The sequence below is a fragment of the Suncus etruscus genome, chromosome 3, assembly GCF_024139225.1.
Source record: "Suncus etruscus isolate mSunEtr1 chromosome 3, mSunEtr1.pri.cur, whole genome shotgun sequence".
NCBI lineage: Eukaryota > Metazoa > Chordata > Mammalia > Eulipotyphla > Soricidae > Suncus > Suncus etruscus.
The window spans coordinates 159,701,435-159,773,523 of NC_064850.1; the positions used below are offsets into that span (position 1 = coordinate 159,701,435).

At 35.6% G+C, this 72,089-nt stretch overlaps 1 protein-coding gene and 1 pseudogene across 1 annotated transcript; both read left to right on the forward strand.

Annotated features, from left to right (window-relative positions):
• Positions 1-11,151: 11,151 nt before the first annotated feature.
• On the forward strand, positions 11,152-50,178 carry DSG1 (desmoglein 1). The gene is given in 17 exon segments (XM_049770204.1): positions 11,152-11,202; positions 22,867-22,902; positions 23,119-23,250; positions 25,399-25,554; positions 27,097-27,241; positions 28,569-28,735; positions 31,343-31,477; positions 33,731-33,916; positions 36,193-36,452; positions 38,777-38,916; positions 39,444-39,510; positions 39,545-39,756; positions 42,421-42,428; positions 42,430-42,555; positions 42,858-42,930; positions 47,656-47,864; positions 49,083-50,178. Coding segments are annotated over 17 exon segments (3,186 nt in total). The 5' UTR covers positions 11,152-11,154; the 3' UTR covers positions 50,169-50,178.
• Positions 17,948-18,044, forward strand: LOC126004884 (uncharacterized; annotated as a pseudogene).
• Positions 50,179-72,089: the final 21,911 nt, after the last annotated feature.

Below are 72,089 nucleotides of genomic sequence, written 5' to 3' on the forward strand. Positions count from 1 at the left end.
AGAAAAAGAAAGAGAGAAAGAAAGAAAGAAAGAAAGAAAGAAAGAAAGAAAGAAAGAAAGAAAGAAAGAAAGAAAGAAAGAAAGAAAGAAAGAAAGAAGGAAGGAAGGAAGGAAGGAAGGAAGGAAGGAAGGAAGGAAGGAAGGAAGGAAGGAAGGAAGGAAGGAAGGAAGGAAGGAAGGAAGGAAGGAAGGAAGGAAGGAAGGAAGGAAGGAAAGGAAGGAAGGAAGGAAGGAAGGAAGGAAGGAAGGAAGGAAGGAAGGAAGGAAGGAAGGAAGGAAGGAAGGAAGGAAGGAAGGAAGAAGAAGAAGAAAGAAAGAAAGAAGAAAGAAAGAAAGAAAGAAAGAAAGAAAGAAAGAAAGAAAGAAAGAAAGAAAGAAAGAAAGAAAGAAAGAAAGAAAGAAAGAAAGAAAGAAAGAAAGAAGGAAGGAAGGAAGGAAGGAAGGAAGGAAGGAAGGAAGGAAGGAAGGAAGGAAGGAAGGAAGGAAGAAGGAAAGGAAGGAAGGAAAGGAAGGAAGGAAAGGAAGGAAGGAAGGAAGGAAGGAAGGAAGGAAGGAAGGAAGGAAGGAAGGAAGGAAGGAAGGAAGAAGAAAGAAAGAAAGAAAGAAAGAAAGAAAGAAAGAAAGAAAGAAAGAAAGAAAGAAAAGAAAGAGAGAAAGAAAGAAAGAAAGAAAGAAAGAAAGAAAGAAAGACAAGAAAGAAAGAGAGAGAGAGAGAAAGAAAGAAAGAAAGAAAGAGAAAGAAAGAAAGAAAGAAAGGAGAAAGAAAGAAAGAAAAGAAAGAAAGAGAGAGAGAGAGAAAGAAAGAAAGAAAGAAAGAGAAAGAAAGAAAGAAAGAAAGAAAGAAAGAAAGAAAGAAAGAAAGAAAGAAAGAAAGAAAGAAAGAAAGAAAGAAAGAAAGAAAGAAAGAAAGAAAGAAAGAAAGAAAGAAAGAAAGAAAGAAAGAAAACAGTACAAGAGTTGAGAAAACAGAATATTTCCACTTTTCCTATTTTTATTCTATCTTTAGGACAGTAGAACATTTTATCTTTAAATTCTTTTTATGATTTAAATTATGTTAGACTTAACTGGTTCTATGACTTTTGTGGAGTCCTTTTATCTCTCTCTTTTGCTGACTTTTTTTCTCACTTAACAAGCAAATGTGAGCATGAAGGTCTTCTTCAAATATTTGTATGTCTTTATCTTTTAGATCTCCCAAAATTATTTTATGCACTTACACAGTTATTTGCTTCTTCCATACATAAAATTTTATTGTTGCCTTTAAAATTTATTATTTTCTGGGCTGGAATGTTTGCACAGAAATAGAGAGCTTGCACATGACTGACCTGAATTCAATATTCAGCATCCATATGGTCCCAAAAACCCACCAGGATTAATTCCTGAGTGCAGAGGCAAGAGTAACTTCAAGTACTGCTGGGTGTGAACCAAAAACAACAAAATTTAAAAATTAAGACCTGATAATTTTCTTACAACCTGATCATTATCTGTTCCTTCAGATAGAGAGAAACATCATCTCTTCTATATATAAATGGCTAATTATTAAAATTTAAATATTTTCACTAATTTTGAGTAAATAGTCAACAGAAGAATACAAAAGTAAACAAGCAATCTCTTTTCCCTGTAACAAATTTATGTTAGTAATATCTGAAAATGTATCTGCACATAAAATATATTCACACATATTTTATATAAAGGTGCTATATTGTGTATTTGTAGTATTAGTTTATTTTTTCGAACTTATAATTTCTTTTCATATAAGTATAGACAGCTGTCTCATTTCCCCCCTTCCTTTTGGTTGCTTCTTTTTCAATGACCAGAGATTTGCATGACTGTTGGAGGGCACACACACTTCCTGGTTAGGGTGCTCACTCAGGATCATACAATTAGTTGTAATATTGCACATGCACTTGCTTGGGGTTGCTAAGCTTTAGTTGTATTTGAACACACCTAGCCATGTGTCAGAGATCAAGCACTGAGATCCCGTCCAGAAGACTTCCTGTAACTTCATAGATATTGGAAGCTCTTAAGACAAGCTCATAGCCTGCAAGAAAGGCATTTCTGACTTCTGAGTTATTTCTCCATCCCATCTCATTTTTTTTTAATTTCACTAAACAAATGTATCCTAATTGATTGAAAATTTTCTTCTCTCCAATTTTCAGAATAATGTAATGAGTCATCTTCTAATTGTTACCTGTTTGTTTTGAGGCCACACCTAGTGCTACTCAGGGCTTACCTGGGTCCTGTGCTTATAGATCACTCTTGCTGCTGCTTTGGGAACCATATGAGGTTCTGAGTTTTCACTAGGGTAGGCCACATCCGAAGCAAACACCTTTACCACCTGTACTTTCTGTCCAATCCTATGTGTATATTTTAGTCAGTTATGCACCAGTGTGTCTTAGAAAAGATTTCAAGAAGGAAAATTATTTCATCAAATGATGTATGTATATATTTAATTTGCCACTATAGAGATGTCTTTCTCCTTAATTATTTTTATTAAGGTGTTTGACTTACAAAGTTATTCATAATCGAGTTTCAAAATTAAAATATTCCAACACCAATATCTCCACCAATGTCTTCAGGGTCCCTCCAACCTCCTTGACAGGAACAATTTTGAGTTTGGTTCTTTAATTTGGATCTAATATTTTCAGTGTTGCTGGCGCTTTCTCAAATGTTTTGCCATCTTGCACTTCCACTTTCAGTAAATCAGTAATAGATGAGTTACTGTTTTCCTATTTCTTCCCAGAAATGTGTGTTATCTAATATTTATGTTAATCTGAAACCTCTTACTTGTGTTTTAATATTTTGGTTGTTATTTATATATCAAATTCTTATTATGCTTAGCAAATGAACTGGAAAATAGTGTGCCAAATTAAGTAAGCCAAAAGAAGGATAAATAAAAATTATATTACTTATATGTGGTATTTAGAATAACTGCAGAAATAAATGCTATGATTTAAGTAGGAGTTGTCTCAAACACTCTTGGCCCCAGAGAATGATAGAAATTGAGTGGAGAGGAAAAACACAATATGAATAATGGGCAGGAGTCAAGTGGTATTTAAAAAGGACAGAACTAAATACCCAAGTCAAAGTCAACTACAATGAAATCATGAGACTCAAACTTTCACAATCAAAAATTAAAATGTGTCTGTTATTTTCTTAGGTTGGGGGCAAGGGTGATGTTTGGGAGGCAGTCTGGGAACATTGGTGGAGGGAGGTTGACTCTGGTGGGGGGATTGGCCCTGAAACATTGTATGTATTAAATTCAACTATGAGGAACTTTATAAATCACAATAGTTTCAATAAAATATAAAATAATTTTGAAAAAACAATACCCAATCTATCCTTAGACTTCTTAATGCATTTTATTGGATGTTATTTTCATTTTTTATTGCAAATCATGTTCATTTCAACTCTAAATGGACATGAAATCATGTAGTCAATATCCATAAAAACAAATTTTGGTATTCCTTTGCATATTGTTTCTTTCTGTCCAAAAGAAAAAAGATAAATATATGTTATGAATTGAAATACCTTCCCAGACCAATTATACATTTTTAATAAAAACACAAAAAATGGGTTAGTTATAGACTGGGAAGATAGCAAACAATCACATGAATAAGCACCATAACTATAAAAGTTCTAGTGAGACCCATGAGACTGTTACTACCATAACCAGGTGTGTGGAAAACCCTTACCTCCTCAAAATAGCAACAGAGAGAAGGAAGACAGAGAAGGATATTTCCCAGCAATCCAATTCCTCCACCCTGTGGAATCTACTAACTAAAATGACCTATTTTACCTCTTTCTCCCCTCAGCCTTCCCAATGAAACATCAGATTTCAGAGTTGCTGCCTCACTTTTTAGGATGTTCTCAAATGTTATTTTCCTCATTTCTCTTTTATATATTTATTCATCATGGGGATTAATGGGAAACACCCAGTGGTGCTCAGGGTTTACTCCTGACTCTACACTCAAGTTAATTACAAGTGGAGCTTGTGGTACCATGTTGGTACAGGGGATCAATACCAGGTAGCTTACATACAAGGCAAAAACCTTACCTGCTGTACAATATATCTGGAACCACCAGGACAAAGTTTTAAAACACAACATTCACTAGGTAAATTTCTTGTTCAAAAGGCTACAGTCACTATGTTGTTCATAGCATAAGACCAAAATATTGAAGTTCTACACTTACATCAACTACTTTGATTTAGTCTGAGTTTTCTGGGTCTGGAAAAATCCACATTTTTTCTGTTTTATTTTTTATTAACAACTTCATATGTCAAAGATGCAGTTATTTAGAAATCTTCAAAAATCTACCTCTTCCATGACATTTAATTTCTTTAATATAGAAAATTAATTCCTTCTGAGAGACACATGAAACACTTCGTCTTTCTCACAGCATATTTGTCAATATGCTGAGTAAAATGAAAGACATTTTTGCAATAATAATTTTCAGGTACAAAAGAGAAAAAAGCTGGAAGTTACAGCTCACCTCATGAAGCTCACTGCAAACAGGGATGAGTTTAGTTAGAGAAATAACTACATTTTGAACTATCCTAATGATGAGAATATACGAAGGAAATAGAAAACCTGTCTAGAGTACAGGCGGGGGTCGGGTGGGGAGGAGGGAGATTTGGGACATTGGTGATGGGAATGTTGCACTGGTGATAGGTGGTGTTCTTTACATGACTGAAACCCAAACACAATCATGTATGTAATAAAGTTGGTTAAATAAAATAAATAAAAAACATAAAATTTTGAGATCTAGTTAATATGAAATTATTCCTCAATTTGAAGATATTTTATATATATTAATCTCTCCTAAAGGTCCCAAGGAAAGCTGATAAAATTGAATTTTAAAGCCACATGAACAATTTCATAAAATGATAAAATAAAAATATTAACAATCATAAACTAGATAGATATCCTAAGTGAAAGATAAATGTGATCTATATGCATTATGAAACAATGGTATCATTATGAGACAATATATAGTGTTTCAACATTTCAAGAGATGCTATAAAGTCATAAACTGTCAGTGTATTCACATTTTTTTCTAACAGACACAATAAATAAACAGGAAACATAAATTTGTTGCAGAGCAGCTGCAAAACAAAGACATTTTCATCTGGGAAAAAATTTAGCAGTTTCTGTGATTTCTTGCTATAAGAAACATAAAAGCAGCAATGACTCCAGAACACTATTTTGGAAAATAAATGCAAAACTAGATTGAAAAGTAAGACACGGTTACAAGTGTGATGTAGCAATGAAAGGTGAATTGGATTCAGATTTATAGGGGGAAAGTGAAGTCAGGACAAAGTTGAAATAATGAGGAGACAAAAATTTACAACTAGTATTTATTTAAGTAAGATAAAAGAAAAAGAGACATTAAATAAAAAAAAGTGTAATTTTTAACAATCTAAGATGTTCTTTATGTGACTTCAAGAAACACAGGTAAGGTTCCCACAGTACATGAATATCCTAGTATGCTTCAGTTACCAAGTCTATCATATTTCTCATATGGCTAGCCTAGAGCCTAGGCTCATGTTCTGTTCATCTCTATAACCATGCTCCGTTATATAGTAAAATATATATTATATAAATATATATAGTTATATAGAAAATGAATGCACTGATGGCCAGGGAAAATACTTAAAAGTGTTAGTGCATAGACTGTATATGTGAAAGACATGGATCTGCTCCCTGGTACCAGATGCCAGAAGTAAGCCCTGAGCAACACTCAAAAGCTAAAATCAAAGCAGAGCAAAAATTGTAGAATGAAACAGATGAAAAACAAAGAAAGCTATACACTATCATTTAGATTTAAGAATTAACATTTGGCTATTTATGTCACTATTTATTACTGAAAATTTCTTAACATGAGAATTTGTCACTATATAATTTTATATGTATCTTAAAAATAAAGACAAAGTATACAAAATAGCCTACTAAAATTAAAAATAGCTACCTAGAATCTCACAAATAATTTCTATAGCCTTCTTGATTAAATTAAATTTGATTTATATATTAAAGAAATGTCAGAATCAAAGAAATAGTACAAAGGCTCAAATGCCTTCCTTACATACAACTACAACATTGGCTTGAATTCAGGCACCACATATAGTCCACTGAATACCGCCTGATGTGTACCCTGAGCATAGTGTCAGATGTGAGCCCTGAATACCACTTGTGACCTAAAACCAAACAAAAATCTAACTAAATAAAATAATTTAATTTAATCAACAACCCAACTCCTATAGTTTCTGTGTGACTCACCAAAAAATATCCTGAATTAATATCATGAATAAATAAGATCTGAATCAGTCAGTTATAGGAATATTAATATGGAGGCAAAGACAAAAATCTCACTTTCTAAAATCTTTGTTACACTGCTGCTGTGGGCGGCTTCTGTCCCACAGCTCCAGTGGGCTTCAATGAGTCTACTTCATGAAGGTGGGTGAACACAAACTGGTTGACAAAATAATATTGAAGAAAATATGACCACACAAAAGGATTGTATAGGGACCCACATTCTGTCAAATGTGTGACAATTTTAATCTCCAAGTTAGGAGTATTTAAAGGGGTAAAAGGACAGTCAAACATATGAGAAGAATGCTCACATTTGTTTCCTGCCAAGTACAGAAACTTATCAGTGTTCATTGTTTGATCTTTAAAACAATACACATGGCTCTAGGTGGTTTGTAATCTTAGAATAGAATATATTTCAGTTAGGAGCCCAGAGGAAGGCAAGATTTTACATTTCAAAGTAGTTCTTCTCTGGCCTGGCCCTAGGTGTCATACTGATGTAAAATTAAGAGATTAGCAAGAAACCATGTTTTCTATAACAAATGTCCTTTACATAAGGGAACAGGTTTCTAGTTTAGGGACTAAGACTAACTTCCTAAATTCGGGTTTTGAAAGAGATAAAAGTTAGATGAAAGAGGTACAGATTTATACCTAGTAAATTCAATAGCCCAGTGCTATACTGGCAAAACCTATTTGGAGTGTAGTTTAGTTTGCAGGTATTCAAGGTGACTAGGGGAAGTCCCTGAAGTAAAGCAATCCTGCTATGGTGCAAATCGGGCTGACAGAGAGAAAGGAGGCTTGTCTAGTTTCATTTTTGGTGCAGAGAATTAGCACCAATTCTCTGAGAGAGAATTGATAGAGGACATATTTTAGTCTGTAAATTTACAAAAGAGAAATAAGGCAAATAATATGAAGAGAATGTAATGTCAGTACCATGACATGAATCTCAGAAATATCTCTTCAGGAATTCCTCAACTCTCCAAGCAGGGCAAAGCTCCCTTAGTGGGCCATTGAGGAACCCCGTTGGGAATTTTCAGTTATCCACTCCAGGAAAGTTATATCTGGTAGGCCTACTGAATCCCCCTATAATGGAGATGCCTATGCATGGGTCTGACATACTGCCTTAAATTTCTTATCTATTTTAGTATATTTTTAATAATTTCTTTATTTAAACACCATGATTACAAACATAATTATAGTAGAGTTTCAGTCACAACAAGAACACCCCCTTCATCCATCTCCATCCATCAACCTTCCCATCACCAATTCCCCATCTCTTCCCTCCCCCCACCCCCTACCTGTATTTGAGACAGGCTTTCTACATTCTTCATTCACTGACATTCTTATGATCATTCTCAGCATAGTTATTTCTTTAACTGCACTCACCACTCTTTCTGGTGAGTTTCATATCTTGAGTCAGTTCTTCCAAGCCTCAACTCTGAGAAAATTTCAATGTCTTTAATTTTTCTTAGAACCCATTGATGAGCGAGACTATTCTGTGTGTCTCTCTCTCCCTCTGACTAATTTCACTCAGCATAATAGATTCCATGTAAATCCATATTTAGGAAAATTTCATGACTTCATCTCTCCTGATGGCTGCATAATATTTCATTGTGTATATGTACCACAGTTTTTTTTAGCCATTCATTTATTAAAAGGCATCTTAGTTGTTTCCAGAGTCTGGCTACTGTAAATAGTGCTGCTATGAATATAGGTGTGATTATTTTTATAGTTGACTTATTTTTGTCAGTTTTATCTTGAAGTCATACCCAGTAGTGTGCAAGGTCTACTTACTTCATGCTCTGGGTTGAGGTTGTTAGTACAAGGGCATAAATATCCCAAACCCCAATTATGTACTTCAGTCTCCTAAACTATCTTTCTGAATTTATTTCACCAATTTAAAAAGCAATTTACATAGCTGATTAGGTTAGTTGAAATAAATATATGAAACTAAAGGTTCACCTCTGATATGAAAAGCATACTCCAAAGTCTTTCTCTAAAGTACAAGAATACAAAGACTTAAATGAAGAGGGATAGTGAACTATTTTTATTTGACTGAATAAATTTTAGATCAGAATAATACATCATTTTAGCAAAAGATAAGGTAATGCAGTATCCCAGCTGTGAACAATAAAGATACAAGGCTACAATATAAAATATGAGGTGGTTTATGAGAGGAAAGAAAAACTTTTCCCAAGATAATTTTTAATCCCTATGAAGAAATTCGTCAGCTTTCCCAGGAAATATTTAACATAATATTCACCCAAATTTTATAAATTATTAGGAATGAGAATTTTCGGCAAACATGTAGAAATACATATATAACAATATTCAGAAAAAAAGAGCAGCAAGAAATGAGGCTACATAGAAGAGACAAACTTGATACACAGTTATGATACAATTTTGTGTAAGGTTAGAAATTAGAGAACCTGATAATACCATTGAGAAAAACTTAACTATTAAAATAGGAAGTGTTTGGGTATCTTAACTCATTGTATTATGTGGAGATTCAGTAGGGAGTCAAGAAAAAAAGGCCAACTGAGAAAATTGGAGAACATAAAGGAAATTCTTTCAAAAGGTACTGGCTAGAAAATGACAGCTAGAATTGCCTCAGCTTAGGAGACAAAAGAGAATTAACTGAAAGGAGTTGAATTTATAAAGCTAAGTAGTTAAAATTTAGTATATGATAGGAGATATTTTTTAAAATTATGTGTATGTAAATATGATAACCAATAGCTTCTGTTGATTATTTAAATTTAAATCAAATCAAATAAAGTTAAAATTTCAATTATTTAGGCATACTAGTCATGTTTCAAATGTTTAATAGTTATATATGACTATTTGTCTGCTATATGGAAAATTATAGATAGAAAACATTTCCATTTGAAAGTTCTATTGAATAACACTGTAACTGTTATATTAAGGTAAGTACAAAGTAGGGCGATATTAGAGGAGGAGGGATGGTGATCCGTAAATCTTCCATTTGTACAGAATGGCATAAATGTCCATGGATAGTCAAAAGAGATGCTAATCTGAAACACTAGGTCCTGTCACACACCTTCTCCAGATCAGAGAAATTAAAACTGTTGAAGTAGGGTACTGAGTTAAGGGTGGAGTCAGGGCTGGGCTTGGAGAAGGATCATCTCAGGGATTAAAAATATGTAGACATCCTAAGCTACTATGCTCATAATTCACAGTAAAGAATATATTCACTTATCACTAGAAAGTTGGAGTAGTTTGTTGTTTTATTTTTAGTTGTTTGTTTTGTTTTTACTAATATAGACACCCAAAACAGCTTTAATCACTCATGGTCAGATAATCCTACTACTAATATATTGCTCAAACTAACTCATAGTTGACAGCCATATTCTATCTTATGATAATGATTTTCATATCATTCTGGTTTTTTCCACACCAACTAATTCATTATTTTAGTATTCTTATTCACTGTAAGTCATACAGGCAGACTGTCTCTCTTTCTATGCTCCATGATGAGTAATATGAAATTAAAACAACTCTTGGGTAACCAGTTGCAGAAATTACAGTATTCCGTAAAATTTCCAAATGTCCTTTATTTCTAGTACATTGTTAGCATCCATTTGTCATCATTTTATCAGAAAAATCTCTTATTCTAGACTGACATTTTGAACCCTATAGCTGTCCTCGTGCTCACAATATTTATACTGAACATTGCCAACTGAAGAAAGATATTCCAGGAACAAGTTCAAATGCTGCCTGTGAGAATCCCTGTTTATTTCATAAACTTCGTGGATTGTGTCCAGTTTCTCATTTGCATGTGTGGGCAGCCATTTCTTCAGTATATTCCCCATGTTCTAATTGGCTCACCAAACAGATTCTTGGCTCTGTGCTTGGGAATCGTCACTTACTTTTAACCCACCTCACCTGAAGAACCACTTTCTGTGAGTCCATAGGATTTCAGGCACTGATCCACATTTAAAACTTATCTATGTTATTTTAATTAGTAGTTCTGATTGTTTAATTTTAATCAGACTTAGTGATAGTCTAAATTTTGTTTTACTTTGTTTAAGGAAAGAAGCTTAAAGAGAAAAATGATGTGAAGAAAAGACATTCACTAAGAAAGAAAGAGAGTCTTATCTGGCTTTAGACTGACCACATGAAGGGATTTATTATACAGAAGACCCTCATCATAGTAAGTATCATAGTTTTGCTTATTGAAATAAATGCTTTTTAAAAATCCTCAGTCTCAATAATATATGTTCTACCTTTTTTTAAACAACTAATTAAACAACTTAAAATCTTAAATTCCACTGAAATGAAAGTTTATAACTTTGCAGTGTGACCTGAAGGTCTGTCTATGAGCCTAGGCTGGATAAGCCTCTAAATTATAAAAGCATTTAGAATACACTTTTTGTTTTAATAAATAAGGGGAAAGTAAGCAATTTGTAGTACAAGAATAAGGTAAGAAGACCCAATGAACTGTATGAGGCTCCATATTTCTGATCAGTTTTCCATGCCTGCCACTGTGAGCCATTTAAGCCCTTTACACTATGGGAGTAAATCTTTCATATCCAAGAGAAGGGATCCAGCTACTGGGAGAAGGGTGTGTCCCTAAGCTTTTACCTGGAGCAATAATGATCTTGTCAAGCATTTCAACGAGACCAGCCCAAGTTTTAGGGTGGGGATCTGGACTGGTTATACCTACCATCTTCTGTCCTTCTCCCACAGCAGGCAGAAACACCTCAAAGCCTGCATGTAAGAACATCTACTGAGAAATTATTTTAATCAGACACCTGTTGAGTGGGGCAAAGGAAACAGAAAGAGAACAAACAAACTTCCGAGGTTTTGGATGTAAAAGAACCTAGCAGCGATGGACTGGCAGTTCTTCAGAACAGCTGCAGTGCTGTTCATTTTTCTGGTACGTGAATTCTTTTTAAAATCCTTTATAAGTCATTCTCATTGTAAGCAAGTGAGAGCGTTTAAGAAAATGTTACTGGCTTTTCTTTTAACCTAAACCCATTAAAAAGTTTATGTTAATGACAAGGTGATTTTTATGAACTAGATTTTTACATAGTGTTTCTCTTTTTAATTGAAGACTTGAGATCATATAAATGCATCAGCATCAACTCATCCTATCACATCTCTGACACTCAAGTCATTGCTAAGTCATGCTGGGAATATATTGAATTGGGAAGGTCATGTCACTAATTGTATTTTTTCTACTCAAATTCTCACTGAATTTGAAAAGCAGGTGGGATTCTAAGTTACTGTCTCTCAAATGTGTCATAATTTTAACTTACCCATTTTCCCATTATTGGGAAAATACTACTAAATACACTAGAACTTATAAAATATAAGAGTGGAAACCATATAAATCATATCACTGTGTCACTGGCCTCACTATCTAACTAACTTCATTGGTTTCATATATGGTTACAATTCATTTAACTGATATTGAGAGTCCCGGACTGATTTTTATTTAAAACACATTTGATTTTTTAAGTTGTTGGCTTGGGAGATTTATAAATCAAATGTTGGCTTTGGAATTTATAGATAAAAGAATAGCTATAATTAAGGAATACATATAATTATTGTGATACTGGATCTTACTACTGGAAAGTCAATAATGACTGTGATGTAAAAGTTGTACATTTGATAGTGTGACAAAGGTAAGGAAATGCTTTGTTATTGTTCTCACACATAGGTTTCTCTTTTTTAGAGATAATCCTAAAAGCAACCAGTGTGTTGCATTGATTTCACTCAACAGAAAATTTTAAAGTCATAGTTTCACTCACAGTAAGGTTAATGTAATACAGTGGCAAGCACCAAGTAACTCGCCCTCCAACTTGGCAGGATGTAGAGTTGTGGTTCATGTTTGTTTTTACTTGCTTAGTTTTTGAACTTTATTGTTGGGTTTCTAATAATAACAATTATAAATTTTATTCTAAATCTGATAGCTTGATTTTAGTTGATTAAGAGAGGTCATAAACAATGGATTTATACAGAAATATCAATAAGCTGGTATTATTAGCTCAAAGTTGTGTTTCAAATTTAGCTTTATTTTTGGACTAATTTTTTATTAAACTTTTTATTTAAGCACCATGATTACAACCATGATTATAGTTGGGTTTCAGTCACAAATAGAACACCCCCCTTCACTAGTGCAACATTCCCATCCCCAACGCTCCCCTCCCTTTTTTGGACTTTTTAGTGGAACTTTTTAGAATCAACTGATAGAAACATTGGGATATGATAGGGACTAATAGGCTGTGTGTCACTGAAACATAGGTGTATTTGTATCATGAATTAGCCAAGTTATGTACCAATTTGATCCATGATAGCCTATCATAATTTTTATTCAATGTACTTCCTTTGGACATATATGAATTCTTTACTTTTATGAATATGTTTAATTAATTACATGTCATAAAATCCCTTTGAACAACTACTTTCTAATTAGTTATTCTTCAATAAAAAGTATTATTTTATCAAAATGATGTAGTCTTATTACTTTTCCTCTTTACAGAGTGTTGTCTATTCATGTACACTTTATTTTCCAAGTCTGTGTAATTTTTCCATTTATTTGTGGATTGTGAATGGCCTCATTTTAATTTGGAACATCAGATTTCTCATAGGCATCCCTAAGCTGATTTATCAATAAAATTATGATAAATTAAAATATTTCAAGTTAATTTTATCATAACTTTCTTTGACAAAAAGGTTTACTTCCTAAGTTTGGAAAAATCACAATCTAATTCTACATCTGATATTTTCAGATGATTTAGATAAGTGCCCTTTGAAGAAACATAAAATAACTTTTTTTTTTAATTACACTCTTGTCCTTAAAATTCACTATCACTGGAACCGGAGAGATAGCATGGAGGTAGGACATTTGCTTTGCATGCAGAAGGATGGTGATTCAAATCCCGGCATCCCATATGGTCCCATATGGTCCCCTCCCAGGAGAGATTTCTTAGTGTAGAACCAGGAGTAACCCCTGAGCACTGCCAGATGTGACCCAAAAAACAACCAAAAAAGTTCACTACCATTATAACAAATTATTACCTTTTATTAGTTTTCCTATTAATGTTTTATTTCATACACACATGTATGTATATATGTATGTATGTAAAATCTGCAGTCTTCTCAAAGTTAGTGCTAATTTATAGGAGAAAGCATATCTAGGCAATTTTGAAAAAAACTTTAAGACATTTAAACCTTGCTATCTTTAATGCAAATTCACTTGAGATACAAGCAGTCATCTATTTATGTTGTTCATATATTCAATATACCTAAAGGTTTCAGAACTTATTCCAATTAGTGAGTTAGATCAAGGAGAATAAAGCTGAGGAACCTGCTCTTACAGAGTTCAAGATTGCCACATGACTGTTTAGTCTTTAGTGTTTAGACGAGTCACCTGGATTGCATATATCTGTTAAAAAACTGCAAACCAAACAGATGTTTTTAACTCTGCATTTCTTTTAGTTTTGATTCAATATAACTGATGCTGGATAAGTTAAGGTTTAAGTGGTGTAAAATGTATTCTAGATTAGAGAAAAAATACTACTCTTTGATAAATAGAGTAAGTTGCTATGAGCAATTGTGAATGTAGAAAGGCAAAATGGAAAGTTAATTTTATTGTTAGTGATTTCTAAAAATTATTTGTGATTTTGTCAAATTTAATTAGTTCATAAATCAGTACGAACTTCAAATTATTTTCTCCTTTAAAGATCAATTGCTAGAGTTTAAGCCTAAATAATATACCTATTTTTATCGATTACCAAAGATATCATAACAGCCAAACTTTTCTTAGTCCTATGACCAATATTTCCTTTCAAAGAAATCTTCTAATCATTTGACAAACTTCTTCCACAATTTTAACTTAGCTGAATTTATTTAAGACATAAGCAGGATTTAAGACATAAGAGGATTTCTCAGCACTCAGACTAAAACACATGGAAAATAATATATGTGGCTATATGATTGTCAGTTATATAATTATCAATTAAAATAAATTATCATTTAAATTAATATCTTAAAATCCAATATATCTATTCACTGACACCTAAAGTTAAAGAAATAATGAACTAGTTCAGACAAAACCATGCAAACAAAGATTTATGCTTTATTTTGCTCATATCATGATATATTATAGAACTTTATATATCAGTAAAAAAATCTTAAAGAAAATAAAAGCAGTATTTTGTTTATCTGAGTCAGTAGAATTTGTAAAATAAATTTAAATATTATTTTCATTTGGACTGTGTTCTTAAGATCTTTATTATCTCACTACAACTTTAAGATTAACATCTTTCATTTTTCAAATTTTTCTAATTTAACATCTTTCAAATTTTTTTTATCTATTTTCATGTTGTTGGTTTTATTGGGGGTTGTTGTTGTTGTTGTCATTTTTGGTTTTGGGGCCACACCAGGTGACACTCAGGGGTTACTCCTGACTATGCGCTCAGAAATCAGTCCCTGCTTGGGGGACCATATGGGTCGCTGGGGATCAAACTGCTATCTGTCCTAGGTTAGCGCGAACAAGGCAAATGTCCTACCACTTGTGCCACTGCTCCGGCCCCTATTTTCATAGTATTTTTTATCTTTTTACATTTCATTTCTTCATCTTTCAAATTTAAGATTAAGATCTTTTATCTTGATAAACAAAATAATCATAATTTATAAACATAGAAAATAATCATCATTTAATTGGCTAGAATTGCCATAATGTAAAACTGTTTTACATGTCTGATTTAAGTAATAAAAAATTTTAAAAAAAACCTAAAGCAACAGAAAATGGTCTTAAACAATTAAAACTTGAGACCAGAGAGATAGCATGGGGGTAGTGCATTTGCCTCGCATAAATAAGGACAGTGGTTCAAATCTCGTATACCATATGGTCCCCTGAGCCTGCCAGGAGCGATTTCTGAGCAAAGAGCCAAGAGTAACCCCTGAACACCACTGGGTGTGACCCAAAAACCAAAAAAATATTAAAATTTATCCCTTAAAACATCCATTTGTTTGGGGCCGGAGTGGTGGCGCAAGTGGTAAGGCGTCTGGCTTGCCCACGCTAGCCTAGGATGGACAGCGGTTCATCCCCCTGGCATCCCATATGGTCTTCCAAGCCAGGAGTGATTTCTGAGTGCATAGCCACGAGTAATCCCTGAGTGTCACCAAGTGCGACCCCAAAACAAACAAAAATCTATTTGAGTATAAATTATTTTCAATATATGTGAGATATTTTTTTTCAGTTTTTGGTTTTTGGGCCACACTGAAGCTCAGGGATTACTCCTAGCTATGTACTTAGAAATTGCTCCTGGCTTGGGGGACCATATGGGACAATGGGGATCGAACCTAGGTTCATCCTGGGTCAGCCGCGTGCAAGGCAAATGCTCTACATGGCATTATCAATCTGGCTCCTACGTGAGATATCTATTAAGAAGATATTCATCTGGGACCAGAGCAATAGCACAGGAGATAGAGCCTTAGCCTTGCACACGGCCATCCTAGGTTCAATCCCATATGGTCCTCTGAGCCTGCCAGGAGTGTGTTCTGAGTGCAGAACCAGGAGTAACCTGAGTGCTGCTGGATGTGGCCCAAAAACCAAAATATAAGAAAAAAGAAAACATTCATCTATGTAACAAGTCTCATGAATCTTAAAAAAATCAGTACTCATCTCTATATTCAGAATCTTTAATTTATGATAATTTTTATTCAATCTACATTATTTATAGAATTTGGTCCATGAATAATGAATATCCATCCCTATATTTTTATAGGATAGACTGTCCTATAAATAAAACATACTTGACCTTGCAGCTAGAATTATTATGTTCTATCAGTAAAGGAGCACCCTTACAGAATGTAAGGAAATGTTAGGCTAGATATACAAATTTTTAATCATTTTAGGAATCTCAACATAGTTTAAATGTCATAGAATGATTGCTAATGCTTGTTCTCAATTGGTCTATGAAAATACAGTGTGGTTTTTTACAATTATCAGATGAAAAACCACATCATCACAAATTAATGAGTCATTATTATTCACAAAACCACTTGACTGTAAGTTATTTGAAAGTAGGTTTTGTCAGCCAAGATACCCTTCAACAGCTGAATGGCTAAAGAAACTGTGGTACATATACACAATGGAATATTATGCAGCTGTCAGGAGAGATGAAGTCATGAAATTTTCCTATACATGGATGTACATGGAATCTATTATGCTGAGTGAAATAAGTCAAAGAGAGAGAGAGAAAAATGCAGAATGGTCTCACTCATCTATGGGTTTTAAGAAAAATGGAAGACATTCTTGCAATAATAACTTTCAAACACAAAAGAGAAAAAAGCTGGAAGTTACAGCTCACCTCATGAAGCTCACCACAAACAGGGATGATTTTAGTTAGAGAAATAACTACGTTTTGAACTACCCTAATAATGAGAATGTATGAGGGAAATAGAAAGCCTGTCTAGAGTACAGGCGGGGGTTGGGTGGGGAGGAGGGAGATTTGGGACATTGGTGATGGGTGGTGTTATCTACATGAATGAAACCCAAACACAATCATGTATGTAATAAAGTTGTTTAAATAAAAAAAATTTAAAAAAAGAAAAAAACTGATATTTCAGATAGACATTAGAATATATGGACAGAAAATCTTTGACAAAGTAGACTGACATTCTAGTGGTTTTAGTTATTGTGTTAGAGTATGATATTCCCTAAGCTTCCTAATATTATGAAGAATATTATAAATCATCATACCTAAATAAAAATTGGTGAAAAACAGTAAAATTATAAAAAAAGAAAGTGTCTGATTAACTTTTGTAAGTTCACCGTGCCTTGCTCAGCTGGTGTCAGATTGTACAATATAGAGGCATCAGATGGGAATTTTTGAATAAATTGTATTTCTCTTTTCAGATACTCCAAATATCATTCAATGACACATTTGGAAATAGCCATGTAAAATTTCCCTGCATTTATGTATTTTAAGGGTTTAAGGTCACACATCATGGTAAAAAGCTGCCATTCCTGAATCTGTGCTCTGGAATAGGACCAACTGTGACAGGAATGAAAGACAAGTAGTTTAACCCTTGTTCTATCTCTTCAGTTTCTCCCAACATTCTTTTATGGCATAGTGCAATATTTAATTTACATTTTCTCTAAGGCTTATCTTAATATTTTTAGATTAAAATGGCCTTAGTTCTAATTTAGTTCAACCATAGATTCTTGTGATGAACATTTGATATGAATTTGTCAACTAAGTAAATAAATCAGTGAAGAAATAATAGAATTTCCACTACCGAAAGTTCAAATGTAGGAAAACAAAACACATGGGCCTTGTTCAAGTAATATAAGGGGGAAGGAGATTGAAAAATATGCAGATTATTCTATTTTAACTTTTTTTTAAAGTTTATCTTAAAGGGGGCCAGAGAGATAGCATGGAGGTAAGGTGTTTGCCTGGCATGCAGAAGGTCGGTGGTTCGAATCCCGGCGTCCCATATGGTCCCCCCGAGCCAGTCAGGAGCGATTTCTGAGCATTGAACCAGAAGTAGCACCTGAGCGCTGCTGGGTGTGACCCAAAAACAAAACAAAACAAAAAATATCTTTGAGATATTTGTAGCAGTTGAAGTAGAATAAATATATATTTTACATTAGAATGAATACATAGGTGCTTGCTTCAGCAGCACATGTACTAAAATTGGAACGATACAGAGAAGATTAGCATGGCCCCTAAAAAAATGAATACATAGGTATCTAATACTTAGATAAAACTACCATGTTACTGTGAAATACCAACTCAATATGATTAAAATAAAGATTTTTTTAAATATTTCTTGTCATCATCAAGACTATTTGTGTTCATTGAAGAGAAATGTAGACTCAATATAAGTCAAAATAGCAAATTCAAGACGAAATTAAAATAGTAATATAATTAGAGAACTATTAAAGTCAGCATAAAATTTTGGATCCTGTGTCTTTAAAAATATGTAAAAAGAGGAACCAGAGCGATAGCACAGAGGTGGGGCATTTTTCTTGCAAGAGGCTGCCTAGGACAGACCTGGGTTCTATCCCCAGTATCCCATATGGTTCCCCAAGCCAGGAGCGATTTCTGAGCGCATAGCCTGAAGTAATCCCAAAAACAAAAAAAAAAAAAAAAGAAAGAAAGAAAGAAAGAAAGAAATTATTTTCTAAACTAGAGATGAAATGAGGACTTAAAGATAACTAAGTACTCAAGTACTCATGTTCTTAATTCACTCAAAGTGCTCATGTGCTTTAAGTGAAATAACTGTCCTCTTAGCATCTTCAAATGTGAAAAGTGTTAGTATCATATACAGATGAGTAAACTGAGATATATAGTGACTGGTCACTTAAAATAATCCCTGTTTTAATGGGGAAAACTGATCTATACAACCTGATTACTCTTGTTTTCATTTCTCAGTGACTCTCCATCAGAGATTCCAGTACACATTCCCTACTTAGTTCCTTCAAATCCCCTCCATACTCAGTGGACTGCAATGAAAGTATTGCGGATATAGTGCTTACTTTGCATATGATCAATTCAGGTTTGATCACCTGCACCCCAGATGATACCGTAAGTTTTACTATGTGTGACTCCTGAGCACAGAGCCAGGAATAAGCCCTGAATACTACAGGGTGTTCCTTTTTCAAAATAAAATAATTCCTCTAATACCCAAGCAATTTAATTTCCTTCTTTCCTCTACCTATTTTCAAAGTTTTTGGGGTGTGTGTGGAGAGAGTTCACACCTAATGATGCTCAGAACTCATTCCTGGCTCTGTCCTCAGTAATCATTCCTGGCATTACATGAAGAACCATGTGGAAAGCCAAGGATTAAAATCAGGTCAGCCACGTTCAAGGCAAGGGCCTGCCCACTCTACTACCTCTCTGGCCTTTCAAAGTCTTCTTTATCTACCTATTCATGACCTCAACATTACAACATTCCATCAAGAATAAACTTTCTGAAGTTCTCTTTTAAATCAAAGTCTTCTACTTTGTATAGAGAAGAGAAAAATGTAGCAGGAAAGAAGTCAAAGGGGAAAGTAAGAGATTAGTATGAGAAGTAACAGGGGATCAGGGTTCAAATGTTTTGGCAGTCTGCAATGTAGGAGAGTGATATGTGTGTGTGTGTGTGTGTGTGTGTGTGTATATATATATATATATATATATATATATATATATATATATATATATATATAAAACCAGAGAAACATAGAAACATGAGGTTCAAACTGCAACAACCAAACTTAAAAATAAACCTGTCAAGGTGGCAGGTTGCAGGGCTAAAGGGAACTTGAGAAAATTATTGAAGGGGAATTGTCACTGGTGGTAGCATTGGTGCTAGAGCATAACAGGTTGAAAATTCAACTATTAATAACTGTTCTTTAATAAAAAATTTATTTATTTATAAATTCTCCTACTTTCTTCTACCTCTGCTTTCAAGTACCCACATGTTCATATCACATGGTATTCCTTATATGCTAAGTATAATTATCTATTATAAATAAACTCTGTAACCAATGTACTTGAAAAAAATACAATTTGGGGGGGGGGGCACACCTGGCAATGCTCAGGTGTATTCCTGACTCTGCATTCAGAAATTGCTGAATTCAGGCAGTGCTCAAGAACCAATATGTGTTACCATGGATCAAACATGGGCGGGGTAAGACACATACCTACTATATTATTTTAGGCCCCCAAAATGCAGTTTTTAATGGGGAAATTCTCCACGAAATGTTCAGGGAACCTCAGGTGTCTCTCACAGTGATTCTCAGCCAACTATGTATGACTGTTTGGTGTGAGGTCCCAAGGACTCATGGTGCTCAGGTTCTGTGTTGCCATGTTCTAGCAGGCCATTTTGGCAAAACTTAGTGGTCTCCAGGGACACACTCAATAGAGTGGGGAGGGGGGAATGAGTAGTAATAAAATTGAACTGGATTAGGCGCATGACCCCTGTAACATTCCTAGCCAGAAAAAAAGTCCCATTCTTTATGTTCCCTTTGTTTTCATCTTATTCGTCAATCTCTTTCTGTAAAAAAAAAAAAAGGTTTATTCCATCCAAATTAAAACTCTTCTGAGATCACAGAAAACTTCAGGAACCATTTAGCTCATAATATTTAATGTCAAGGCCAGAGCAATAGTACTGCAGGTAGGGTCTTTCCCTTGCATGCAGCCTACCTTGGTTGGATTCCCAGTAACCCATATGATCCCCCAAGCACACCAAGAGTGATTCCTGAGTGCAACGCTATAAGTAAGCTGTGAGCAGCACCAAATGTGGCCCAAAAAACAAGCAAACAAAAATTATTTACTGTCATCTAACACTAGTTCATTTCTCCTTTTTATTAACACCATGATATTGTATCTTCTATTTCTTTGCCTTCGTTTTTATCTCTTTTTTGTTTCCTGTCATTGTTTTTAGGCATATAAATTAAGGAATTTCTTTGATTTAATTCTGTCATGAGGTGTTCATTAGTAGAGTTGATCCTAGTAATTCTCCAACACCACAGGGTCTGAGCAGCAATGTCTCCTTGGGACCTGGAACTAAATTATGAGCCAGGTTGGCCAAGTATTGCTAGGAGTGCCACCCCATTTCCCCCTGAGTACCACTTGGGAATAAATACTTCACTGGAGAAAAGTATCATCTCATGATATTCTTGAATATTTCTTTCAAAGAGATTAATGCTGACACCTTATTTTTTTCTCAAGCCCTGTTATTTTTAACTGAACAGAATTCCTCACTTGATCTTTCATTGTCCACTTCTCCAATTAAGCTCCTTCTCCTCGTTGCCTGATTTAATGCCAAAGACTCAACTGTACATGGTCTATACTTGCCGCCTCTTCCCACTGCTCCCACTAATTGCTGCCAGAGTAATTTTTCAAACCCACAGGTTTATCATACCTTTCCCATGATCAAAAACTTTAATATTGTCCTGCAGGGTTTGGATCTAGAATTGTAAAGATGACTGTATATAATTAGGCTACTCCTGTCATTGTGCAAATGAAAAAATTACAGCCTCGTGGATTTAGGAAGTACGTTGAAAAGTTCTTACTCTACCAATGATTTGTCTCTCTCTTTTATTTTATTTTGCCTTTCAATGTCTAACTTTGTTTAGAGTTTATTTTTAACTCTGAAAGCATCAAGCTTATGTGAACTCAACATATTTTAAAAGTAGACTTGGAAGTTTTAAATTTAGTTTTTAAATTTTTGATTCAGTCGAAAGCCTGACACTATCACAAAACCTACTTGGTATTCTGCCTAAGTTATCTCTCACGGGAAAAAGAATAACCTTTCATAAAGTTGAGAGATTCTTAGTCACCTGGCATCATTCTCCAAAACAAACAGCAGACACTGAGTCGTCAGTATGCCAAGGGAAATGCAAGTAAGGTAACAAATGCATACACACTGCTGTAATGATGAAGAAATGGTTTCCAAACAACTAAGGTATCCCCACACCTCTGTCCCTCCCCCACACATGAGAAAGGACTGAGAGATGAAGTCAGAAAGATAGAAGCAGAGACAGAAAAAAAATGTGTTCAGAAGTTCGCAGGTAACGTGCTGCCACTCTGAGCCCAAGAATGACTTACCAGTAATATTTCAGCCACTAATCATTAAAGTACTTTTGTTTTCTTGCTGAAATTGGTATTATTATTTTTTGATATTTCTATAAAAATATGAGACTTCAATTTTAATTTTTAAAATTTTCTGCTTTAATGTCAATTTGGGGCTATACATTACCTAATAACTTACATGGACTAGGTTATCTTATATTTTATTGTAAACTATACATATCAAGTGCAAATGTAGGCTTTAATGGGTTGGACTGTTGACTATGAATTTATATGCAAACTTAATATTCTGATCTGTAAATTGAAACAAACTGATGACAAGATATACTAACCTGTTATGGTAGGATGCATTTTTTCCTACCAAGAAAACTACCAAGAAAATTAAGTGTGAACTCATTTTCACGTGAAATTATTTTTTTAATTTAGAAATGTTTTATTGTCATATATGAGAACAAGTGAAAAAATTTTCCTGTTTAAAGAATACTATATAATCACTCTAGAATTTGCATTGGAAAAAAATAGCGGCTTTGTACTCTTTGGACATTTTCTGCTTCATTTCTTCTTTTAACGCCATAGTATTGCCCTTATTTCCATGTGAACCTGATCATAAACTGAAACTCCAGTTAAACGTTTTAGTATCACAATTTATCACTGAATGGCACACAGGTGGCTTCAGTACTACAGACACAACATTTACTAAGAGAGCCTGATTTCCCAGCCATCATTCTTCTTGAGTTCAAATTATTGGTCTCCTAGCTCATATGATTTTAAGTGTAAATGCATATACAAATAACTTTAAGACTAAAAAATATAAAATAAGAAAAGAAAAATTAAAAATAGAAGTAAAGAAATACTTAGCATCATCGTCAGATCTGAAAAATGAATCCTATCCACTTGTTAGTAGAGTGATAAAATAATTCTAATAAATAACATTTAATGTCATGCAACTGAATACAGTATTATAAAGTATTAAATTAAAAATTAACTATAATCTTTTTTTACAGGTGGTGGTAGAAGTTAACTGTGAATTTCGAATCCAGGTAATATACAACAAGTCTTTTTATTAGACATGGGAAAAATAAATGAACAGTAATAATATATCTTGGTTTTTCATATGTATAAAGCTGTTCTATTAAAAGATTGCAAAAGTGGCCTATTTTTCCAATAAACTATTCTTCCTGATATCAATCACTCCCCCACACCCCAAAAATTATGAGTATAAGTTAGTATTATTTTTACCTTATCTATCTCTCAAGGTAAGAGATTATAACACTAAAAATGGCACCATCAAGTGGCATTCAATAAGAAGGCAAAAACGTGAATGGATCAAATTTGCTGCAGCCTGTCGTGAAGGTGAAGACAACTCAAAGAGGAATCCAATTGCCAAAGTAAGTACCCAACCAATCAGAATAGACAAGGATACACTTTCAAAAAAACCCAGAATTTTTAAATATTTTTATGAACACGTTTCACTGAGAAACTATGATACAGACTACATACAGTCCATATTATTACAACTGAAACTATTAAAAAGTCTAAAAAAATTTAACACTTAGATAGTTAAAACTTAGACAGACATTGTTGAAATAAATGTATATGATTTTGCACTACCCTAAAATTTTGATGAAGAAAGCATGGTTGGGGCCGGAGAGATAGCATGGAGGTAAGGCACTGCTTTTCAATTGGTTATTGGTTCAAATCCCGGCATCCCGTATGGTCCCTCGAGCCTGCCAGGAGCAATTTCTGAGCGTGGAACCAGGAGCAACCCCTGAGCACTGCTGGGTGTGACCCACCCCCCAAAAAAAGCATGGTTATTTAAACAATTGATTCAAAATTCTGTATATTCAAAGTAACTTGATGGGATGGGGTTGGGGATAAATGGGTATCATAGTTCTCTCCATCAGTGCTCAGAGATGCTATTTCTAGGTTAGACCATTCTAACCTCCAGTCCAGCTGATATTGTGTTGCTTGAGCCCTTTGGCTGTATAGGCCACCAGGGCCACATCACATGCCACTAAATTGTGGCTGGGGGATGTTCAATGGCAGGAATCAAACTTGGTTCTCATATAAGATGTACACTCATATCGTCTGAGCATATCCTTGTCCCTGCAGGGCCTATTTTAATGTGTGGTCCCTATTCCTCATACTCAGAACTGAATTCCTATTTGGGTTTTGTAATGAACATTTAAATAATAGCCTTCTTTTTTAATTTCATTTGACTTGATTAAAACCATTGTAATTTATAAATTCTTTCATAGTTGGGTTTTAGACATACAATAATTCAAGGTCAAACCCACCACCAATGTTAACCTCCCTCCAACATGTTCCCAGAGTATATCCCAACTACCACCTTTTGGCCCCAGCCTGCCAGTATAACAGGCCCAATTAAAGTTTAGATTATTAGAGTTTGGGTCTCTTGATTCCATTGTTGTTGACACCCTTCTTTACAAAGTCTCTTTCTTTCATTTTTCCTTATCTTCATTAGTATATATAAACATGTACACAGTATCCACACACTCTCAGGCATATGTCACCCTAGACATGCGCATATACACACAATATAGATAGACAGATAGACAGACAGACAGGTAGATAGATAGATGATTGATAGATGATAGAGTGATATATAGGTAGGTAGATAGATGATAGATGATAGATAGATGATAGATAAATGATAGATAGATAGATAGATGATAGATGGATGGATAGATAGATAGATAGATAGATAGATAGATAGATAGATAGATAGATAGATAGATAGATAGATAGATAGATAGATAGAAAATAGAGAGATAGATTATAGATAGATAGAAATACATACACATTCACACAGATAGACTCAGAGACTACTCAATAACATTTTCTTATCAAAAAGCATTTTTAAAGGAATATTTCTGGCTTCTACAATCATTTATTTAGGATGAATTCCTTAATTTTCTGCTAATACATATTCCCAAATATCAGAATTAAATGCAAGTTTTTCATTACTGCTATTTTTTTTGTTTGGGGGCTACACCCAGTGATGCTCTGGGGTTACATCTCGGGCTATGTGCTCAGAAACCACTCCTGACTTGGGGGACCATATGGGACGCCAGGAATTGAAGTGAGGTCCATCTTGGATCAGCCACGTGCAAGGCAAAAGCTCTACAGCAGCGCTATCACTCCGGTCCCTAAATACAAGCTTTTCAGTGAGATCTAATATTACCAGGCAGAACAAGTCATAAAATAGCAATAAATTTTAAGTGTTAAATGAGTATGTAATCAATAACAAATGTATAGATTTTTATTTATTATGGTAATTGTTTCTTATTTGCTAGAAGTAAAATTCCTGTTTATTTAATAACATTAAGGTATTAGAGTTATATAATTGATTGTGTCTAGGAAAAATGTCTATTTTCATCATTTTCCCTCAAAATAAGTAAATAAGTAACATGGAGCCACATCTTTATTAATTCTCAGTAAAGAGAGTCACTACATAGTAAACATTAAACTCTTTATTTGCTCCCTTTAACATTTTCAAATATCTCTCCTTACAGATTCATTCAGATTGTGCAGCAAACCAGCAAGTTACATACCATATCTCTGGAGTAGGAATTGATCAACCACCTTTTGGAGTATTTATTGTTAATCAAAAAACTGGTGAAATTAATATAACATCCATAGTTGATCGAGAGGTCACTCCATTTTTCATTGTAAGTAAGACGCATATTAAATTTTATATAGAAAAACCTAAATAATTTTGAGGAGGGTCATTTAAGTGCAGATCACATTTGATATGTTTTTGAATCTCAAGTAGCTATTTTTGGTTATTTTTCCGATTCATGAGAAAGTTATGACCCAAAATAAGCACAGAACATTAAAAGAGGACTATTACACTTAACTGTTAAGTGACAGCAAAAATGCTAACCTCTAGTCTGTTTACAGTGGTAAAATAGACAGACAGTTATTTGGAAAAATGAGCACCCAACCTCAATTGCCTTTTCTGATTCTGTTAAAAATATAAGTTTCTCTTCACTGTGATGTCATTTTGATCCCGGAGTAATATGACCATAAGAAAGCCTACTCTGAGGAAGTATATCTAATTATAAGAAGTCTCATGGCCCAAGCACACTTGAACTCCAATAATGTCTTGGAAATACTTTAATTTATCCTTAACTGAATCTCATGCTATTATTTACAGTAGCAGTTATAAAGCTTACATATATTCTTTTGAAATCTTCAACCTCACTTTTATTCTAAGTAGTTAATCTTCTGGCTAAGGTTAAGACTCTTAACATAAATTTTTACAATTCTCCTTCTGCCAGTTCAGACATATTCTGCATAGAATCCACAAGCAATATCAGTTTTCCACTTTTCCCCACAATTATCCCCAAGATATATCCACTGTCCCATATTTACTTCTTTCTTCAAGATCCTTGTTCTGTCAATTCCATTGTTTCCATGTTCATTCGTCAATAGGACCAACACATTTTAATACTTAAAATAATAAATACTTCTTTGACTTGGCGACACATTTGTTTAAATGCTAATCATTTCTCCAAAACACAAATATCTATCTTAGCTTGCAAATTCCTCTGATAGTGCTTAGCTGTATTTTACTGACACTGCTCCTCAAATTTACTTTATTTCCTTAGTCTTCTATTTCAAATATGTATTCATGCCTCATTACCAAAATGTTTCCTGACACACTCTTACTTAGCCTGGTTGATTATCAATTTTTCCTGCAGGCAAGACATTTTACATGAAAGTAGGCTAAACAAATCTAATTGTTTGGTATAATTCAAATTATAATGACAGTAATAATCAATCACTCACATATCCATGACCGAGTTTATAAATGATATATCCTTTAAATCCCCTGTATGGCTGTCCTTCACTATAACCTTAATCCCTCAAAGCACCTGTCAAAATTCAAGTAATGCCTTTTCATTTATTATTTTTTTTCATGAGTCCCTATTTTGAAATACCTGACTTATCTTAATCATAACATTTTCCTATGATGTCCACAGTAACTTTCTTTTTTGTTTATATAACTTGCCTTTTTCTTTGCTCAGACTGTATTCTGAATTAGCGTTGCTTTCCATGAGTGATTATAAATAATGCTTGTGCCTACATTCTTGTGGGAAAAAGTTTTTGTTTCCTTTTACTTACATGCAATGCCTAGCACAATATCCAAACAAAGAATTTTACTAATACACATCACAACATAGAATTATTCCTCTTTTCTTTCCTAGATCTATTGCCGGGCTCTAAATTCCATGGGCCAAGATTTAGAGAGGCCTCTAGAGCTTAGAGTCAGGGTTCTGGATATAAATGACAACCCTCCAGTATTTGCTATGTCTACTTTTATAGGACAAATAGAAGAAAATTCCAATGCAAGTAAGTAATCTTTATTCAGTAAATCATGCCGTATCAGATTTCAGGTCATTCTTATTATCCAGTCTAAATCATATTTGGGGCCAGAGAGATAGTACAGCAAGTAAAGCATTTTCCTTGAACACAGTTGACTTCGGTTTGATCCCCAGCATCCCAGATTGTGCCCTGAGTCTGCCAGGACTGATCCCTGAGCACAGAGCCATGAATAATTTTTGACACACCTAGGTACGGTTCCACAACCTCATCTGCAAATAATAAAATATATCAGGATACTGTGACCAAAGATAGGACAATTTCATCAGGAAAAAGGTTTGTATGTAGAAAATAATTATCATTTATTTAAATCATTTTTCTACTTTCTCCAATGTCTCAATCAAAATTATAAGAGTAGCATAAAGAAGAGAGACAATATGTGTACAAAAAAGAAATTCTTTAAACTGACTAGTTACTTAGGGATCAGATAAAACAGAAAAACACTACACAAACACACAAAGTATGCCTTTTTGAATAGGAATTTTATATCATTCTTTATATAATTTTATATAATGTACACTGTATTCTTAAAACCAGTAGTACATGATTCACATGTATGAGTCTCTAGGTTTGATCCCCACTACTGGGAGAAAAATTTCAAAAAAAGTTTTGTACTTCTTTAATTAAGTTAATAAGGACCATACTGTTATCCTCATTCATAACTGTGTAAACTAAAGCTAAAGCCAAATAGCTTAGAAAGTACTAATATTGGCAAAATGTTAGCTTGACTTTATATCATTTTATTGTACCAAACCAATCTCATATAAATGAAGCTTACTACAAGGAGAGGTGAGTTCAGTTAGAGAAATGACTACACCAACAACTATCGCGACAATGGTAATGAGTGAGAGAATTAGAATGCCTGTCTCAAAATACAGGCGGGGGGGGGGGGGAGAAGAAAGGGAGGGGCATTGGTGGTGGGAATGTTGCATTGGTGAAGGGGGGGGTGTTCTTTTTGCAACTAAAACCAAACTACAATCATGTATGTAATTATAGTGCTTAAAAAACAATTTTTTCAAATAGAGTTAAAGTAGATTAAGAAATTAGAAACAAAAACAGTTCTTTGTTCTCTATCAGTAATCTCAACACTCCTCATAAACTCTGGTCTTTCTTAGTTAAAGAGAGGTATAGAAAAACATAGAAACTGAAATTTTCTACTGAAACAATATAGAAAGGAAAAATTTCAAAGTGCACATATATTAATCAGTTAAAACCAACATTTGTTGGGAAAGAAGTATGCTATACTACAGCAAAGGAGCAAACACTTCATTTGTAATCGATTTTCCTTTATTTCTAGACACACTGGTGATGGTAATAAATGCTACTGATGCAGATGAGCCCAATAATTTGAATTCCAAAATAGCTTTCAAGATCATAAGACAGGAACCTTCTGATTCACCAATGTTTATTATCAACAGATACACTGGAGAAATTCGAACTATGAATAACTTTCTAGACAGAGAGGTAATTTCTTTTTCTTTGAAAGGGTTGCTATATATAAAGGAGCTAATTCTATAATCAATATTATTTAAGAATATTATATTCTGATGCATTCTGAAAATTTTCTGACATATATTCTGAAAATAAGTATGATTTAGAATATAAATGGACAGAAGTTCCATCATTTATTTACAGTGTGCTAGGGCTAGATAGATAAATACAGGGTTAAGGTACTTTCCTTGCATGCATAGAACTGAACCTAGCTTGATTCCTATCACTACATATGGTCCCCAGAGCAACAGCAGAAGTGATCCCTCAGCAAAGAGCCAACATTAAGCCCTGATTATCAAAAGATGTGGTTCAATACCCCATACTCACTCCAACAAAGGTGCACTCTACAATTACAAAACATTAAGAAAAAATATATCAGAGATGTGGTATAGGATTAATTTTCTTATTTGCATTCCACCTGCCTCAATCTGCCTTGGTTTGACCCATGGGATCACATGATCCCTTGAACACAAAGACTGAAGAACACCCTGAGCATAATTGAGTGGAGTCCCTTTATCCCCCTCCCACCAAAAAAATTAATGTTGGCAGCTAAAGAAATAGTACAGACATTAAGACTTTTGCTTTCATGTAGCTAATCCTGGTTTACTTCCTACACAATCTCTGACACGTTATGATTTCCCAAAACACCAATAGGAATTTGACCCTAGGAATAGACTCTCTGTCTCTTTTACAGGTTAAAAATCATATTTACTCCTAAATCCTCTAAACTTATTTAAGAAATAATTTTTGGACAATGAAGTAGCTCAAAAGGCTAGAGCACATGCTTTGTGAACAGAAATTCCTAGAAAAATCTATCACCACATGGTCATTGAAGTAGTGCCAGAAACCATCCTGAAAATAAAACCAGGTGCAGCTGACAAACACAAAGTATGTGCCTCTACTCTCAAAAAAAAAAAAAAGAGAGAGAGAGAGAGAGAGAGAGAGAGAGAGTGAAAAGAACTTTGTTGTTGTTTATTTGAGTCTTCCACCTGGCAGTGGTCAGGGCTTCCTCCTGGCTCTTTGTTCAGAAGTGTCTGGTGGAGCTTGGGAGACCACTTGGGGTGCCAGGATTTAAAGTGGGCAAGTGCCCTACCCAATATACTATTCCAGCCCTAAACATTTTTTTCAAAATTTTTCCTATGTCACATTAAGTGATAGTCCTCTGATTACTTTAGATAATGAATCACATGATAAGAATAATATATGAAAATTAAATAATAGCCAGACTTATTACTCACCAAAACAATAACTAGCAATTTATACTAGAGTAGAATCAGCATTAGTATGGTTTCTGTGATGACAAATATTCCCATAAGTTTATATTTTATTTCATAATACTTGGTTTAAAAAATTGAAAAAAGGTAAAATAGAATAATCAGAAAATAAATCCAAAAAGCCAATTTGTGATGAGAAATTGCTATATGTTTTTACCTTTCTTAATCTAAGTAGAAAATAGCAATATGCAACACATGTACCGTTATTGAGTACCATAGTAAATGCCACATGATAGTATCTCCTATATTCTTTTTTATAAAAAAAAATCAATGTTTAAAAATAATTTTGAGGATTAATAAAACTATATCTGACCTCTATATATTTATGAATAAATATAAATATAAATGATAAAATATTTGGGAGCAAAATTTTGGGTCACACCTTACTATACTCAAGGCTTATCCCAGGCTATGTACTCAACTATCACTCTATGATGATGCTTAGGGGACTATATGTAGTGTAGGGAAATCAACCCAGGTCTATTAGTACATCTTACCTGCTGTACATATAAGTACATAAGCACATATAAGTGATAAAATTTTAATTATTATAGTTACTTTAAAATGTCAAATCTCTTTAATGGCCCTGAAGTTTAGAAAAAATTAATTTTTACACCCTTGAATGTAAAAGCATAAGTTTCTAGATGCCTAGATCTTGTTACCTAAATCTTTCACACCTGTTTGAAAATTACCCTCAGGAGTTGGAGAGAAAGTACAGTAGGTATGTCATTTGTCTTGAACACGGCCAACCTGGGTTTGATCCCAGGCATCTCATATGGTCTCCTTAGCCTGCCAGGAGTAATTTCGGAGTGTAGAGCCAGAAGCTACCCCTTAACACCACCAGGTGTGGCTCCAAAATCAAAATTGATTTAAAAAATAAAAAATAAATAGAATCACCATCAGAAGAAATTAACTATGTATCTTTAATTCTCTCAAGCTTTCTTTAAAAGTGCAATGGAATTCATTTTAGGTCAAAAATGTTCAGGCCACCAAACTTCAAAACATTAATATCTTTATTTCTGCTTACCTTAGCAAGTTTTGCCATACATAAAATTTTCATCCCCTAAACCTAAGAAGGAATGAATATTTTTAAATATTCTTTTTTTAAGTGGGATTGCATAAGCATTTTAGGAAATAATCATGGCAAGTTCTATGCTGATTTATGTGACATTTATAAATTTTAATATTCTATGCTACTCTCAATGCCAATAGTTTAATATAAGTGTTAAATAAACATTTACAGTAACTTTGCATAAGACATATTGAGACTCTATTTGGACTATAATATTTTAATGTCTATTTTTAGCAATACGGTCAATATTCTCTTGCTGTGAGAGGCTCAGATAGAGATGGTGGTGCTGATGGTATTTCAGCAGAGTGTGAATGCAGTATTAAAATCCTAGATGTAAATGATAACATCCCATACCTGGATCAACCTTCAGTAAGTATTTGTTCTTGAAATGAATAAGCTTAAATTCAGTAAATTTAAAATTTATTCAAACAATTCTAGCTATAGATGCTCATGGTATCCTTATTTACATATAACCCAAACACAAATCTTGCATTTTTCTAAATAATAATTTGAAGATGATATATATATTTGAACACTGGAAAAACATTTATAATAAATACATAAAGCGAGAGGCACAGCTGGGCTCAGACCACTCCACATGCCAGGATTTCTGGGTGTCTTTGACTGGTATGTTGGGGGCTCTGGGCAGGACAGCTAGCCACAGGTCCCCTGGGCTGAACTCCTAGTCCAGGGGGCCAAGGTCCCCCCCAAACCTGGTGGGTCTTCAGGGCCACGCCTGGTTAATCGGGCCCTGGGGGGAGGGGGGGGAGAAATCCCGCCCTATGCATCGCAAAACTACAGAGGCACAGCTGGGCTCAGACCACTCCACATGCCAGGATTTCTGGGTGTCTTTGACTGGTATGTTGGGGGCTCTGGGCAGGACAGCTAGCCACAGGTCCCCTGGGCTGAACTCCTAGTCCAGGGGGCCAAGGTCCCCCCAAACCTGGTGGGTCTTCAGGGCCACGCCTGGTTAATCGGGCCCTGGGGGGGAGGGGGGGAGAAATCCCGCCCTATGCATCCCAAAACTACAGAACCGCGCGGGGGCTAGTGCCCCCGCGCGTACTTCATATATTAAGAGTATTCCTTACTGTTATGTTACGTTTTACGTATCCAGAATCTTTATTTTGTATCGTGCCCTTTTCCACATCGCTCCAAAGCTCTTTTTTATTCCTTTATTCTCTATCACCCCCAAACATCTCTAATCTACATTACTCGTTTTAATCAGTAGTGTACAAGCCTTATCACAGACCAAAGACGTGTATTGTGTGTAACAACCCCAAACTGTTTCAAGATACATAAAATGGACACGTATTTCTTTAGAATATTTTGTGTTTTTTCTCTGACAGCTATAATTCTTACTAAATGTTGTCTTATATAGTGACGATTCTAACCGCTTTTCATCTTCTCTTTTTGAGCTGTTTAACAAGGAATCTTAGAGAAAGAGTCCCCCAGATTAATGCTTATGATTGAACCATAATTGTTCTTATCACCCCCTTATGGGCCAAGAACACCATGTGGCATTGCTCCTTTTTTGCATAGGCACATTAAAATGGGAAAATACTATACATATAAATAAGATCCTATCTAATAGAGATTGGTACAGACAAATCTTATAGTGCAAAGGGACCTTACACCCTGAACATTGACATAACGACCTGGCACAGACCTCAGAAGAAAGGGCATTTCCCTGAACCAGGGAAGCCATCCACAAAACATCCAGGCTGGTCTATAGCATCACCTGGAAGCAATCCTCTACCAAGGAAGACTCTACACTGCTCAGACATTGTCCTGCTCAAAAGAGACTTCCATTAACACTGAGAAGACTTAACAACAACAACGACCTGCTTACAGGACAGGGCTCCCTGCGTTGCACTTTGACTGTGAGGTGAAACCAGAGGACGCTCCACATCCTGACTTCAATGTTGGACATACAGATTCCAGGATCTTAAATACAGAAGCTTGATACCAACAACAGAGACTGTGTGAAAAATATAAGTGTGTTGGCACTACAGACAATGTCTTGGATTGGACGATCTAGCTTGCCTGGAGCCTAGAGTTGGTCTTGTGCCAGGAACCTTCAGGGGTCTGGTCTTTTTGTATTTAGGCCAAGGTTATTTCTTTCCATGTCCCTCATATTTTGGTGGGCCTATGCAAACAACAATTGCCACTCTAACACCATTTTTGCTGTGCTCCTTTGACTCTAATCCTTAAAAAGAACCCAGTTAAGATTTGAGGTTAACTTAAGCTAATATGCATGAATATGGAAATGAAAAAAAAAATGCTATGCCTGTAATGTTTAAGGAGTTATGTAAGTTTTATGGCTTTAGATTGCCTTGTGTGCTGTTAAGAAATATTATAGTGTGTTACAATCTTAATGTTCTTTGGATGAAATTTCAAAGTTGGGATATCAGCAAGGGGACTTCTGAGAATTATGTTATGTATTGTCCTTCCACTGTAACTTTACCTTGTCCTCTTTCTTTGCATCCTTGTTCTCATAATTAAAAATAAAAAAAAATAAATAAATACATAAAGCCATTTTCAAAAAATGATTAACTATAGCCATTTTATTGTAAATGTTGTACAGTTTTCTCACTCATTTTTGACAATATTTCCTTGTTTCAGTATTCTTTCTCTATAGATGAAAATGCTCTATATACAGACTTGGCCCAAATTAGAGTCATTGATTTGGATGAGGAATACTCAGCTAACTGGATAGGAGTAATATTCTTTATATCTGGAAATGAAGGAAATTGGTTTGAAATAGAAATGGATGAAAGAACAAATGTGGGAATTTTAAAAGTCGTTAAGGTATGTTATCATTAACTTAAATATTTTATTTTCCTATTCTTTTTACAATTGTCAAGTTTAGAATAAAGACTAAGAAACAATAATAAGAACTTCACAAATTTCTTCAGGTACAAGAGAAAAATTACAGTTTGAAAACTATGAATGACTTGGAGCTTTTTTAAGTAGAATTTTTATTGACACTCTTGCAGAAACAGATCCTGAAGTGTACTTTAACACTCTTTTCTGAACATAGAATTTTAATTTATTTTATATAAATTTAAAACATTTTAAACATGTATCTTATTTCATATTGTAACTATGTTTAATCCTTAAAGTTTTAAGTTAGATATTTAAGAATATTTTATCACTTTAACATAAATTTTTAAAAATACATTATGTAAAAAAGGATTGCATGTTCATCATTATGCTCCAAGAATATCGGTCATATAAGTTGAAAGTTTATTCCCCTGGAGTGTTTTGATATATGTTAGTTGCAGAATTATAACAATCGTTTCACTGTAGGTGCTGATCAAGGTATTTATTTTGAGCACAAATATACTTGAGAATAAGTCTAGTGACATAATCCAAGTTGAGAGTACTTTTATGCTCTCCTATATCAATAATCCATTACATTTACCTGTAGCAGAATTATCTCAGATGTGGTCACTAAGTGAACATTTCATGCTCTACAATGTAAGACTTATAAAAGTCTATTTTTAAACCTGGCATCACTGCATGTTTATTGCAGATGATGGATTCACTGTTTGTTTGTTTTTTCTCCAATTGGTCCCTACATAGCAGTGCTCGGGTGTTATTCCTGGTTCTGAGCCAGGAATCACTCCCCATGATGCTCAGGGATCATATGGAATGCCAGGAATTAAACCTAGTCAGCCAATTGCAAGAAAAGTACCCTTCTCTTGTCCTTCAACAAATATTCTTTATGACAAAATATACCTTTTCAAACTAATTTCTTCTTCATAATATCCTTTGAAAGTTGAGACCTAAAGAATTCTGTTAGAAAGGAATGTATGATCATTTGTTTTATTTGGCTTCATAAAGTATGATCATACATAATTCAAAGTCATTTATCCTTCACATATCAGAACTTTTTGAAAATTAATACAGTGAGTTACAGAAAATGTTTACTTGCTTATGTCCTCATAATTATAAAGCTTAATTAAAATATCTACTTGTAGAGCTATACAGAATTCATATTATTATTATTATCATATTATACAGCTATTCATATTATTTTCACCACCACACTACAATATTAGTAATACAAGCTGAGTAAACTTTCCTAATTTATTAAATCAAACTAGTTACATTACTTTATGAAATTAATTCATTCAATCTCCATAATTCTGTAAAATGAATTGATGTTGATTTTCTCCCAGATATAACTTCATACATTATTCCCCTTGCTTTGATCATATGTGTGTATATAATATATAATTTTATAACATGATGATAATTGCACATAAGACCAATGGAAAAATGTACAATGGGTTAAAGCTTGCCTTACACATAGATGATCCATGTTCCATTTCTGATACTCCTTATGGTCCTCGGAATTTCACCAGGCATGATTCCTGAGCTCAGAGCCAGAAGTAAGCACTGAGCACAACATGTGGCCCAGAAACCAAAAATACAACAATAACAACAAAAAATTGGGGAAATATTTGCTAGTTATAGACAATGCATTGTTTTAAAATTAGTGGGTCTTGGCACTATAATAATAATAAGAATTTTATAATATATAAAAATACTTGATCACTTAATAAATGATTTATTTACTTAAAGTTTTGAAAAAGGACTTCCTATTACTATATACATACTATATTCTATTTCCTTATTTATTGAAAGTCACATTTACAGGAGTGAAATGTCTTCTAAATCACTCCTTTTAAATAAAAAGTTTAACTGAATCTATAATGTTTTGGCCCAAGCATTATAATAAGTACAGTAAACTCTTTGATAAATAAAAATGACAGGACTAACAACCTGTCATTGCAACGTAGATGTGACCATTTGTGTACTTAAGGTGTTTAGTAAACAATTATACCTTATGTCATATATTTTAATTTGTTCAACAAATATTAGACAGTTACATTTTTATTGCTACATGTTCATGTATTTGCATTGAGTGAGTAATAAAATAGCATAATTATATATTACTAAGTATATGTATATTGAATAAAACAGATGTAAAAAAGTTGAATTTATTCTCTAAGAACTTTTACTTTTCCAGAACAATTTTTACCTTTAATAAAAATATTTCACTTTGTACTTTCTAGCCATTAGACTACGAAGAAATGAAGAATTTGCAACTTAGTATTGGTGTTAGAAATAAAGCTGAATTTCATCAGTCTATTATATCTCAATATAAACTCACAGCAACTGCTATCTCTATAACTGTGTTAAATGTGATTGAAGGCCCAGTGTTCCGTCCAGGTTCAAAGACATTTGTAGTAACTAGCAATATGGGCCAAAATGATGAAGTGGGAAAGTTTATAGCCACTGATCTGGATACGAATCAACCTTCAACAACTGTTAGGTAAGAATTAATATCTAACCTATTTTTATCACACTGATAAACACTGATTTTCCTGTTTCTATTTTTATTTACCAGTTGATTAAACATATCCCACTAAATTTTTTCTCAGTTTAAAGTAAGTTATATTTAATTTGCTCAAATGTATTCACATTCTTTAGCATTTACTGTCTATATATAATATTGGTACTAAAATAGTTTTATTATATTGGGGGCCAGAGCAATAATACAGTAAGTAAGGTGCTTGCCCTGATGCAGCCAACCCCAGTTTGATCCTAAACATCCCAGGTAGTCCTCTAAGCCTGCCAGGGGACCTGTGTGCAGAGCAGCGCTGGATGTGCCCTCGCGAAAAAGAAAGAAAAGCTATATATTAAGATTGAATGTGGCCATGTAGCTTTTCAAATATTTCTATTTGATCAGAATATTTGAGTATATATGCTCATGAATTTCATACTAATGATTGAGATCAGTAATGAGGAGGGTGGTATAGAGGAAAGAAATATATTATAAATAATGGGGCTTTGTGGGGGTTCTCTATTTTTTTCCTCATATGTGTAAATACTCTACTTAAGTTCTTATCACCCTGTACCACCACTTCTGACATTCTTATGATCCACAATGAAGTTCACTTAGAAAAGATAACTTCTTTCTCATATCATTTATTTTGTTTTTTTTAATCTTTTTATTGTTTGTTAGTTTGTTTTTTATTAATACCTTTATTTAAACACCTTGATTACAAACATAATTGTAGTTGGGTTTCAGTCATGTAAAGAACACCCTTTTTCACCAGTGCAACATTCCCATCACCAATGTCCCAAATCTTCCTCTTCCCCACCCCACCCCTGCCTGTATCTAGACAGGCTTTCTACTTCCCTCATTCATTCACATTGTTAGGATAGTTCTCAATGTAGTTATTTCTCTAACTGCACTATCACTCTTTGTGGTGAGCTTCATGTCGTGACCTAGACCTTCCAGCCCTCCTCTCTTCTGTCTCTGATAATCATTGCAAAAATGTCTTTCATTTTTCTTAAAACCCGTAGATAAGTGAGACTATTCTGCGTCTATATCACTCCCTCTGACTTAATTTCACTCAGCATAATAGATAATTTTATTTCTACTTTCAAAGCTTACTTAGCTTGGTTCCCTAGAAAACAAACCAACAGCTATATTATATATGTTATATATATTATGCATATTAAATTGTTTTATTATATATATATATATATATTGGTTTTGGTTTTGGTTTTGGTGTTTGGGCCACACCCAGTGATGCTCAGGGGTTACTCCTGATTATGCGCTCAGAAATCACTCCTGGCTTGGGGACCATATGGGACGCTGAGGGATCAAACCATGGTCTGTTCTAGGCTAGCGTTAGTAAGGCAGACTCCTTACCGGCCCCCAAATATATAATTCAAAGAAGATAATTAAAGTTAAAGATGATAAAAGAAAGAACAGAAAATAGAAGGAAAATTCAAGAAGATTATTAATGGGGCCAGAGTGATAGCTCAGCAGTAAGGCTTTTGCCTTGCATGCCGTTGACCCAGGACGGAACTCGATTGGATCCCAAGCATCTCATATGGTCGCCCAAGCCAGGAGAGATTTCTAAGCTCAAAGCCAAGAGTAACCCCTGACATTCACGGATGTGGCCCAAAAACAAACAAAAAATAGATGAAAGAAGATCATTAATAATTTAAATAGACTGCCTCCTGTAAAGTCATGATATATAGCAATAAGAACAAAACAGAGATGATAATGGAGCCAGTAAGGAAAGAAATTAGTGTCTTTGGTAAGGGACAATTTAGAAATAGTAGTAGTCTATCAAAACCTAGTCTAGATTGTACTGATTAACTCTCATGCTAACCAAATTTAATACAGATAAGACTATAAGCATAGGCTTATTCTGATGTTTAAAATGCGAATTTAAACGGAAGTGGCTGCTCAATAATTATTTTCTCTTAAAATTTAAACTCAGTTCAGATTGCTGTCAAAGAATTAGAACTACATGATTAAAAAGTAAGTCTTAGGGACCAGAGTGATAATACAATGGGTAGGACATTTATCTTTCATTGCTGCTAACTTGAGTTAAATCCCTGGCATATCATATGTCCCCTGAGCACCACCAAGAGTAATTCCTGAGTGCAGAGTCAGGAATAACCTTGAACACCATCAGGTATGGCCTCAAAACATGCAAAAATAAAATTTATTCTCAAATCATGAACACTGTAGTCAGGAACTCTATTCATAATTAGTACTAAGGAATTGGATTTTATAACTAAAATATTCTTAGGTAATTGATAGTGATACATATTGTTTTTTCTCAAATACAGATATGTAATGGGAAATAACCCTGCAGACCTGTTAGCAATTGATTCAAGAACAGGCATGATTACTTTAAAAAATAAAGTTACAAGGCAACAATATGAAATGCTTAGAGGACAATATCAAGGAACAATTCTATCTATAGATGGTAAGCAAGCAATTAAACCTTTTTCCTCCTTCTAAATACATATATTCTTATATATTAAAATTTTAATTTTTGTTTGAAAGTGATCCTGCCTTCAACAAAAGTTATACTGAATATAATAAAAGTTAAATGTGAATAATATATGTGGGCTAGAAAAATAATGCAAGACACATAACTTGCACACAGTAAACCCTGGTTAAATTCCCAACATTTCATATATTCCTGCAAACACTGCTACGAGTGACCCCTGAGCACCAAGTTGCATTAGTGGCACTGACTGTTTCTATTTCTCTACGCAGGTGACAACTGTTTTAGAAATAATATGCATACTAATTTTTTTATTAAACTTCCAAGTAACAATATGGAAAATGAATGAAAATAATCTATTAATTTACATATTTATCAATTAACCAATAGTGATGCTTTTTTAATAGTGATGCTTTTTGATACCTATACAATAGATATATGTTGTCCACAAGTTATTGTTCTAAATATGTGAAATATTTCTTTCATTTTGAAATATGTTACAGATAATCTTCAAAGAACTTGTACTGGTACAGTTGTTATTGATCTTGATGGTTCTGGATGGCCAGATGGTCCAATAGATCCAAATGTAATTGATAAAGGGTGTTACTACTGATGCACCCACTGATAATTATGGTGGTGGTGCCTCTGGAAGTTTCACTAATAATTACAATTACGGTAATACTATCAGTACAGTCGGAAGACCATTTGAAGGAGGAGGAGGAGATACGGGTGTAGGTCAAGCACTTATTTCAGATAATATCCATTTTGGTCCTGCTGGTATTGGATTACTCATCATGGGATTCTTGGTCTTAGGATGTAAGTACTTTAATGGTCTTATTTATATCTGCCCCCCAAAAAACCTCTGGGAAGAAATTAAGTTCTTAGTGTGTGCAATCATAGCATGTCTATATTTGGTACTGGGTTAGTCACATGCAGGGGGGTTCAAATTTTAAAGGCATAATGAAAACAATTAGAAAAAATGACTGTAACAATTCAGAAAAAATGTTTATATACAGATGTAAATTTTGATTGTGGGCATTTAACTGATGAATAGGAGATTACCCCAATGGGTATGATAAGGGGATCACAATTTAAGAAAATAAAATCTATGAATAAAACCCCTAAAGAATGAGTTCAAGGTACTGAAAAGAACTCCAATAAATGATATACCTTACAGTAAAACAGAGAGTGTTGGAACTAGAAAGGTAGAAATAGGCCATATCTGGACGAGATTTTGTAATGTGTTAACATAGCCTAATGAAAAGAGAGTGAAATAGATTTAGCTTTAAACTTCAGCTTCTAAATTCAAGTAAATGAGTCTCTCAAAAATGACATAGTATATATAGATATAGATGCTATAGTAGGTAAGATGTTTTCCTTGCACACAGATGACCCAGGTCTGATCCCTGGCATTACATATAGTAGTTCTGCCAGGAGTGATCTCTGAGCAAAGTATCAGGAAAGTCCTGAGCATTGTCAGGTTTGGCCCCAAAACAAATGAAGAACAACAAAATAAATGAGCCTCAATGCTATTGCTTGTAAAATAACACTTACTTAATAACATTGCTTTGTTGATGAAAAAGAAACATTCACTCTAGATAGAAGAGTCCGAGGTCAGGTCTCCCCATAAAATGGATTCTCCATATGCCATCGATTGTCCAGGGTAGTCATTCGCATTATCATAGACAGTGATAAAAAATTATAGTGAAGAAGAACAAGATGCTTCATCTCTGAAATTAGGGAGTTCTGAAGTAGATAGGTGGGTCTTTATATTTCATAATTGATTTAATACAAACGACACCATTTTAAAATATAAAAACATAAGTGACTTCATGATTTGACTAATGAGGTTAAATATATACCCAAACTTAAAAAACAGACACAAATATTAAATACTTTCCTGCCTATTTTTATTATATCCTCAACCAAAAAAATAGATACTAAGATTTTTAGGGAACTTCATTATATTTTTTTACATAAATATTTTATTCTTTTAAAAAATTTAATCAGGGGCAGAGCTGTGGTGCAGCAGTAAGGCATTTGTCTTGCATGTGGCTGACCTAGGACGGACTGCAGTTCGATCCCCCAGCGTCTCATATGGTCCTCCAAGCCAGGAGCAATTTCTGAGTGCATAGCCAGGAGTAACCCCTGAGCATCCATCAATGGATGTGGCCCCAAAACAAACAAACAAAATAATTTAAATCGAAGCTTAAATCTGACAAGGAGTTTTATGCCACAACTAAAAGTTGAAACCTCTTTTCTGTAAGTTAAAATTTATATATTTTAGAAAATATCTATATTATAGAATTTCTTATTAAATCTTCTTTTACTCGTGAAAATTTCAATGAAAGCTAAAAGATTTAAAAAATGAGCCCAAACACAAAAGCTATTAGTATTCGTTTGTAGTTTTGTTTTTGGACTACATCCGGCAGCACTCTGGGATTACTCTTGGCTCCGCACTCAGAAATCACTCATGGCAGGCTCAGGGAATTATATGGGATGCCAGGTACCAAAAAGAAAGACAGAAGAAGGAAGAAGAAGAAGGAAGGAAGGAAGGATGGAAGGAAGGAAAGGAAAGGAAGGAAGGAAGAAGGAAGGAAGGAAGGAAGGAAAGGAAGGGAAGGAAGGAAGGACAGGAAGGAAGGAAGGACGGAAGGAAGGAAGGAAGGAAAGGAAGGAAGAAAGAAGGGAGGGAGGGAGGGAGGGAGGGAGGGAGGGAGGGAGGGAGGGAGGGGGAGGGGGGAGGGAGGGATGGGAGGAGTTTAAGGCATTTTTTTTTGCACATGATTGACCTAATTTTGATCTCTGGCATTGTATATGGTCAACACTATCCACTGCTAGGAGTAATCACTAAACAAAGAGTCAATAGTAAACCCTGAGCACCATAGGATTTAATCAAAAAACAAAACAAAATAGATATACATTTCGGTGGCCGGAGTGGCCTTGCATGTGGCCAACACAGGAAGGACCCGGTGTGAATCCCAGCATCCCATATGGTCCCCCAAGCCTGCCAGGAGTGACTTCTGAGCTCAGAGCCAGGAATAATTCCTGAGTGCTGCTGAGTGTGACCCCAAAACCACATATATGTAGTTTTTTATATAGACATTTATATAAATATGGATATATATATACATTTCAGGGAAATAACCTCAGAGAAAATATTGCCTGGTCTCTTCGACTATCCTTTTCCCTCCTTTACTATTTTAAAAAGTAATGAGAGGGGAATGGGATCCTTTTAAATATTAAGATATTTATACATAATCTGTTTTAAAGACATAAACTATTTAATATGACTACTATTTGACAAATTAAAATTATGATAGCCTAATACATTGCAACGCATTGATTTTTTATTGATAAGCAGTTTGGTTTCTGAAACATAAGTCACGTTGGAAATTTAAGTTTAATCGTAAATATAATAGGTTGTTTTGTTTCAACATAGCCTGTTGCTCATATCAATATTTTCTCCTTTTACTACAGTGGTACCATTTTTTGCTGATATGCTGTGATTGTGGAGGTGCTCCGGGTGGTGGAGCTGGCTTTGAGCCAGTTCCTGAATGTTCAGAAGGAGCAATACAGACTTGGGCTGTAGAAGGACCACAGCCTGAACTAACAGTAAGTGCTAATTTTTAGCTGAAATGACGTTTAGGTGCCAGGTAAACTCAGTCTTTTACATATGAACCAAAATGTTGGCTATCATTCACAGTCTGTGCTGTTCTTTGTTTTGGGAAAGCGATGGAGAAAATGAAGAGAAATAAAACTATGCCAAAATTAGATAGCAATATACAAACAGACTTTTTCAATGAGATTTGAACTTTCAAAAAATTCCAAAGCTTCTGAAAGATTATTTTTAAAAAATATATCTGAAATAATTTGAGAATCTAATGATAATTGAGAAAATGTCTTTTGTTTTCTAGGATTTGACCACTATCTGTGTACCACAAATGCTTCCTGATAATGCAAATTTAATTGAATGCATTGACAATTCAGGTAAAATTAAGTGTTTAAGAGCTCAAATTGCTAAAGAAATGTTGTTCTCTCTATTTGTATATTTTACTTAATTTCAATTATTTTTTTCCTTAAAATTGTTTCTATCATTCCTCTTCCAGTGAATAATTTTTACTTATATATTAAGGGCAAATCTACAGTAATATTGTTATGTATTTAATTTATTACTTTTAAATGTTTTTTTTTAATTGGGTTAGAGTTAGACTGCAGTGTGTTCAGTTTTGAGCACTAGCAGTGGTTCAGAGGGACCGTAGGTGATTTCAGGAATTCAAACCAGTGTGGCAACCGTCACAGAGCATGCTAGTGTCTTATTCTTTATCCTATCTTTACAGACTATACTAAATCTTTTAAAAATCTTCCTCAATTATAAGAGAATACTTATGAGATGATCTGATTGAAAATTCTAAAATAGAAAGGAAGACTTGAATTGTAATTATGAGTCAATTTGAGGTTAAAGTAAATGCTTACCGAAAATCTTTTTATTATGAGAGTATAATCCACTTAAAATATATATTTATTTACGAAGAAATAGTATAGCATATAGGACACTTGTCTTGTACGCAATGGTTCTCCTCCATATCTGTTGGGAGTGGGACTGAATGGAATTGGTGGCGAGAACTGACACAGTGATCGGCAGCTTATATCATGCAATCACACTTAGTTAGTTAGTTAGTTAGTTAGTTAGTTAGTTAGTTAGTTAGTTAGTTTAGTTAGTTAGTTTAGTTAGTTTAGTTTTGTTTTGTTTTTTTGGGCCAGACCCTGGTGGGTGCTCGGGGGTTATTCCTGGCTATCTGCTCAGAAATAGCTCCTGGCAGGCACAGACCACCAGATGGGGACCCAGGATTCGAAACCAATCCACCTTAGATCATGAGGGGGATCAGCTGCTTGCAAGGCAAACCGCTGTGCTATCTCTCCAGCCCCACACTTTTATTTTTGATTACTCAACCCTTCGCTATCTAAACCCCAAGTCTAATACATATTGTATGAGTCCGCTCACCAATGGGTCCCGCTGCGACATGATTAACTCGAAGAAACTGAAGTTGATGACAGGTCCTGATAAATCAGTGTCTGGTTCCATTGTGCTTCAACACCAGAGCAGAAACTTCAGTTGGCTCAAGGGGTGTCATCCCTCTGACATTTCAATCGTGCATTACATCTCTGCATCTCTTTTCTTGTGGCACTCTGCTAAATTGGTAGTGGCCTGTTCCTTACTTTTATCCTCTACTATCACTATTCTAATGAATGATGCAATCACTATAAAAGGTTCCTCATAGGTGACACCCAGAATCTCTGGGCGTTTTCTGTATGAATCCAGATGCCGATTCCTACAGCAACCTGGTCAGCAAGCCCCATGCAACTATGGTGGGGGGAAAGAGACTGATGTTGGTTGGAGAGGACAGAGGTGGGTGTAGGCAGGCAGGCAGGGGCGAACCCTCTTCCTCAGATTTGTCCCAATTAGCACCAAGTTGCCAGACAATCCAGCAACCCAAGGAATCTTGGGTTTGATCCCCTCACCCCAATACAACACCCCATAGTTGAAATTAATGGGGAAGAAGAAAGAAGAAGAAGAAGAAAAGAAAGAAAGAAAGAAAGAAAGAAAGAAAAAGGAAAGAAAGAAAGAAAGAAAGAGAGAGAGAAAGAGAAAGAAGAAAGAGAGAAAGAAAGAAAGAAAGAAAGAAAGAAAGAAAGAAAGAAAAGAAAGAAAGAAGAAAGAAAAAAGAAGAGAAAGAAAGAAAGAAAGAAAGAAAGAAAGAAAGAGAAGAAAAAGAAAGAAAGAAGAAAGAAAGAAGAAAGAAAGAAAGAAAGAAAGAAAGAAAGAAAGAAAGAAGAAAGAAAAGAAGAAAGAAAGAAAGAAAGAAGAAAGAAAGAAAGAAAGAGAAAGAAAGAAAGAAAGAAGAAAGAAAAGAAAGAAAGAAAAGAAAGAAAGAAAAAGAAAGAAAGAAAGAAAGAAAGAAAGAAGAAGAAAGAAAGAAAGGAAAGAAGAAAGAAAAGAAGAAAGAAAGAAAGAAAGAAAGAAAGAAAAAGAAAGAAAGAAAGAAAGAAAGAAGAAAGAAAAGAAAAGAAAAGAAAGAAAGAAAGAAAGAAAGAAAAGAAAGAAAGAAAGAAAGAAGAAAGAAAGAAAGAGAAGAGAAGAGAAGAAGAAAAGAAGAAGAAAGAAAGAAAGAAAGAAAGAAAGAAAGAAAGAAAGAAAGAAGAAAGAAAGAAGAAAGAAAGAAAGAAAAGGAAAGAAAAGAAAGAAAGAAGAAAAAGAAGAAAGAAAGAAAGAAAGAAGAAAGAAAAAAGAAAGAAAGAAGAGAAAGAAAGAAAGAAAGAAAGAAAAGAAAGAAAAGAAAAGAAAGAAAGAAAGAAGAAAGAAAAGAAAGAAAGATAGAAAGAAAGAAAGAAAGAAAGAAAGAAAGAAGAGAAAGAGAAAGAAAGGAAAAAAGAAAGAAAGAAGGAAAGAAAAAAAAAAAAAAAAAAAAAAAGTAAGAAAGAAAGAAAGAAAGAAAGAGAGGAGAGAAAGAAAGAAGAGAGAGAGAGAGAGAGAGAGAGAGAGAGAGAGAGAGAGAGAGAGAGAGAGAGGGAGAGAGGAGAAGAGGAGAGAGAGAGAGAAGAGAGATGAGAGAGAGAGGAGGCTGTGCGCCCTTAGGCCTGGCAGCTAACTTCCATAGATAGGACCAACCCTGGGGCCATCAATGTCTCTCCAAGTTGTGTTTGGGGAAATAAAAAAGAAAAAAAAATCTAGATGCCTGGTTGGGCCTGCTGGTGGCTTTCCTCATTAGCATTGTCATTTAAAATACTTGTCAACTCCTGGGAACTTCCCTTTAAGTCCAGAGCTTCCCTAATTAGTATGTCACCTCCTCACACAAACTTTGCTGTGAGCAAAATATTTTCATTTAGTTTAGCAAGAAAGCATGACTTTTTTTAAATCATCTTTATTGTGACCAAAGTGAATTACAAATCTTTCACAGTAATATTTAAGGTACATAGTGACAATGAATCAGGGCCATTCCCACTACCAGTGTTGTCCTACCTCCAGCCCTGTTCCCAGCGTGCATCCCATATCTCCTTCTTTGCCCCCTGCTGGTCCCCTCCTTGTATAGGTTGCTTGTAGAATGGATATTGATTCTGATGTCATTAACTTTGGTAGAAAAGCATGACTCTTTTTTAAAAAAATCACTCAGTTTTAACACAAACATCATTGGCCCTAACACTGTAAACCAGTACAACTCTACTGTAAAACCATGTTCACTCAGATCATTAGTCCATGGGTGCCTGAGGCTGGAATCCTATGGGTCCCTTAGCTATTTTCAGGCATTCATTACAACACCCCATATGGTCCCCTGAATCCTCCAGGAGCACACAGATCAGGAGTAATCACTGAGCACCATCAAGTGTGATCTAAACACACAAACACACATCCACACACCAAATACCTACACACAAACAAACACAACAACAAGTTAATCGTGTACAGGAATCAAAGGAGAGTTCAAAAAGGCTGAAGTTACATACTATTCATTCTAAAGGTCGAATTTTATAAGCTCAAACTAGTCTTGAGCAAAACACAATGGAAGGCACCAAAATAATAAAAGTGTGAAGGAAGAGACAAAAACTTAACTATAATCAAGATTTTAAAATGTGAAAGCCAAAAAATAAAATAAAATAAAATGTGAAAGCCTTAAAGATGCATCAGTACTGGTACTCCCATTATTTGTGTGATCATTCACTTTTTATGCTCTATCTGAAATACTGCAATAGATTTCTACTCACTTTTTGCACAAATTCAGAGTTATCCTTGCAAATTTTTCCGCTCTAACATAACTATCTCTTCTCCGAACTCTATTTTCTCATGTTTCTTTGGAGATTATTGTTTCTAACAACACAGTGGAATATATATGTGTATATATATATATATATATATATATATTTCAAGCATTATGATTTAAAATACTGTTAATGATAGTGTTTCATGCATGCAGTGTTCCAACCACACCTGCACCAGAGCTCTTATCCCTCCCTCATGGTAAACTCAGTTCTGTAGATTAATTCTCAGGTTCTATTGTCTTTAACCATTTGTAACTCCTTACTATGTCTTCTTTTAGTCTATATATGAGAGATTCTTCATTTATTAAGAGTGATATTTTCGGGGCCGGAGAGATAGCACAGCGGTGTTTGCCTTGCAAGCAGCCGATCCAGGACCAAAGGTGGTTGGTTCGAATCCCGGTGTCCCATATGGTCCCCCGTGCCTGCCAGGAGCTATTTCTGAGCAGACAGCCAGGAGTAACCCCTGAGTACCGCCAGGTGTGGCCCAAAAACCAAAAAAAAAAAAAAAAAAAAAAAAGAGTGATATTTTCATATTAAAGGCTTACGTTATTCTTAAATGAGATTCTTAGATGAAATTCTTTTTAATTTTCTTAGACTAGTTCTTAATGTTTAAACTTTGGGCATTTTCTCCAATTCCTTCAATATAAAATCAAAGTCTCTAACATGTCATCATTTTGTAATCACTTATAGTCTACTTCTCCTGTGCAATATATAATTAAGTCCTCTTCTAGTAAACAATTAGAAAATTATTTAAATTATTAGTAATTAAAAACTGTTTCAACTTACTATCATAGCTATTTCTCCTTTGTGTATCACCTTCATTTTATTCATCCCCACAAAAATGAAAGTAGTTGTCCATAACACATTGCGAAAGTAAATTTAATTTGATTGAATTTTTAGGGGTTTATACAAATGAGTACTGTGGCAGAGAAATGCAAGACCTAAGAGGAGGAGAAAGAACAACTGGATTTGAATTAAGTGAAGGTGTGAAAACATCAGCAGCACCTGAAATATGTCAAGAATATTCTGGAACACTCAGAAGAAATTCTATGAGAGAATGTAGAGAAGGAGGCCTGAATATGAACTTTATGGAAAGCTACTTCTGTCAGGTAAGGCTCTTATTCCATGCCTCTCTCTATCCTGCACTCCTTCTCTACTCTAGGCTCCTTCTAATTGCCAATAAGGCTTTTACAGGCATCTTCTAACTAAGTTCCCAGAGTCTAGTCTTTATGTCTTTATAAAGTCTACATTGCTGCTGAAAAGTTCCTGAACTGACATGAGCATTTTGTTCCCAGATCATTTTGGCTAAAGTATTGAAATTTATCATCAATCAACCTCTTTTTAGCTTACATCATAAATTGCTTTCACCACTAACTTCATTTGCCAAATATCTTACACTTATTCATAGGGTTTACTGTCCTTCATTCTTTTACTCATGCTATTCTAACTTATCATTCCATACCCTGTCACAAATCTCTAACCAACTTTCTATTCCAGTTAAAATATCACTTCCTCTCTGAAGATTTACTATTGAAATTTTTACTTCCTGCAAAGGATTGCTGTTCCTACATTTGTATTTCTAGAATACTTTGAACTGAAAATTTTATATTTAAAACTGTCTTTGGACATCTTCCATCTTGATTCCAAAAATGGAATTTTCAAAGTTAAATTATTCTATTATTTTACTGAAAAGCCACATTGAGTAATTTTCACAAAACTACCATATTCACTCCATCTGAGGGGAAAAAAACCCAGACCCATATGAACTCAAATCAACTATTAAGTAACTTTAAAAGCTACACAATTTTATATACTTCAAGTTCAACATTTTTATATATCACTTTTCAATCTAGTTACAAAATTATTTAATTTTTCTCATATGTTGTGTTCAACATGCATTAGTATATAGAAATTTTATTTGTAAATTTAATATACAAAATGTATCACCAACGTTAAGTTTAAATTATTTTTCTTTTAATTTGAGAAATTATTGGACCAGAGAGCAAACAACAAGTTGGATGTTTGCCTTACACACTCAACCGAGTTTGATCCCTTTCACCACATACCATCTAATAATGACTAGTCAGTATAATAACACAGAGCCAGGAGAAAGCAAGTCCTCAGAACAAAGGCCCAAAAAATCAAGAATGAAAAATAAAAAGTATTTTAAAATAAATACAAGAAATTATATGATGATTTTAAACCATCCTTAGTAGATAGAATTTCTTTCCTCTCTGTTCATGTCATGGGAAATAAAATACTGATAAAGTGTTCTTTTTATTTAATATATACTCCTAACATATTTCCTTTTTTCTCTACAAATTCAGAAAGCTTATGCATATGCAGATGAAGATGAAGGACGCCCATCCAACGACTGTTTGCTCATATATGATATTGAAGGTGTAGGATCATCTGCTGGCTCTGTAGGGTGTTGTAGCTTCATTGGAGAAGACATAGATGACAGCTTCTTGGATACCCTTGGACCCAAATTTAAGAAGTTGGCAGATATAAGTTTGGGAAAAGAAGTTGAAGAATATCCATACCCAGATTCCACTTGGCCACCTGACAACAATGAACCTTTTTGCCCTCAACAGGGACTAGAACCCAATTTTAGTGGACACCAACCCACGTCCCCACATATTGGCACTACCACAGTAATTTCTGAGAATGTCTATCCCTCAGGACCTGGTGTTCAGCATCCTATGCCAATTCCTGATCCTCTGAGCTATGGTAATGTCACTGTGACGGAGTCATATACCACCTCTGGCACTCTTAAGCCCTCTGTCCATATTCATGATAATCGACATGGGTCAAATGTATTGGTAACAGAGAGGGTAGTTGGTCCGATCTCTGGTGCTGATTTTCATGGAATGTTAGATATGCCTGACTTGAGAGATGGATCAAATGTGATAGTGACAGAAAGAGTAATTGCCCCAAGTTCAAGTATACCCACCTCTTTGACTATCCCTGATCCTAGAGATTCATCCAATGTGATCGTGACAGAACGAGTAATCCGACCAACTTCTGGCATGATGGGCAATTTGAGTATGCATCCTGACTTATCAAATGCCCACAATGTCATCGTGACAGAGAGGGTTGTTTCTGGTTCAGGTATGACTGGAATTAGTGGTGTGGCTGGGATAAGTGGTGTGGCTGGGATAAGTGGTGGCAGTGGTGTAGGCAGCAGTGGCTTGACTGGCACCATGAGTGGACTTGGAATGAGTGGTGGTGGCATCGAGTTAAGTAGCCTGGGAGGAGGTGGGGGCATGAACAGTAACATGGGTGGGACAGCTACTATAGGTCACATGATGAATTCATCTGACCATCACTTTACCCAGACAGTTGGATCTGCTTCTCCTAGCACAGCTCGAAGTCGAATTACAAAGTACAGTACAGTGCAGTATACCAAGTAGTCAGGAATTATACCAGTAGTCACAATTTTTCTCAGAAAATATAATTGAGATTCAATTCCCAGCACCAAAAAAAGAGAGCAAATTATGAATCACAGCTAAGGTAATTGTGAAGCAAATAGAAAATAGATAATGTCAGTGTTTTGGAGCTGAGTTCACAGAATTTATAAATTTTCTTATATTAAGACTAGTGGAATTATGACCGGGAACCAAAACTTTAAACAAGGATTTCTTTTGCCTTTATGTTCTTAGTGTCATCTTTGCTTCTGTTTGACCACATGGTTAAAAAAAAAAAAAAAAGCCTTGATCACAAAAACAAACCAAAACACTGGCTTTAAAATGTCAATGTGCATAGTTCTCCTTGACTTGTTTCAGTTTGCTGTGTGCTTTAGCAATATTCAATCAAGAACATACATTGTGTGCTCAAACATGTGGGAAGAATCTGAATGTGACAAATGAGTTTGGACTTAGATTTAAATCATGCCAAATGCCCTGAAAATTTCACAGGTAATTTAAATGAAAACCAAGCACAGTCCAAAGTTAGCCATTTTTAAAAGATTAAGGCCACATAATCAAGTCACTAAGTCATCAAGCCACCAACTACTTCGACCTTAATAATTATACTTAATAAACCTCAATTAGGATTAGGAATTGTTTGCTGGATTCTCTGTGAGTATAGCATCAGGATCAGAAATGTTTGGATAAACTGAGCAATGTCTGAGATTAAATCATGAAATGGGATTTCAGCTACAAGTCTAGAGATCCAAGGACTTGTCTAATTCTCATTTTTGTTTAGTAATCCAAACAATGCTGATGAATACTGCCTATTGGCAAGGTTGCATGATATCACACTCATTTACTTTCCCTTTACCACTATGGCTCTGACTCAATAAAACAAAATTTTTCAAGTATACATCTGGCATGGTTGTTATCACAAGTAGTAAATCACCTTCCAGGCAAGCAGATGGAAATTGCATTTTATTTTCAGATTGTGGCTTTAGTGGTACTAAGTTTTATCCAGTTTTTTTATTACACATCTCTTAAGTTAAAGTGGTTTACTTAAGGTGAGCTATGAAAATAAAAGCCTGCAATATGATATAAGCTTTGGGAATTTTTTAAATAAAATTTAACAAGTTTTTAGAATATGTAAAATGTTGAAGGGCTAAAGTAGAAAGGTTTGGTAAAATAATATTATTTAGTTTTACTTGAATTTAGTACTTTTAAGAATGACCCTCTGCTGCTATTTCAAAGGGCTCAATTAGAAATTTTCCACAGAGTTGATGATATTGTGATAACAAGAATAAAATTGTGAGCCAGTGCAATAACACAGGAGATAAGATGTTTGCCTTCCATGAGGTTGACCCAGGTTCAATCCCTGGCTTTCCAAATGGGCCAATGCCAGGAGTGATTTCTGAGTGCAGAGCCAGGAGTAACCCTTGAGATAGGTTAACCCTGCTAGATGAAGCCCTAAAATAAAAGAATAAAATTATACTAGACAACCTAATTTCGTTAATCTATCACATTCCTGAACTAAATTTTCTCACTTTAATTTTACATTCCATAATTTTACATTCCTCATTTGAACTGTCAATAAACTCTTGGTTGATAAATGCTTGAATTTAGGGACATGGGAAATTCTGAAACTATTGATATATTTTTAGCATCAAAATTTAGTTATGCATTATTTATGATATACCATTTTTGTGTGTTTGCTATACAGTGTTAACTGGTATAAATTTCTAAATAGGATCAAAGTCTTCCTCAACTCATAAATTTATTATTACATTGTGGGAATTATTTCCTCATTTCTAAAATTAAACGCTAATGGACATGAGTAACTCTTTTTAGAATTATCTCTTCAGTTATTAAAACTTCCCAGTTGTAAGAACAAAGACTAGTTGTTCAATTTCCAATATTTGTCAAAGTTTCCTGAGGAATGACTACTTGTTTTTATACCTAGAGCAACTTTGGTTTGTTATAAACAGATGCTATCAATATTTTTAAACCACAATATACATCCTATATGAACTCTGTATACTGTAACTTTTTTTATAGTCTGTAGCATGTCAAAATGCAGAGGTGTAAATAAAGACATTCACAGGAGTCTATCTTTTATCTTTTTCTCCCCCCTTGAGTTCTAGTACTGTGGGAAAAATATTTACATAATTCAAGTCAATAATATTTTTAAAATGTAATTGAGTTTGCCTAGTTTCAGAATTTTGAAGGAATAAAGTATTATTAAATTTTAATTATTAAAGGAAATAGAATAATTTTTGACCAGAGATAGCTTACTTACAAAGATAGTCATTTTGTTATGACACCATTCTAAATGTTTTGTTAAAATTCCTGATAAATTTAAAATTGGTAGTAAATTTTATTTTAAAGATAGTTAAAGGGGCTGGAGGCAGGGTGTTTGCCTTGTATGCAGAAGGACAGTGGTTTGAATCCCAGCATCTCATATGGTCCCATGAGCCTGCCAGGAGCGATTTCTGAGCATAGAGCCATGAGTAACCCCTGAACACTGCCAGGTGTGACCCAAAATCAAAACAAAAAAAAAAGGTGAAATTATTATACTTTACAATTGTTGACATTAAGATCTAATTGTTATTTATACAAAATTACAAAGACACAAAATAATATGTCGATACTAGTTATCAATCTATTTGAGAAATTACTTTCAAATCAATTGCTTTTTTTAAGTTATATGCAAGTTTTCACTTATACTATTTTTTATTTCTAAAGTTCTCTCATTGTCTTTAAATACATTAACCATGGGACTGTAGCAATAGTACAGTGAGTAAGGTGCTTGCCTTGTATATGAATGACCATGGTTTAATTTCAGACACCCTATATTTTCCTCCAAGACCCACCAGGAGTGATCCCAAAACTAGAGCTAGAAGTAAGCCCTAAGCACCTCTGGATGTTGCAAAGAAACAAATCATTCTTTCATTGTTTTCAATGAATAGGAATTAATAAATTAGGGATAACTTAATTGCTATATCTAGATGTTTTACTCTAACCCTAAATTTTTTGCCATTTCAAAAGTCTAGGAAGAGGGGCGAAAGCAATTGTACAATGGCAAGACATTTGCCTAGCAAGCAACCAACCCGGGACAAACCCGGTTCAGTTCCCAGCACCCCATATGGTCCCTTTAGCCTACCAGGAGCAATTTCTGAGCACAGAGCCAGGAATAACCCCTGAGCACTGCCAGATGTGGCCCAAGAAAAAAGTAGTCTAAGAAGAAATTTGAAAATTATTTTATCATTAACTAATCATAATTCAAATCCATAATTCAAATCCATAAATCTCAGTTAAATTTCCCCTTTAAAAAGTAAGAAGAATTTAAACATTATGTATACATAACAAATATTTGAATGATTACTTAAGATCATAAAATATTTTTTGAAAAGGTATTCCTTAGGAGGAAAATTAGTGTGCCAAACACTTTCTACATTATATTTGATACACAAACACATAAATATACCTAAATTATATATCATATCATTTGATTAAAACACCATATCAAACTTATTCTGACTTGAAATTCCAGATATAACTGGAATATCATTAACCTGTATGAATGTTATCTGATTACTTGTATATGTACTAAAATTTTTACAGAATAAACTATTTTGGGAAATTTATCTGACTGCATCTGTTCTACATTCATCAGTTTCCTAATAGAAGCATAAATTTCAAAGTTTAAATAATAACTCTAATTTGGTGTTTTTAATTACATTCACAATTCATTTATGATTTATGCCAATATTTGAATGTGAACAACAGTGTAGCTAATCATTCAGAGCACTCAGCCTGCTTCCCCCAAAACATGGACTTTGCACTAACTTCCTCTTCCCTTCACCCACCCCTTTTGATATGTAAAGACCCATTTAGGCCTAATTAGCATTAACTAGGTACTTTTTTTGTCTGCACATCCTCCCTCCCCAAGTGGATTGAATTTGGTCAATAAAAAGATCTTGTGGTGAGAACCATCTTTACTCTATGGGATTTAGCAAGTATCCAAATCCACCAAAATGTATGAATCCAATAGATGAGGACCACTGTTAAGAGGCAATGAAAGCCATGGCAATAGAAATCAAGGAACCACTAGCCAGCAAGTTTAAGAAATCTATAGATGAACAAATCAACCAACTCAAAGAAGAACTTTTACAGAGAATCCATACAAATGGAATTATAGGAAATGAAAATATATCTTAGCAATTCATAATAGCAGAATTACACAGTTCGAGAATTGAATAGAACTTGAGAAAAACTAATATACCAAAAATGACAAAGTCAATAGGAAATAAAAGTTAAAGCATTGGAAGAAAGTATTAGATATTTAATGAACAAAGACAAAAGAAATAATCTATGGATTGTAGGAATATCAAAAGGGGACAAAATAGGGAAAGGGGAAGAACAAGTGGTGAGGAAAATAATAGCATAAAACTTTCCCACCCTATGGAAAGAGGTGCAAATTTGAGTGCAAATTCAAGATGTGAAAAGAAGTCCCTAATAAAATAGACCCTAATAATCCATACCAAACACATATAGTAATCCAACCAGCAAAAGAGAGAGAGAGAAGGAGAGAAAGATGAATTTCTTAAAGCAATCAGGGAGAAAAATACCATCAAATACAAAGGACAGAACATAAGAATCAAACCAGATCTCCCATTTGAAACAACTTAAGCAAGAAGACAGTGAAATGACATATTTAAATGACCAAATGAAAGAAACTCTGACCTAAAGTCCACTACTCAGCAAAACTCTCATTCATATGAGAGGGAGGACTAAAAACATTCTCAGACAAAAAATAACTCGCATTATTTTCACAAATAAAACTGATTCTAAATGATCTACACATAGTTGAATAACACAAACCAAACAACCAATTGTAACAACAACCACCCTACATAATACAATTGCACAAAAGACCTTTCTGTCAATAATCTCCTTAAATATCAGTAGATTAAACTCTCCAATTAAAAGACACATAGTAGAGAGTTGAATTAGAAAACAAAAACTGGATTTCTGCTGCCTGCAAGAAATACACCTAAAAAAGTATAGGATAGACATGGCTTAGAATAAAAGGATGGAAATCAATTATTCAAGCCAATGAAAAAACAAAAAAACAGCAGGGACAGCCATTCTTATATCAGACCAAATTACATTCAACCTCAAGAAAGTGATTAGAGAAAAAGAGGGTCACTACTTACTGATCAGTGGAACACTAAACTAAGAAGTACTAACTTTGGCCAACATTTATGTACCAAACACAGAGCCAGCAAAATAGGTAAGGCATTTGCTTGCAAACCTGGAGAAACATATGGAAGGAAATGTGATAGTAGTAGGAGACTTCAACACACCATTGTCACCACTGGACAGATCAACCAGGCAGAAAACTAGCAAAGACATAAGAGCCCTAAATGAGAAACTAGTAGAACTAGGACTAATGGACATATATAGACCCTTCCTCTCCAGAAAGCAGAATACACATTCTTCTCTAGTGCACATGGAACCTTCTCCAGAATAGTCCATGCCTTACATCTGACACAAAAGTCAACTCAAAATAGATTAAATACCTTGAAATCAGACCCAAATCTATAAAGTTTATTAAGGAAAAATTAGGCAGATCACTTCAAGATCTATATATCAAAAAAGTCTTTGATGATAGAATGCCAATGGCAATAACTTTAGCATCAAACCTAAATAAATGGTACTACATCAAATTAAAAAGTTTCTGCATGGCGAATGAAACCCTAGTTAAAACTAGAAAACAGTTAAAGGAATGGGGAAAAAATTGCACTCAACACGTCAGACAAAGGACTGATATCTGGGATATACAAAGCACTCAGAAAGGTGAGCTCCAAACAAAATCTAATAAAGCTGTAGAAAAATGAGGAGAATGAATAAATAGACACTTCTCCAAGGAAGACCAGAAGATGGTCAATAGACACATGAGAACATGCTCACCATCACTCATCATTAGGAAAATCCAAATCAAGAAAACAATGAGATACTACCTTACACCAGTGAGAATGGCACACATCAAAAATAATGGGACCAATCTCTGTTGACGGAGATGCCGTAAGAAAGAAACTCTCATTTACTGTTGATGGAAATGCTGCCTGGTTCAACCCCCCCATGAAAAACAGTATGGAGGGTGCTCAGTAAACTCAGAATAGAGTTGCCATATGATCCAGCAATCACACTCCTGGGTATCTATCCCCAAGACAGAAGGACATTCATATCAAAGTATGTATGCACTCTACTATTTATTGCAGCACTCAGTACAATAGCCAAAATTTGGAATCAACCTCGATGTCCAACAACAGATGAGTGGATCATGAAGAGGTGATACTTTTACACAATGGAATATTACATAGCAGTCAGAAATGATACAGTCATGGATTTCACAGCAATATGGATGGATCTTGAAAACATTATGTTAACAAAGTGAGTCAGAAGAAGAAAGATAAATACAAAATGATAGCACTTATCTGAAGTATTTATAATATATATGCCATATATGCATATAATACTCCATGAGAAATCACAATGATCTAAAGGGCAGAAACTCCAAGCATCATAGGTGTTAGCATATAGAGAGGGGAAGTCTCAAATCAAGCAGAAGAGGGGCAACACAAAGCCTTGACTATCCTTTGTACCATAAAGATACTAGCAACAATGGAAACAGCAGTTTAGAGGGAATAGGTAAACAATCACCCTCTAACTAAAAAGGCTTAATATCCTAATGTATTTATCCACAGAAGCAAGTGCAGAATATGACTGGAAGCCAGGAACTCCTGCAGCAGTAATTACTAGAAATATCTTCTAATGCATTAATTATATCAGACACAAAATAATTCTTCAGCTTCTGTGTCCACAGTGGTTCTAGGAAACATAGGGTGGACACCCTAATTTTACGCCTCATTGCTCAGTCATACTAGATACCAAATACAGTGCTCATTATGACAATGCCTTGATAAAAATATTCCAATTTACCCATCTCCTTTTGTTTTATGGCTTCTATTAGAACCTAAAGCATATGATTATTCAGACCACTGAAACAGTCAATGACACATCACAGATCTATATTACAGATTCCACTCATTGAATACGTTTTTGCAAATTACTGTCTCCTTTTATCTTTTCTTTTTTTCTCTTTTATTTCTGTCTTTCCTTCTCTACCTCCTTCTTCCTCATCAATTCAATCTATCTTAAATAAAGCCCACTCTTTAGTAAAGGAACCTCGATAAATAAGGTGTGACGGACAATACTTCAGAGTAGCCACCTCTTATAGTCCCTGTACCATATTACTTAGTACTCTAGATGGGAAAACTATCCTAATATGTTCTGTTCACTATCTAACCCTGAATCCTTCACTTAGCAAAGCCTGTCATTGATGAAATGCCTAGAAATTGGAAACTCCTTCAACTCCGACACACTGGCTCAATTTATTTTAAAACTAATTTTTAGTGTCTTGTCTTTCTTTTTCTCTTCTCTCTTATCTTCTGCTTTCCTGTTCTGTCTCTCCTAATCTATATCTTATCTAATTATCTTTTCTTAATTCAAGTATTTCTTTGGGGGGGGGGTGTTTGGATAACACCGACAGTGTTCAGGGGACACTCCTGGCCATAGGCTCAGAAATCACTCCTGGCATGCTCGGGGGGCCATATGGGATGCCAGTTTTCAAACCACTGACCTTCTGCATTAAAGGCAAATGCCCTACCTCCATGCTATCTCTCAGGCCTTCAAGTATTTCTTAAAAGCTCAGACCCATTCTATGAGGGTCAGGCCTCACCAACATCTTAAGAACAGATCTCTAATGTCTGTCTATATGTGGACATGAGTTTGTAGACAGGGACTCCTCTCTGATTGCCAAACTAAATTGTAAATAATCCATGCTTACAGTGTTTATAATAGCCCCTCATATATATATACACACACACACCCCCAAAAAAGACCTTGGGGTGTGAAAATGAGTGTGTATGGAGCCTGTAGTAGTTCCCATGGCAGTATGTTTCAAGGGTGAAGAAACCCTGTATCTCTTAGGCCAAGGGAATTCTAATTTCCCCAATACTTATAGTGCCTATGCACAAATTATATATATGCACAAAGCCTTGTCACACCATGTTTTTCTTTTTCTTCTCTTTTATATTTTTTTCATTTTTTCTTCATTTATTTATTTTTAGTTCTTGGCCATAGTAGGGATTTATTTCAGTCGCCCTTCCTCTGGAATCTTAACATTGCAGGGTGGGTTTGTTTATTTTGTTTTGTTTTGTGTTCCTCTAATGCCTATCTGGGTACTAGTCTGATGATTTCTAGATAAGGATTTATGAGAGTTTCTCTCCCCCACCCCCACAACCCTTTTATAACCTTGAAAAGCACAGCAAGGTCTTTTTTGGAGTGTCAGGAAATCCGTGGTGATGAATAGCAGCAGGCAAAAGCATGCTGGCCTCCTCAGTGACAAGGGCCACCATGGGGCTGTCAGGTGTGAGGTCACCCTGTGGCTGTACAGGAGAGGGGTGTGCAGTCTGGATGTCAGTGGAGCAATGGGGTTGTCCAGTGGAAGGTATTTCTGGCAGTCTGGAGCTGTTCTGAGTTCCAAGAGGGTGTCAAGTATTCTAGAGAGAGGTTACTGTTTCTTTCAAATAGTCCTAGTCAAAGGTTCTCATAGACTGAGATGCCAGGCATTCGCGCAGACATGAGATGACTGGGATTCCTTGATATGCATTTGACAAATATCCACAAACGAGTTTGGACTGATGCACCAAACAGACTGCCTCCCTGAAGTTTCCTGGCATAAGACCAACTCTAGGCTCCAGGCAAGCTAGTTTGTCCAATCCAAAACACTGTCTGTAGTGCAAACACACTTTCATTTTTCACACAGTCCCTGTTGTTGGTATCATGTTTCTGTATTAGAGATCCTGGAATCTGCATATCCTACCTTGAAGTCAGGATGTGGAGCATCCTCTTGTTTCACCTCACAATTAAAGGGCAATGCAGAGAGCCCTGTCCTGTAAGTAGGTCATTGTTGTTAAGTCTTCTCAGTGTTAAGGGAAGTCTCTTTTGAGCAGGTGGATGTCAGAGCAGCTGTAGGGTCTTCCCTGGTAGAGGATTGCTTCCAGGTGATGTTATAGACAAACTTGGATGTTTCGTGGATGGCTTCCCTGGTTCAGGGGTGAATGGAGAATGCCCATTCTTCTGAAACCTGTGCCAGGTCTAATTATGTCAATGTTCAGGGTGTAAGGTCCCTTTGCACGACAAGATTTGTGTGTTCCAATCTGTATTAGATAAGATCTTATTTGTATGTATAGTATTTTCCCCTTTCAATGTGCCTATACAAACAAGGAACAATGCCACGGGGCATTATCGTCGCATATGGGGGCCATAAGAACAAGTCCAACAATCTTTATGACATGGTTCAATCATAAGCATTAAATTGGGGGACTCTTTCACCAAAATTCCTTATTGAACAGCTTATCTGGTCGCCTGGGATGGTACCCAGGGAAGGCCTGGAGGCTGGGGCAGAGAGGGGATGGCTGGGGCCTATTAAGGCCCCCAGCGTACCCAAGTTAGGGAAAAGGCCTTCCACATGGGGTCTCCCCAAACCCCATGCCAGCTAGAGCTAGCCTCCAGATCAAGAAAGGATTCGATAGAGAGCCAGAAGCCGGGGCCGGGTAGGTGGCGCTGGAGGTAAGGTGTCTGCCTTGCAAGCGCTAGCCAAGGAAGGACCGCGGTTCGATCCCTCGGTGTCCCATATGGTCCCCCCAAGCCAGGGGCGATTTCTGAGCACATAGCCAGGAGTAACCCCTGAGCGTCAAACGGGTGTGGCCCAAAAACAAAAAAAAAAAAAAAAGAGAGAGAGCCAGAAGCCAGGATCTGCCTGCCCTCCACCCTGTGCCCTTCCCACCGTAATGCTGGGGGAAGGTCGAGAAAAGCTTGGGCCCCCATCCAGTAGGGACCACCCAAACACCCACCTTCTCTGGCCGGCTGGGTTGGCACCCAGGGAAGGCCTGGAGGCGGGGGGCAGAGAGGGGACGGCTGGGGGCCTATCCAGGTTAGGGAGAAAGTCTTCGACATGGGGTCTCCACAAACCCCATGCCAGCTAGAGCTAGCCTCCAGATCAAGAAAGGAGTCAGTAGAGAGCTGGAAGCCAGGATCTGCCCGCCCTGCCACCCTCCACCCTGTCAATTTTTTTTTTATTATTTTAACATCTTTATTTACTTTCATTCTCATGGTTATTATATATGGTGGTGGTTTTTAGTATCTGGGTGCCTTTTTTCTTTCTTTCTTTCTTTCTTTCTTTCTTTCTTTCTTTCTTTTTCTTTTTTTTTTGTCAATGCTGCTTTTTTTGTCTTTGTTTTTTGTTGTTGTTTTTGTTTCTATTTTTGTTTTTTTGTTTTGGTTTGGTTTGGTTTTTAGGGTCACACCTGGCAGCGCTCAGGGGTTACTCCTGGCTCTAGGCTCAGAAATCGCTCCTGGCAGGCTCAGGGGACCATATGGGATGCCGGGATTTGAACCACCTACCGTCTGCATGCAAGGCAAACGCCTTACCTCCATGCTATTTCTTCAGCCCCTTGTTTTTATTTGGTTTGGTTTGGGTTTCTTTTTTCCTTTTTCCCTTTCTTCTTTTAATCGATATTTATAAACTCTAGAAGGAATCCTCCCATATTTTTGTTGTTGTTGTTTTTGGTTTGGTTTTTCGGTTTGTTTTTTTTTTTGTTTTTTTTTTAACAGAACCACATAACATGAATCATTTTGTTCTGCCTCATGAATTCAGGGGGGAAATAATGGGAGGTACTAAGACCAAACAGTCATATGAACATTGAGTGGAAATAAAAAATGACCAGAGGGAGGGACTTCAGAGCATAAAAACCGGCTATCCTTTGCAAAAGCTGGCTCCCTGTGTGTGACACCAGGCGGGGAAAATCCGCGAAAGTACACCGGCCCAGTGGGGCTCAGCTGTGAAAGACTGTGAGTGTGACCTGTCTATGTCTGTCTACTGTCCTCTTGCGTGAAACTCTTGCGAGTGGGGCAAAAAGAGCCTCCAGAAACCTCGCTCGCCCAGGCGCCATTTTCAGGGAGGGACTTCAGAGCATAAAAGCCGGCTATCCTTTGCAAAAGCTGGCTCCCTGTGTGTGACACCAGGCGGGGAAAATCCGCGAAAGTACACCGGCCCAGTGGGGCTCAGCTGTGAAAGACTGTGAGTGTGACCTGTCTATGTCTGTCTACTGTCCTCTTGCGTGAAACTCTTGCGAGTGGGGCAAAAAGAGCCTCCAGAAACCTCGCTCGCCCAGACGCCATTTTCAGGGAGGGACTTCAGAGCATAAAAACCGGCTATCCTTTGCAAAAGCTGGCTCCCTGTGTGTGACACCAGGCGGGGAAAATCCGCGAAAGTACACCGGCCCAGTGGGGCTCAGCTGTGAAAGACTGTGAGTGTGACCTGTCTATGTCTGTCTACTGTCCTCTTGCGTGAAACTCTTGCGAGTGGGGCAAAAAGAGCCTCCAGAAACCTCGCTCGCCCAGGCGCCATTTTCAGGGAGGGACTTCAGAGCATAAAAGCCGGCTATCCTTTGCAAAAGCTGGCTCCCTGTGTGTGACACCAGGCGGGGAAAATCCGCGAAAGTACACCGGCCCAGTGGGGCTCAGCTGTGAAAGACTGTGAGTGTGACCTGTCTATGTCTGTCTACTGTCCTCTTGCGTGAAACTCTTGCGAGTGGGGCAAAAAGAGCCTCAGAGGAGCACGGCCGCTCCGCTTCGCTACGCGGCCGTGCACTCTTTCTAAGGAAAGAACTCCATTGCAACAAGAAGGAAAAATCACACTAAGAACGGCGCTATATCACAGAAGCAAACATTTCTCTCTGGACTGTCTTCTCTGTTACATGCTCGGGCCTAAGATTTGACCCAGTGTGAGGCTTCATCCACGGAGGACTCCCCTCCCTTAGAGGCAAGTCAGCCCATCCAGAAAGGGAGGAGCCAGAGGAGTGTGCTGCCTACATCATATAGACAATGAATACCACTACAACACGTAGAAAAACCCACAATACAAATGTGACAATGGGGAAACAGCGCAGGCCAGCATCAGACATAGAGAATGAAGATGACAATTCTGAGGACCAGATAATGACTGAACAACTAATCAACCTCTCAGATAAGGACTTTAGACTAGCAATATGGAAGGTGCTCAACAGACTCCAAGAAACCATGGATCGAGTTGAACAGAACACTAATAAGAACCAAGAAAATATGAAGGCAGAAATGACAAAACTCCAAACTGAAATAACATGTCAACTAACAGGCCTGAAAAACTCAGTAAACGAAGTGAATGACAAAATGGATAAGCTCTGGGACAGGGTATCAGAAGCTGAGAATAGACTTGGTGCTGTGGAAGATGAGATACATAACAATTCCATACAGCAGGAGAGATTGGACAAAAAACTTAAAGCAAATGAGCAGACAATGGAAAAATTAGTCAAAGAATGGGAACAGACGAAAATAGAAGTCTATGATAAGATCAACAGAAACAACTTAAGAATCATTGGAGTCCCAGAGACCCAGGAAGAAAATTTCCAGGAAGAATCAATGGTCAAGAACATCATTAAAGAGAAACTTCCAGAGCTAAAGAATATATGTGATCAAATCCTGCATGCCCGAAGAGTACCAACCAAAAGAGACCCCAGAAAAACCACCCCAAGACACATCCTAGTCACAATGACAAATCCCACAGATAGAGACAGAATTCTGAAAACAGCAAGATCAAAAGGGGAAATCATGTTCAAGCAAGCTTCCCTGAGATTTACAGCAGACCTGTCACCAGAAACGCTCAATGCCAGAAAGCAGTGGTGGGATATTGTGACAAGACTGAATGAAATGAATGCTTCACCCAGAATACTATACCCAGCAAAACTCACTTTCCGGTTTGATGGAAGAATACATGGTTTCACAGACAAAAAACAGCTCAGAAACTTCACAGACACAAAACCAGTCTTAAGAGAAAAACTGAAAGACCTAATCTAAGACAAGACTACCCAAAAGACACACCAACTTTTGAAATAAAGATGGCGTTAAATCCCAGGACAATTCTTTCTCTCAACGTCAATGGACTAAATGCACCAGTTAAGAGACACAGAGTGGCTAAATGGATCAAAAAACTCAATCCAACCTTCTGCTGCCTACAAGAAACGCACCTGAATAGTCAGAACAAACATAGACTCAAAATAAAAGGCTGGAGAAAAGTTATCCAAGCAAACAACACCCATAAAAAAGCTGGAGTGGCCATACTAATATCAGATAATGCAAACTTTATACTCAGGAAGGTTGTAAGGGACAAAGACGGACATTTTATATTAATCAAGGGGTACGTAGAGCAGGAAGAATTCACTCTCCTAAACATATATGCACCGAATGAGGGGCCAGCAAAATATTTAATACAACTGCTGACAAATCTGAAAAATAATATCAACAACAACACAATAATTGTGGGGGACCTAAACACGGCTTTGTCAACACTGGACAGGTCAACCAGACTGAAACCCAACAAGAATATACTAGACCTGAGGAGAGAAATGGAAGAAAGAGGCCTAGTGGATATATATAGGACACTCCATCCCCAGAAACCTGGATACACATTCTTCTCCAATGTACATGGGACATTCTCCAGGATAGACTACATGCTGGCACATAAAACATACCTCCATAAGATCAAGAGGATAGAAATTTTGCAGACTACCTTCGCTGACCACAAGGCTCTGAAATTATTTGTGAACTCCAAAGGGACTCAGAAGAAACACTTTAACACCTGGAAGTTAAACAGCCTCATGCTCAATAACCAGTGGGTCCGAGATGAAATCAAGGAGGAAATAAAAAGGTTCCTGGAAACAAATGACAATAAAGACACAAACTCTCAGAACTTATGGGACACAGCAAAAGCAGTACTGAGAGGAAAATTTATAGCTTTTCAAGCACACATCAGGAAGGAAGAAGGAGCTTACCTGAGTAGCTTAATGACACAGCTAATAGAACTAGAAAATGCTCAACAAAAGGACCCAAGAACAGGAAGACAGAAGGAAATAACAAAGCTGAGAGCAGAAATCAACGAAGTGGAAACTCAAAAAACAATCCGAAAGATCAACGAAAGCAGAAGTTGGTTCTTTGAAAAAATAAACAAGATTGATAGACCACTGGCAAACCTAACAAAGAAAGAGAGAGAGAGAAACTTGATAACTCGTATCAGGAATGAAAAAGGAGAGATCACTACTGATATGACAGAGATTCAAAGGGTAATCAGAAACTACTTTGAAAAACTCTACGCCACTAAAAATGAGAACCTGGAAGAAATGGATAAATTCTTGGACTCTTATAATCTTCCACGGTTGAAGGAAGAGGATGTAGCATATCTAAACACCCCCATCACCATTGATGAAATTAAAACAGTAATCAAATGTCTGCCGAAAAACAAAAGCCCAGGTCCAGATAGATTCACTAATGAATTCTATCAAACTTTCCAAGAGGAACTACTGCCAATCTTGGCAAGACTCTTTCATGAAATTGAACAAACAGAAACACTTCCAAATAGCTTTTATGAAGCCAACATCACCTTGATACCTAAACCAGACAGAGACGCTACCAAAAAAGAAAATTACAGACCAATATCACTGATGAATGCAGATGCAAAGATCCTCAACAAAATCCTGGCAAATAGGATTCAATGCCTCATTAAGAAGATCATCCACTACGATCAAGTAGGTTTCATCCCAGGAATGCAAGGCTGGTTTAACATCCGTAAATCTATCAACATAATACACAACATCAATAACAAGAAAAATAAAAACCACATGATCATATCAATAGATGCAGAGAAAGCATTTGATAAGGTCCAACACCCATTCTTGATCAAAACTCTCAGCAAGATGGGAATGGAGGGAACCTTTCTCAATATAGTGAAGGCCATCTACCACAAGCCAGTGGCAAATATTATCCTCAATGGAGAAAAACTGAAAGCCTTCCCTCTAAATTCTGGCACAAGACAAGGCTGTCCTCTCTCACCACTCCTATTCAACATAGCACTGGAAGTACTTGCTATAGCGATTAGGCAAGAAAAGGATATCAAGGGAATCCAGATAGGAAAGGAAGAAGTCAAGCTCTCACTGTTTGCAGATGACATGATACTCTACTTAGAAAACCCTAAAGACTCTATCAAAAAGCTTCTAGAAACAATAGACTCATATAGCAAGGTGGCAGGCTACAAAATTAACACACAAAAATCAATGGCCTTTCTATACACCAACAGTAATAAAGAAGAAATGGACATTAAGAAAACAACCCCATTCACAATAGTACCACACAAACTCAAATATCTTGGAATCAACTTGACTAAATATGTGAAGGACCTATACAAAGAAAACTATAAAACTCTGCTCCAAGAAATAAGAGAGGACACACGGAAATGGAAACACATACCCTGCTCATGGATTGGCAGGATTAACATCATCAAAATGTCAATACTCCCCAAGGCATTATACAGATTTAATGCCATCCCTCTAAAGATACCCATGACATTCTTCAAAGAAGTGGATCAGACACTTTTGAAATTCATTTGGAACAATAAACACCCTCGAATAGCTAAAGCAATCATTGGGAAAAAGAATATGGGAGGAATTACTTTTCCCAACTTTAAACTGTACTACAAAGCAACAGTTATCAAAACAGCATGGTATTGGAATAAGGATAGGTCCTCAGATCAGTGGAATAGGCTTGAATACTCAGAAAATGTTCCCCAGAGATACAACCATCTAATTTTTGATAAAGGAGCAGGAAATCCTAAATGGAGCAGGGAAAGCCTCTTCAACAAGTGGTGTTGGCACAATTGGATAGCCACTTGCAAAAAATTAAACTTAGACCCCCAGCTAACATCATGTACAAAGGTAAAATCCAAATGGATTAAAGACCTCGATATCAGCCCCAAAACCATAAGATATATAGAACAGCACATAGGCAAAACACTACAGGACATTACAGGCATCTTCAAGGAGGAAACTGCACTCTCCAAGCAAGTGAAAGCAGAGATTAACAGATGGGAATATATTAAGCTGAGAAGCTTCTGCACCTCAAAGGAAATAGTGCCCAGGATACAAGAGCCACCCACTGAGTGGGAGAAACTATTCACCCAATACCCATCAGATAAGGGGCTAATCTCCAAAATATACAAGGCACTGACAGAACTTTACAAGAAAAAAACATCTAACCCCATCAAAAAATGGGGAGAAGAAATGAACAGACACTTTGACAAAGAAGAAATACGCATGGCCAAAAGACACATGAAAAAATGTTCCACATCACTAATCATCAGGGAGATGCAAATCAAAACAACGATGAGATACCACCTCACACCCCAGAGAATGGCACACATCACAAAGAATGAGAATAAACAGTGTTGGCGGGGATGTGGAGAGAAAGGAACTCTTATCCACTGCTGGTGGGAATGCTGTCTAGTTCAACCTTTATGGAAAGCGATATGGAGATTCCTCCAAAAACTGGAAATCGAGCTCCCATACGATCCAGCTATACCACTCCTAGGAATATACCCTAGGAACACAAAAATACAATACAAAAACCCCTTCCTTACACCTATATTCATTGCAGCTCTATTTACCATAGCAAGACTCTGGAAACAACCAAGATGCCCTTCAACAGATGAATGGCTAAAGAAACTGTGGTACATATACACAATGGAATATTATGCAGCTGTCAGGAGAGATGAAGTCATGAAATTTTCCTATACATGGATGTACATGGAATCTATTATGCTGAGTGAAATAAGTCAGAGAGAGAGAGAAAAACGCAGAATGGTCTCACTCATCTATGGGTTTTAAGAAAAATGAAAGACACCCTTGTAATAATAATTTTCAGACACAAAAGAGAAAAGAGCTGGAAGTTCCAGCTCACCTCAGGAAGCTCACCACAAAGAGTGATGAGTTTAGTTAGAGAAATAACTACATTTTGAACTGTCCTAATATTGAGAATGTATGAGGGAAATGTAGAGCCTGTTTAGGGTACAGGCGGGGGTTGGGTGGGGAGGAGGGTGATTTGGGACTTGGGTGATGGGAATGTTGCACTGGTGATGGGTGGTGTTCCTTTTATGACTGAAACCCAAACACAATCATGTATGTAATCAAGGTGTTTAAATAAAAAAAAAAATTAAAAAAAAAAAAAAAAAAAAAAAGAAAATATTATCCTAAAAAAAAAAAAAAAAAAAATGACCAGACTCCAACACCAAACCCAAAGTCATTATCAACAGAATCGATACCCAATCTACAACAAGCTATACACAGATGGGAGCAGTTAACACTAGCAGATGGAGGATGGGTGCTAGAGAGGGAGATATGGGATGCATGCTGGGAATAGGAGTGGAGGGAGGACAACAGTGGTGGTGGGAATGGCCCTGATTTATTGTTATCATGTACCTTAAATATTACTGTTACTGTGAAAGATTTGTAATTCACTTTGGTCACAATAAAATTATTAAAATAAAAAAAAAACAAATGTTAAGGGCCCAAATACAAATTACTCAAGAGTACTTATATTTTTGAAAAAAAAAAAAAAGTAAAAAGTACCTTGACCTCTTTCCTAGTCCAGTATCTTTCAGTCTGCTGCACACACAAACTAAGTTTCCTTTTCAAGCTTGTATTCTCCCTTGAAAAATGGATTTCACTTGCTCATCTCTATGTCTCTATGTCTCTTTGCTTTTTTACTATATGGAAAAGCCTATGTTTTCTCTCAAACAAGTATTTTCTCTTTCTTTCCCTCACATATTTCCAAGAAAGTTTCATTCAACAAAATGATCTTGCTAAAAATTCTTGGCTCTGGACCTCCTGACAAGCACTTGAAAGGCCACCCCTCAAAAGTAAATTTATGGGAGTTTGTATGAGGGTTTGTAAAGATACATGGGGAGGATACTTGCCTTGCTTATGGTCAATCTAGGCTTGATCCCTGGCATCTCATAAAGCAGAGCATTAGGAGTAAGCCCTGAGCACTACCAGATGTGGCCAAAATCAAACCAAAATAGAACCTAATGGCCCCTGAATTCTGCAATTTAATTACATTGCAGAGAAATAGTTTGCTAATATAAAAAAAGCAAATATTAAAACAAAATATCAAATACACATCATCATATAGTATTAAAGAACTCTTTGGGGGCCAGAGAGGTAGCATGGAGGTAAGGCGTTTGCCTTGCAGAAGGACAGTGGTTCAAATCCTGGCATCCCATATGGTCCCCCGAGCCTGCCAGGAGTGATTTCTACGTGTAGAGCCAGGAGGAACCCCTCAGTGCTGCTGGGTGTGACCCAAAAACCAAAAAAAAAAAACAAAAACAAAAATCAAAACAAAACAACAACAACAACAAAACCACAACTCTTTAGGAAATTGTAGAATAACAGCCCTTTGGATGGGCTGGATGGTGGTGAATGGTGATGAAGGGATGAGAGGCCTTTCTCCTCCAGCCCAGGACCACGTGTCTCCACCCCCCTTCAGCCGGCAGGTCCACAGCTTCAGGATAGTGGCGGGTAGAAAACTTACAGGTAGTTAGGCTTCAGGAAATCTCAGCTTTATTCAGGCCCTGGCCAACAGGTGTGGCTTTTCTCATAACCTTTTACACTGGATCTCTATTCAGCCCTGCATTGTACCTTGTCCTTCAGCCATTTCTCCTCCTGCTCCTTCCATCCTCCAAAATTTCTCAATCCATCCCCTCCTCGCCTTCTGGCTAAACGTTTTGTTACCTACCAAAGACCCCTCCCAGAAATGGGCAGGTCTTATTAGCAGGTAAGGTTACAGGAAGAATGGGGGATGAGCAACAATCTGTCCCTTTCTTAAAACAAAAGAAACATAGGTTCTTCTTTGTTTTCCTGGCTTCCACCTTTAGCCAAAGGTGGGTAATATTCCCATAGCAACAACGTTTAAAGTGTAAAATTAACATATCAGCCTTTTCCATAAACATAACTTTTCTGCAAAATACAATCTCTCATCTCTTCATCACCATCCACCACCATCCAGCCCATCCAAAGGTCTTTTATTCTACAGGAAATGACTCACCATAAACAGATGTTTATCCTTTACTAGAAAATAATATTTTTAGTCATTAATATTTCTCCAAAATCACTCATTAGGACAGACTCATAAGTTTCTAAACTTCAAGCTGCAACCGGAAATTATATAGATGAGCACCTTAAGAAAAAATTAATTTTAGGATGAGGCATTGGTGAAGGGATTAATGTTCAAACATTATATGCTCAAAACTAAATCATGAATAACTTTGTAACTCATAGTGACTCAATTGGAAAAAAATGATATTCATTTTCAGATATGTTCAGCCCATGTTCAGATATCCTACTTCAGTTCATCTGAGACCAATATATTTGCATTGTTTACACACTAGGTATTTTCAAGTCCCCAAACTATGTATTTGGAAACTAATGACTAGCTTTTGACCTTTCTATTCCTTGGAATTTTTTTCCCTTTCTAAAAACCTGAGTCCAAATGCCATTTTGAGCATAATAGGATATATAACAGCATCAAAGTAAACTACCACACTCTCTAACTTTTCTGGAAGAGCATTACTAATGCCATCAAAGTAGCCAGAGTGACATCTAGGTAATAACACCTAAATAGAATAATTTAGTCGTCATGATCAGATGTCAGGGAGCAGTTAATCAGGCAATTAGGGGTGGTAAATATGTGTCTAGTATGTGATTAAACATGTAAGATAGACAGGAATAAACAGAACTGGAAGCCAAACTATTTTCTGTGCTTATTTAGAAGACACTCCACACTCAGGACATGAAGTTATAGGAAGAATCACAAGAAACTATTCAGGGTATATGATATATATATATATATATAAAGTATGATTTTAAGACACAAATACACATCATCCTATAGTATTAAAGAACTCTTTAGGAAATGACTTTTAATCTCCATGTTCTCAACATCCACTGCATGAGTTTGCTGACACCCACCTGAGTGCATATGTGTGTGTGTGTGTGTGTGTGTAGGGGACTTAATAAAGAGATGGGTTGTTTGTTGTCAGTGTCATTATCTCAACTTGAACAATCAGACATGTAATCACACAACTGCTCTAGGTTAAAATCAAGCAGGCTTTGTTTACCTTTTGTCTATTCCCTAATCCACAGGCCCATGCTGATGAAACACTTTTGCCTGAGTCAACTCATAACATAGCATTTGACAAACTTATAACCATAACTATTTTTCAAGTATCCTTTTCTTTAGCATTTCCTTTCAAGAAATACAGTTACCCATGTATATATAAGTAATCCATGAATATATTCAATATATCCATAATATTCAAGAGCAACCCCACATTTAAAATAATTTGATAGGAAATTTTGACAAAAGATTTCATTTACATATCTTTACCTATAATACATCTCCATTAGATCATCTCTACATTTATAATGCATTTCTTTTTCTCTCAAAAGCAATTTGTACTGGAATATATTGAATTAGCTATCCTCTGTGGAATTAAAAACGTAGGCTGAAAAATATTGGCTTGAAAAATAATTCTTGCTGAGTTACTTGACTTTACATGCATTCCATGATGATTTGATCCTTAGTATTATATATAGATTCAAAGCACCACAGGGGTCACTTCTGGTGACTTTATAACAACATCAGATAAGGTGCCAAATCTTCCCAAAAGTTAAAAAAAAACATACTCTATACTAGATAGATATAAAATGAAAACTTCCTCCTAATTTGAAAGCATAATGAGATATTATAAAACTATAAGAACAATGTGAAAACTTCAATAGCATTCCCGATTTTAATGTATTCTATCTATGATCAAGGGAAATATTAATGGTTTAATTTCAAACATAATTAATAAAATTAAGTTACCTTAAAATATTCTTATTGAATCAGTTATTAAAATCTGTAGTTTAGAAGTAAACATCAAATGTTTCAATCTTGTAGTTTCCAAGTGGATATCAACCATTCTCTGTCATGGAATTGTTTTTAGTTTGTGTGGGCCAATTCAGCTGTGCTTACTTCTGTCAAGGATACTTCTAGAAAGTCTTAGGCAACTATATGGGTGCTGGAGATCAAACTCGGGTTGGCCACATGCAAAGCAAGTGACCTATGTACTATCTCTCTGGCACATATTCTGGAATTGTTAAAGTTTGATCATGACTAATTTGCCACACTCTATCAACATAGACCACACTCAACATAGCCAAACTCAACTTTGATTTGTGTTTATAAGAGTAGTGTGGGAAGATATTCTTATTTTCTTTGCTTTTATTTATGTATTCTATCATGTATAGGCATCAGTTTTTTTAGGCAATCATCTATTCTTGGACATTTGAATTTTTCAAGATTTGAACTATTGTGAATAGTGCTGCAAGAAACAAACAGGGGAGTTAATATCTTTTCTTCATTTTTTGAAGGATATAAAGAAATATACTGGTGGAATAACAATACCTAAATACAATGGAAATAAATAACATGAGAACTGGTATTCACTTGGTAACAAGACCTTTGAGAATGCTGAAGGATAAAGTTGAGTCAGTAGAGTTAGTGGGTAGAGGCATGCATATGGTGGAGGAAAACATTCAACCAGGAGAAGAAAGTGGTGCTAGAGTTGGTAAAGTGTGCTATATGAAAAACCATATCAGCAACAGCACTATAAATCATGTGCAAAGATTTGTATTATGAAAAAAGGCAATCTTGTAGAAGCAGCCTGGTGGGACAGATAGGAGGCAAATGGGGGTCAGATTGGGGACATTAGTGTAGAGAAGTGAATACTGATAAAAAGAGTGGAATTAAAATATTATGTACCTGAAACCCAATCATCATGAATAATTTTGTAATTTCATAGTGATAATGTGAAAAAATAACAATTTTAAAATT